Raw genomic sequence first — 60,948 nt, 5'->3', positions numbered from 1 at the left:
AGGGAGGGTGGCGGGGGAGCAGAGGAGGGAGGGCGGATTTTTGCCTGATTTTTGGAGGCGGACGCCTTATACATGTCCGCCTCGGTTAATCTATTTTGCGAGGCAGATTTTTCAACCACCTCGGTAAATAAGACAACTGCCTTGGTTAATGTATTTTGGGAGGCGGTTTTTTAACCTCCTCGGTTAATAAAAAATGACCGTCTCGGTTAATCGCATGCATTAACTGAGGCATTTTTTTAACGAGCCCACCTCCGAGGCCTTTTCAAAGCACCTTAGTTAATCAGTTTTTGTAGTAGTGTCTACCATGTCCCCTATTCTAAGCACAAGCTAGAGAAGTTCTTCACTTGGTGATGTGTTTTCATTTGGAACCCGCCTCTCATATTTATAGAGGGTAACCATGGTGCTTTCTGCCGGGGAATGAGGTGCTCTCAGTTGGAACCGATGTTAGGAGCCAATGAGGATGTGCCACGTCAAAGGGGAACGTCGGTGGTGAAAAAACCCAGTTGGCCGATTGGGCCGGTTGGTCGATCTGTGTTTGGCTCCGAACCAGCTCAACTTTGGCTGGGTGACTACTATGTGGGCCCACTTGACTAATCCACATGCAATGGCTCTTGTCTAAGTTAGTTGTGTTCAAACGTGATCCTTCCATGTGAAGTTGAACGGCACGCTCTGATTGGTCGATGTCTTTTGGCTTGGATTGAGGAGTGTGTTTTCATGCTCTTGAAGTGTGTTTTCTGCCTTATTACACCTGCATACAAATATTTACCAATACTTGTGAAAATGGTTAGTAATAAATCCGAGCCACTAGGTTGATGTTCACTGTATTTATGCAGGAATTGATGGCCTAAAATTGGTACTTGAGCGCCATCAATAGTGTGGCCAAATGTTCTATTCTTTAGCATGTTGTAGGCTTTAAACTCTCATTCTCATTAGGCTCCTCCTCCTCTTGCACCTCCTCGGGTTGCTCCACGGGTTCTTGTGACTTGGCTTGCTCGTCCTACTGCCCCTCTGGATCCCTTGCTTGTGTAACTCGGAGTCGGGGTGGATGAGCGATGTGAGCTCAAGCCTTCGTGAGAGAGGCCTAAGCTTGAGCAGTTCACCTTCTTGAGTATACCTGCAAATCTTCGCTTCATACCTACCATCACAGAGCACAAAACACACAACAAAACTCAAAACGGTCACGTGAGAGTTAGTAAAATCAAGGTCAGCCCTCTGAGAGTTAGTAGTCCTTGCGGGGCTTGATTCCCACTTGTAAAAACCGTCCTCGTGGGGATGAAGCTCCACAAAAACCATTCTTGTGGGCGAGGATGCACCACAAAATCGTTCTTGCGGGGTGACAGCACTACCACAAACACATTCTTGCAACAGTTCGGAAGGAAACACGAAGTGCAAATGAAATGGAAAGATAGGGAAAATAAATATTTTTTTTCTTGTGAAGTTGAAGAAGAACAAGAGAAAATGGAGCAAAGGGGGAAGAACACTAAGGGCACTCAGGTGCAGCTCGATTAGGGGGAGCACAAATGAGCCCTGTGCACCGGCTTTTGTAGAGGGGAGTGTTGACTGTCATTATTTCACATTTTGACCGTCAGCTTCTTAGAAATAAATTGAGCTTTGCACTATGTACTATTTATATTTTGTTTAATTCTAACGAGTTTCACAAGTTTTGGATGAGTTTTGATTTCAGGAGCAAAGTGTGCTAAAATTGGACGAAATTGGGTGGAAACCCAGGCCGGCCGGCCTGGCACCTCCACATACATGGCCATATCTTTGATCCAGGGGCAATATGACATGTCTACAATGCCTTCGAATCGAGGATTGGATGTCGGTCTGATCAAATGGACCAAAAGGCATTGGCATGGATCAAAAGGACCCATAACTCAGCTCGGATACGCCTTTTATGGGGCGAGGGAGGAAGAGGAGGGGCCGACATAGAAGGGGTGATGGAGATCGGGTGGGCATCAATGACACTTAAAGATGGCAACGGGGTGGGTTCGGTTTGGATATATGTGGGTTTCGGGTCTAGCGGGTTCGGGTTTGGGGATGATTTCTCATCCACAGTTTTTAGGTTCGGGCCCCGAAACCTATCGGGTTCGGTTTCAGGTTTGATTTTTCACCTGTGGATACCCAATGGTTCACCGTTTTGAATAAAAACTTATGTTTTATAGTATAGTTAATAATAAATTTGTTTATTTAAACTATCAAATTTATTGTAAATTGATTTATAAAATTATTTACTATTTATTCTCTCTTGTTTATACGTGTGAATGTTATATATATATATCATATATATGTTTATAGGAAGTAATTATTTCTCTTACTATATATTTTTTGAACGAACATTTCTCTTACTATATTGCCACATAAAATGGGTTTCACGTATCCAATCGGGTTTCAGGTATCCGCGGGTTCGGATTTGAGAAGGATTTTCACCCAAATTCATGTTCAGTTTGGATTCAAATTTCGGTTTTGGGTGCCCAGAGACTCCACCCGACCCATTACCATCCTTAATGGCACTGGGGTGGCCGGGGTGGGGGTCTTGATGGAAGGGAAACGGAAGAGAGAGGAGACAAGGGGACGCCTGCGGCACTTCTAGGGCCTTGAAGAAGGCGGGCGCAGTGAAGTGGGGAGGTCGTATGGCGCGGCCAATGGCTGGGAGGTGCGCATGGTTCAGAGGTGAGTGGCTGGAGGTGTGAGACGGGCCTGACTGGTGGGGCCCGTCTATTAGTGGGAGGGAGAGAGAGAGAAAGAGAGGGGTAGCATAGCGGGCGGGGAAGGTGAGTTGTGCTGGTATTTGCTTTCAAACACTTGTTGATTCTAAAATTATTTTAAGTGTTCTTTAAATTATTTAAAGGTAAAAATTTATTGGTAAAATTATTAAATCCTGAGAAATAAAATCTAAACCGACACCAAGTTGCTTACACTGATTCGCGATGGAATTTTGGGTGTTACAGAGATCCAACCTGTTTAGCCTTTAAAGAAGTGCCTTAGGGAGGATAGGACAAGTAAGCATAGTAATCTAAGAGAGAATTGCGAATTTGACACTTGAAAAATTAGCTCTTTCCAACGTTCATTTCTTAAATATATGATCCCAAGTCCATTTTTGTTTTGCTAAATTGACACTGCCGCCATCTTCTGTTAGCCATCAGCGTTAGAAATGGCGGGAACCACCCATCAGTTCCACCCATAGTCCACCCTCCCCTCCTTATCTCTCTTCCTTAACTTACACACTGGACCCACCGTTGATTTCACCTCCTACCTCCAACGCCTCTCTGCTGCATGCGACACTGTGCCAATCCGAGGCCGCGCAGGCCGCGCCGGTGGCCGCAACCGCTGCTCAGGCTCATCGTCCACCCCGGCGACCGAGAGGGTGAGGTGGTGACTGAGAGGATGCGGGTGGGGCTCCAGGAGGCACAGTGCCACCACCAAAAACGCCTCCCTCCACTCCTGCTCTGCTGAGGAGGCCCCATCGACGGATGACCGGCTCATCGGCTTCTACGTGCTGACGCTCATTCGGCGCCAACACACGATCGCACTCGAATGTGCAGAACGCAGCGACGCTCCTTGCAATGCCTCCGCGAGATCTGGTCAGACCGGTTTAGTAGGCCGGTCAGACCGGTTTCACCCGGGAGCCCGATGAAAATCCAACGAATGCTCGCCCGGGAGGGACCCTGTCAGGGTAAGCACACCTAGGCTCGGCAGGCCAGCTAGGGCGTCCTCAAAGGCCATGAAGATGAGAGAAGAACATCATATTGAGATTGGAAAAGAAAATGTAAAAAAGATAAAAATGTTTGTGTTTGATCGATTGGATACCCTAATCGGCCGTGACCCTTTATATATTATAGGGTGGGTGGATTTGCCCCGCAAGAAATCCTATTACAAGATCTAAATCTATTAAAAGTCCTAGTTGTACTCGGATTCTGCTTGGACCGGTCAGACCGGTCGGTCATGCCAGACCAGCTACAGCACCTAAATCGGTCAAACCGCTTGGTCAGACCGGTTGGTCTAGTCTGCTGCCAGTTTTGGTCGTCAACATATGCCCTCCGTGCCAAAGAACACTCTTCTGGACCAAAATTGTCTAAGGGTGATGAATACATCGGCCATTTTCTGTGCTAAGGGCGATAACAATTTATCGGCCGTATCTTGCTTCTTCTTCAAGCTGATGACGAAACAACTTGCTTAGTCCTCCATACTTGCTTCATGGTCGCCGACCTTGCTGGTACAACCTCCGCTTGCTGTTTCATCGACTCTTGCTTGCGTAAACGTTGCAACCTTCTTTTTTGAGTGTGAGATATGAGGGACACCACCTCGGCTGTAAGTATCTTGAATCTTGCTTCATGCTTTTCTCATCCTCCTTACTGCAGTATAAATCCTTTCTGACCAGATTATTGCTAGCAACAATTGGTCTTTGTGATGTACCACAATTTGGATATATAGGAGGATATTGAATAAAATAAGACTGCATATGTATCCAACTATAATCCATAGGCGTATAAGAACAAGAATTCGGCCAAAACCATGGAGCAACCAGTCCTCAATATTGCATAGTGGCACAATTACCTTGACATGGACGATGGTTCGATTGCTCACCAGAAGTTGATGTTGACTTCACATCTTTGACTTTGTTTGACCGTCTCCTTTGCTTTTGGGCAGCTCCTTCCTTCTCATATTTGGCCAAGAGTTCCTTGAAGCTCGGCATTGCTTTGCTCTTGTTACTGGGATTTTGAACAACACTCCTAGATGAACCGGTCAGACCGGTTTCTAGACCGGTCAGACCGGTCTTAGCCGAACTTAATTGTTGTTCAGCTATATCATTTAAAGCATGTTTAACATTAAAGGCAATTTGATCAATAGAACTAGCGGACATTTCTTCAATGATCGATTTTTCTTTGTCTAATGTCAAATTTGAATTTTTAGTCAATCGGCCATCTTTTTTGACACGATAAACTTGTTTAGTCACTTTATGTTTCTTTTTCTGCACATACCGATTTTTATGATTAAAACGGTCATTGTTAGCAGGTAGTGACTTTTTAATTACCGATTCCTTATATGTAATATAATCAGGACAAAAATATCTAGGAAGAAACCGCATATACGAATTATAAGATAATGGAGGATAAGAATAATGCTTATTAAAATAAAATTCCCATAGCACATGTAGAGGTGCTCCATATGATGAAAACGGCATTGATATGTGAGGATTGCTCCATTGCCGATTCTGTTTACGGAATTTTTGTTTTGAGGCAAATTTTGGTTGCTTGAAATTTTTAGACCGACTAGCATCATTGACATTAATTTTCCTTTTGGATTTAGCCGTAAGCTCTCTATGAATAGGCTTTTGCTTTTCCTTTTGATGCTTTTTACGGCCTTTGGCTTCAACTGTTTTTCAAACACCAATCTCGGGTTTTTTGGGCTTAACCATCTTAGGTTTTGAATTATTTGGCGAAACCCTAGACGAGGCGGTTAGACCGGTCGGAGAACCGGTCAGACCGGTTGCAGTATAACCGGCAACTTTGCCTTTGTTTTGTTGCCCCCCGAGCGTAGAAGTACTAGATTTAGTTTCTGTGCTCTTGCTAGGAAAATTTGGTTTGTCAATTTCGGCTTGGGACGGCCGAATTGTATCTTGACCAGCAACATCACAAGTTGGCAAATCATTGCAAGGATTATTAGTCGGCTTCTCAACGGCCGACTTTTGAATAACGGAAATTGGATCTACACTCTTCTTTTTGTTAATTAGCTCATCCACAAAACTAAGCAAACTAGTTATAAAGCTAACCGCGGACTTAAGTGTTTTCGTAGATCGAACATACTATACTTGTTGATGGCTGATATCTTCATCATGATGACGCCTTGTTTCGTTACCCGATAACAGTGAGTATGCATATTTATGTTGATGCCCTTGCATAGGTCTTCAAGCAATCCTTCAAGCGCCATCATGTCACTGAAGTTTGATAGATCGGCCATAATGGCCAGATTCTCGTATCCAGCGGAGTCGCCAAAAATATGTTGACGCCGATTCGGGGCCAACACACGATCGCACTCGAACGTGCAGCACGCAGCGACGCTCCTTGCAGCGCCTCCGCGAGATCCGGTCAGACCGGTTTAGTAGGCCGGTCAGACCGGTTTCGCCGGCGAGCCCGACGAAGATCCAACGAACGCTCGCCCTGGAGGGACCCGTCAGGGCAAGCGCACCTTAGGTTGCCCTAGGCTCGGCAAGCCAGCTAGGGCGTCCTCAAACGCCATGGAGACGAGAGAAGAACAACATATTGAGATTGGAAAAGAAAAGGTAAAAAAGATAAAAAGATTTGTGTTTGAACGATTGGATACCCTAATCGGCCGTGACCCTTTATATTTATAGGGTGTGGACTTGCCCCGTAAGAAATCCTATTACAAGATCTAAATCTATTAAAAGCTCTAGTTGTACTCGGACTCTACTTGGACCAGTCAGACCGGTCGGTCATACCAGACTAGCTATAGCACCTAGACCAGTCAGACTGTTTGGTCAGACCGGTTGATCTAGTCTACTGCCAATTTTAGTCGTCAACACTAGGTTCCCGTTCTGCACCGTAACTACTATTGAGCCCTAGTGTCGCCAGCACGTGACCCTTTGATGCGGGAATCTTTTCTTTGATGCATCATGGTGAAATGCTTGGAGCTGCAGATTAGGCTGATCTGACCTTTGGAACTCCTGTCCAACTGACGGGTGGGTCCCGCCATTTCTAACGATGATGGCTAACAAAAGGCGACGGCAGTTTCAGATTGAGAACAAAAACTGGACTTGGAGTCATATAGGTAAGAAATGAACATTGAGTGTCAAATAGACAAGGACTATTTTTCAAGTATCAAATTGGAAATTCTCTCGTATTCTAAACCTTAGGGAGCATTGTAGTGGAAGAATAAATCCCAAAATAAGTCATCTAATCTTTGAAGTTCTTAGTTGAAGTTGACGTCATTCCCAGGTTGAGAAATAACCAAATTTGATTTTTGCATTTATATTCAACAAATCAAACCACCGGAATTCAGTCATATATTTGCGGCCGGCCGTGGTGCAGCCATCAGGATATATTTTGAGTGCATACGCCATGCTAACACGTCGTGTAGTTGACAGATGAACATGTAGGTGGAAACTTATCTAAACAGAAATAATGAAAAGTGGTATGTGGCCAAGCTGAATAATTTTTAGGTGGACGTTTAGTTTAGAACCAAATGGCACTAGGCAACAAACTCAACGACGGCTGGTGGACAATGTCAAATTAATGTAAGTTTGGCCTGTTCGTTACTCATTTCTTGAATGCGGAGATTTAACAAGTGGCGACTCCTTGTCTCGTTGTGCTATTCTGGACAAGAAAAGCATCCTGCGTAGCTCGTATCTTGAAACATAAGAATGAGTGATCGGCCGGCCGGCCGGCCGGCAGGCCAGTATCATTTTTATGACACCGCTTCATACAAATTTAAAAACTAGACCTAGAAGTACACAAACTTCAGAGGAGGTGAAAAAATCATTATGATGATTCCACTCTAGATTTTAGCTTGCCGAGAGATTGTTATACCTAAATCCCAAAATAATAACATTTATGTATACACGTACAGTTGTGCGAGTACTATGGATATGAATGTCCTTAAGAACAACCTTGCAAGAAGAACCTCATACGAAATGTGAACATTTCATAAAGTTCTTTTAGACCAAAATTTCAAAAAAGTTCACAAAGAATGGAATAAATTCACACACACGGCAGTGCAAGAACCATTCTCCTTCAAATAAAATTATAAGGAGTGCATTCTTCTTCCCCAACGTGAAAGCATGGCGTATGATCATCTACCATTGGAAACACCACTAAATACTTCACCATCACCTCCAAGTGACGCTTCCCACTCGATTGAGGTCAGATGGATTTGAGAAAGAGTTGGCATAATGTCCCTCATTTCAGGCCGGTTCATCGGATCCTCGCTTAGGCACCACATCGAAATGTTTGCCATCTATAAAACCGACGAAGGAAAGATACCATTAACCGAGATGTTTCAATCAAATAGCAGGTATACACATTTGCCTTTCACTAACCTTGCACACTTCTTCAATGGGGTAGTTATCCTTCAAGTTGGGATCTATAATTGTCTCCAATGAACTCTCTAGATCTTCTGATTTGAAGGCTTTCCTCATCTGTGGACAGAATGACATATATTTATCGTTTCTATTGGATTATTGATATTAACCTTGCTGAAAATCAGTAAGCAAACCACAAAAATGAATAACACCAGACGTTAAGTGTTTTCATGGGCTCTTACAATGGAGATTAGTGACTTCATCTTATTGTTTTCTTTATTATCCCGTATAAGGGCACGGAGTCCAGTGATGAGCTCTGCAATAACTACTCCAAATGCGTATACGTCAGACTTGGTAGTCATGTGAAGTTCAAGAACTGATCTGCAGCATTATATTCATACGTGTGAGTACTACATATGAAATTGCATCAGTTGGTTGAAGCGCTCATCAAATTCAAAAGAAAACTAACTCAGGCGGAAGGTAGCCTGGTGTTCCAACTAAACGAGTCGCCACACATTCTTCTTCATCGCTGCGCTGAACGAGCTTCACTAGCCCGAAATCTGCAACCTGTTAAACAGGTAATAATAAGCTAGTAATATCTGAGCAGGTACACTAAAATTTGATGGTTCAAAAGGAACTCACTTTAGCTCTTAATCCATTATCGAGCAGAATGTTACTAGTTTTGATGTCACGATGCACATAGCAGGCCTTTGTATGGTCATGGATATACTCAATACCTCGTGCTGCATCCAATGCTATCTGTGTTCTTGCAGTCCACGAAAGAGGCTGGTGACCTAAAAGAAATTATCATGAAAGCAAGTTTGTTTCTGTTTAAACTCAATGACATGCACTGGTTCATATAATACAAGAACTTCCTGATTCCAAAATATTTATAAGAATGGACATTGTTTGCAATTTCAAATAATTCTGGTCTCTAGTTTATTGGGTAATGCATTTATGGAACCTAACAAACAAAAAAATTAAAATTAAAATCTTAAGGAAAAATTATCTAGATGGCATACATAAATATCCATAAAGACATTGAGTGCCAAAATTATATTAGTTTAAATTCTATTTACTGGAGGGAGCACTGCTTAAACTTGACACAACTCCATCACTGTCTTTCTGTTGCATACCTTTCAGCAATGGATCGTGTAGATGATCATTGAGTGAACCATTCTGGACATATTCGTACACAAGGTACAGGTGGTCATCCCCAGCAGCATAACCAATCAACTCAACCTTTGTGTAATTGAAGTGTTAGCAAAGTTTGTATTTATAAGTAAATGATCATCACACAAAGATATCCTATACCTCCTAGGTCCTATGAATTAACTACATACCACGTTTATATGATGCACTTTGCACAGAACTTTTAGCTCTGCAAAGAACTCCTTTGATTTGCTTGCTTTCATCTTCTTAACTGCAATTTCCTGCAATCAAAGTCACACATCAGGATCTTTTTGCTTCATGTATACAATAGCCCGCATCGGATTATAGAGATAATCTTACATGTGCTCCTATGAAACCAAGGTAAACACTCCCATATCCTCCCTCACCAATCTTTCTTTTGTCATCGAAATTTGCAGTAGCATCTCCAACTACTTTCAAGCTGAAAATCACAGGCCTCTCTGTTTGGAATGGATCAATATCTGCAAACAATCAATTCAGAGTAATGAGATATGTATGTTTAGCTAAATATTTATGAGCAGAGTAAGGTAGCACACTAGACCTGTTATTCTCATGGAAGGAAAGAAACGGCTCTCCAGAGCAGCAATGCTTGTGTTGCTGGGAGCTCTCTCCATTTTAATCTCCGGTACTTCAACATTGAGCTGAGAAGACCTCCTTTTGATGCGAAGGATGACAGTGAACACACAGAGGAGCAGTATTGCAGCTGATATGGATGCTGCTATGATGATTGACAAACTACCAATCTCTAAAAGTGATCAAAATCAAGAAAAGAGAAGACAAAATGTTAGCTTTGAGTTATCAATGTGGCCGAAAATAGCACTTATTGATAGAAGAAAGAAAATTAAATTTCACAGAAAAGAATCATCTGCTTCTCATATTATACGAAATGTAGAATGCCGATGGTACAAATATCTTGCAGCAAAAGCTGTGTGAACAAGTCGAAGTAATTTACAAAAAGTTAAGTATGAAAAGATTTAGTTGGGAATAATCATTGACTCACTTTTCTTAGAAGAACCAGTAACTCCCATCGGGATAAACAAGATCCACCCTGGTTTGATGAAATCAGGATTCGTTACACTTGGATTCAAGTTTAAGATATCTTGTGAACTTGATCTGAACAAGCTTGCAATAGTGCTCAGGGTATCTTCCTCCTGCACTGCATAGGACAAGACTCCATCTGATGCTGTTGAGGAACACCCACATGGAAGGTGAACCGTAATCGTCTCATTTGTATTCAGTACCTTGTCGTCACCAATATCCATTGCAACCCCACTAAAATTGTTGATCTTGATAGTGTCGGGTGTATTACCCTGCTCCACTTTGTATTGAGTGTCATGAAAAAAAGCAGTCAGGGTGTCGTTGATAGCCTCACACATGCATGATACACCCACCAACAGGTCCTCTGAACCAGAGTGTCGCTTGATCGGCCGAGTGAGAGATGAATTCCCACTGAAGACAGAGACTATCTCTGACAAGTTACGTCCTTCAGGAGTGACATAGAGGAATGAGTTGCATGAAGGGTTGATGGCCACAGCATTGCAGTACATGGGTTGCCATTCTGCAGTTGATGCTATACTTCGCCTATCAATCAAAGAAGCGCTGGTATGGTGGTGTTGCAGAAACAAGGTGAGGAAGAACAGGGAACCAAGTTTGGCCATGGTGAGCAAGCGGAGAGGCAAATGAAATTTGGTTAGAAAGGATGTTTATTTGTAGCACAAACGTGTCTTGCAGTGCTTGTACGATACCTTGGACTTCCTGGGATGTCAATTGCCTGGCACAGCCAGTTAGCTGCCACTGTTGTTCCTTGTTAAATCCGCTTCCCTGAACCTCTACATGATTTGGAGCATTGGAAAATGACATTATAGTGTATTTAAGCTTTCACAATGTCCACCAACTCTAGTCCAATACTAAACAAATTGGCCAACTAGCTGCAGACCTCATGGACTATGAAGGAGTCAAAGCTTGTCTCTTGCTTCCAACATCTGGCATGTTTTGCATGGTTTAGAGTTAATTATTATACTTCTAAACCCGAAAAACATAATAAAGAACTGAAAAGGACAGCATGACATAGGCTGTTTGCTAAGGGAAACTGAAACAGCATGTTGACTATTCATTTGTTCAATCCAACACGGATGGATACAGATGAAAATGTGCTATTAGTATTTCTCACTAATACTGCAGCAGAGTATTAACGTATAGCATTACTGCACAAATAACAATACATATAAAATCAGCAAGGAATATCCATCAATGTAAAATAGAAAGTACTGTGTTTGTGATCTTGTACTAAGTTCATACTCCAGCATATATAATTGATTTCACCATTAGCCAAACAAATGCAACGACAGAGCTATAAAATGGTAGAGATGCTGTACTTCTAAGGGTATCATTTGACATGTACTATATCCAGTTGTCTTCCTCATAAGGGAATTAAAACTATTAGTGCTGTGTGCTGGGACACGCAAACAAAATTTAACAATAGTCTACTTTAACTTTACCCCTGTTTAACAGAGGGAAATTTCTCCAGGATTCTTTTCAGCATGATAACAGAAACAAAGAAAACAATCAACAGCTTCTTTAAATGGACGTGTCCATCATTGCTGCCTGGAATATATTGAAACAAAGAAATAACCTTACATTTGAAAATAAGCAACCAAGCCTCTCTTCATGGAAGTACCGATTTGTAGAAGATGCTACTCTGCAGGCTCAGAGCAGCTCTAGTGCGTATCTTTGTATTAAGAGAGAAAGAATGGTCCAATTATAGAATAAACGCTCCTCACCTTGGACCAGCCATGAGGAACGTACTTGTTCTAAGAAAAGAGATTTACATACACACTTAAACAAAGGACCAGACCAACGAGACTGACAAACATTAAACTTGGGGCACACCCAGCTCGAGGCATAATGTAGAAAACCCCTTAGCCCTAGCGAATTGCCAAACGTGAGCATCTTTAATGGCCTGAACTGCAGCTTGCAGATTTGGAGCCGACCCCTCGAAGAGACAGGCGTTCCTATATATAAGGTCCAGGACCCAAGTACGCATAAAGAGTTAAATCCCTTTCTGGGCTGTTTCTGTATCTTCTTCTCCGCTTTTTTCCACCAGTCAGCAAAAGTGACATTCCTGGTGGGAGTTAGTCTTGTCAAGTTTAGGGGCTGCAGAATGGCACCCCAGAACTGTCTTGCAAAAGCACAAGTAGTGAGGATGTGCTGGACTGTTTCTTCTTCCTAATCACAGAGCGGGCAATGCTCCGGATGTGAAAGACCTCCTTTTGCAATCGATATGCAGTTCAGCAATGATTCTGACACTAAAAAAATCTGTTGATCTATGACGAACAAATTTCGTCATAAAGCACTGAAAAACCATCATAAAACTATCTCTATGACGATCTCAAATGCCGTCATATATTGAGCATCACAGATTGCTTGATCCATGACGTTTTGAAACCTTCACAAAATTTCCCTGGAGTATGAACGTAGTATCAATGACGAAAATAAACGTCACAAATGGTTGCTGACAGAGACATTGACATGGCTGCTGACAGAGATGCTGACGTGGCTTCTGACTAGCTGTGGGACCGAAGCCGGCGACCAGAGGGGGGTGAATGGGAGCCGATCAAAATTTCTTAGAAATTCAAATCGTCGGCCTATATCCCAAAACCACCGCAAACCCTCGAACCTAGGTCAGCGAGAATAGCTATGAACCAGCTATCTCAAAGCAAAAGACCCGGGTTGCAAAGCGGAAGCAAACGCGAGAAAAACTTCTCAAATCGCAGCACTGCCTAAACAGATCGGTCTGACCGGTCGGGCAATTCAAACCCTGACTGACCGGTCTGACCGGTCTCGCCCACCGGTCTGACCGGTCTCGTCCAGAAAACCCGCAAACAAACCTTCAAACCGCAGATTTTGAGCAAACGAGGTCCAAATCCAACCAAACTTGGTGGAAAGCTCCGTACTTATCCCGTGAACATATCCCCAGAAGATTTCGCTCAAAAGATTCACGAATCAAGAGAAATCGAGGAGAGATCAAAGAGGATTGGAGTTTTCTCAAGAACACAAAATCGCCAATTCGTGAGAACCTATGATTCCAGGGGGTTTAGCACTAGGCCATAAGCATAGGAATCATTCCAAAGAGTTCATCAAACCATGAAATCAAGGGCTCGATTCCTCTAAACACGAATCATCCAAAAGAGAGGAAATCAAGACCAAAACGCAAAGGAGAAGGGAGAGGACGAGTACTCAGCACACAAAGGTGAAACTCAACAGGATTTCATTCATAAATTTCGGAGGAATTCACCTATACAAAGCTAGAGCCATCCGCCCATCATCCACCCTCTAGAATTGAGAGATTAGCTATATCTAACCCTCTTTTGCGTTGGAGTCCTTGGCCCTAACTTGGAGCAGGGGCTGGGAGAAGGAAAAATTCAGAGGAAACAAAAGACTCAAGAGAGTCCACCAGCCACGGGCTGGTGGGGGTATTTATACTCGACTGCTGCGGTCAGACCGGTCAGACCGGTCAGGGGACCGGCCAGACCGGTCGGGCAGCAGCACCCCGCTGTACAGCCTCGATCGACGGCGGAGCTCCTTTTTTCGACTCGAAGTCTTTGCTGCGATGCTGCCACGTCGACGAAGATCCGGTCCGCAGTTTTGGAGGGTCCGCGAAACCCGAGTAGGTGGCCGGTTTTGAGAAAATCGCCAAAACCTCACACGCGGGAAGATTTCCGCCTCCACGCCGTGGCCCTAGACGCCGTTGCCGCCTCGGCCTTCTGACGGCCCTAGACGCCGCCCGACGCCCGTCACCTCCTCGCCCGCAGCGAGGCCCTAGACGCCGTCGACGCCCGTCGCCTCCGTCAGTCCCGAGACCGACGCCCGTGCCTCCACGACTTGGCGTCTTCAACCGCCGTCCGCCTCCTTGGTTTTGTGGCGCAAACCAAGAAACCCGCCTTCCGTCGCCGCTTGCGCCCTCGATCCAGGAATGGACGCCACAGCTGCCGCCCGGTCCGAGCTCCGGTCCCGGCTGCCCTTCACCGCACAGTCCATCGGCCACATCACCTCCACGGCAGCTCCCCGCCGACACTCGACGCCCGTGTACCTGCAATCCAAAGACCAAGCGCACGATCACACCGCACGGTTGACAATTCACTCATCACAAGCAGGATAGAGTACTCAGCATTCCTCAATCTCCCCCTTGATGAGTACATTGTCAACACACCACAAACGAACCAAGAGAAGTGAAACCAGAAGAGAACAAAGAAGCACAAGCAAGTGACAAAAGGCTCAGAAAGGCAGGAACAGTCACTTACTCAAGCAAAATCGATCCCCTAAGACAAGGGCAACGGCTCGACGCAATCGATCAAAAGCCAAAACATAACTCCTCAAAGACAGAGGTAACGCTCGACGCAGTCATGCAAGAAGCAGAGGAAAACCAGGAGCCAAGAACAAAGCAGAAACTCCCCAAGCAAAGCTTTTCCCTCTCACGAGTGCAAATCTCCCAAAATGATGCACTCTCGAAGCCCTGTGCACAACAAGTTTTTCAAAAATCAAACAAGTCTCCCCCTTGTTCGATCACTTCTCTCAAAATTCTCCCCCTTGTTGGCACATGCACACATCGAGCCTAAAAAGACCTAAAGCTCCCCCTGAAGCTGAGACTCCCCCTGAACAGATGCTATGCAATGAATGCAATGCAGGAGGTGTAAGTGAAAGCATTCAGGGATACAAGGATATGAGCAACATCTAGTCACAAGCACGTGTGCATCCATAAACAAGACCTGCATCTAGCTCAACAGGATATATCAAATCAGTCTAGAGCTAGGCAAGTTCAGTTTAGGAGAAATAAAACCATCACCCATGATCTAGCACTAACAAGTAGGAAATGAAAATCAGTGCTACTCATACTCATACAGGTGAGCCAAATCAGCCAAAACAAGTTGCCAACATTCATTTTTCAATCAAATTTATAGCAAACAATTCTTAGTGCCAGGGGTTGAAAGCTTGTCATGCTTTACTTAACAACGAGGCCAAGCCTATGCCAAAAGACAATCAGAAGCTTAAGGCACTCATTTCAGTCATGCACAGCCTTGCCCGGGTTCTCACAAGTGCAAAGTGAGCCGTCCCGAAAGCTCGATCAGTGCGACAAGCAATCCCACCTGGATCTTTTCAAATCATTTCAAGAACAGTTCAAGTAATTTTATCAGATTTAAATCAGTTCAAGTATGAATTGCTGAACGAAAAGCCACACTAGCATGAATAAGATAGCAAAGCATATCAACACGCCCTAACATGCTAGTAGCCAAGACAGGGTGATCATGTTTTCAGATTTTCAAATTAAAATAGCTTAACTCAGTTGATGTCATATACACAATGGAGCAAGCTATATATGATCAAGTTTATCAACTCACACTAGCAGGCACTAGAAGATCATAGCAATGTATACAAGAATGCTAGTGCAAGTGAGGCAATGCAAAATACAAACATGTACAATGAATATGCACAATGCAACTACCAAACCTAGAAAATAAAAAGAAACAAAATAAAATCTACAAAGCTAACCAAAGAAAAGTCAGCAATCAAAAGGGGTAACAAACCCCAAGCTCCCCTCGCAAGCGAGCAAAGGTGTCCTGCTCTAGCGGTTTGGTGAGGATATCTGCGGTTTGCCTCTCTGAAGGGACATGGATCAGGTCTATGTGTCCTCTCTCATGGTTGTCTCGCAGGAAATGGAATCAGATGTCTATGTGTTTGGTTCTGGAGTGTAGGACAGGGTTCTTTGCAATGCTAATGGCTGACATGTTGTCTACAAAGATGGGAACCCTACCGAAACTCAAGTCATAATCCTGCAAGGTTTGTTTCATCCAAAGTATCTGGGAGCAGCGGCAACATACTCAGCTTCAGTGGAAGAAAGCGCTACGCTAGCCTGCTTGTGAGAGGACCAAGACACCAAAGATGTACCGATAAATTGACAAGTGCCGGATGTCGACTTGCGATCCAACCGACACCCACCGAAATCGGCATCAGAAAAGCCCACCAAAACCAGAGAAGAATCCGCAGAATACCAAAGACCAAATTCAGGGGTGAATTTCAGATACCTAAATATGCGTTTCACCACCTGCCTGTGGGAGGTGCACGGCGAAGCCTGATACCGTGCGCAGAGGCAGACGCCGAACTGGATGTCCGGTCGCGTCGCCATCAGGTACAGGAGAGAGCCGATCATGCTCCTATACTCCTTCTGGTCCACCGTCTCGCCGTCCAATTCCTCATCAAGCGCCGTCGATGTGCTGATCGGAGTCGGCTGAGGAGACAGGTCGCTCATGTCGAACTTCCGCAGCAAGTCTCTAGTGTACCTGGCTTGATGGACAAAAGTGCCCTGAGGAGTTTGCTTGATCTGCAGCCCGAGGAAGAACTGCAACTCACCCATCATGCTCATCTTGAACTCCCTGGACATCTGCTCAGAAAACTTGGAGACAAGAGCGTGAGAAGAGCCACCAAAAATAATATCATCCACGTATATCTGAACTAAAAGAAAATCAGTGCCAGATCGCATGAGGAACAAAGTTTTATCAACACATCCCATTTTAAAGCCCTGAGCCAGCAAAAAGGTTTTCAATCTATCATACCAAGCTCTAGGTGCCTGTTTCAAACCGCAAAGAACTTTCTGAAGTTTATAAACGCGGTTTGGAAACTTGAGATTTTCGAAACCAGGGGGTTGCTTAACATAAACCTCTTCTTCGATAAAACCATTCAAGAAGGCAGATTTAACATCCATTTGGAAAATCTTAAAACCCTTGGAAGCAGCAAATGCAAGAAAGATTCGAATAGCTTCCAAACGAGCAACAGGGGCAAAAGTTTCCTCAAAATCAATACCCTCTTTTTGGCAAAACCCCTGGGCAACAAGACGAGCCTTGTTCCGAACAACCAAACCATCCTCACCCTGCTTGTTTTTGAAAACCCACTTCGTTCCGATGGGATTACAAGCAGGTGGAGGCTCGACCAAAACCCAAACTTGGTTTCTTTCAAAATTTTCATGTTCCTCATGCATGGCATTGACCCAATTAGAATCAGAAAGAGCGTGTCCAATATCTTTGGGCTCAAAAGAGGCAACAAACGCTGAATGAGCAAAGCCAGCGATACTTGTTACCTTGGACCTGGTGACTCGCTCGTTGAGATCACCTAGCATCTGTTGAGGTGGATGACGACGCTGAATGTGTCGCGGTGCTTCCCGTGTCGAAGTCGCCTCCTCCTCAACCAAAGCTGGTGTCTCCTCAGGTGCAGCTGGTGAAGCCTGAGTCACCTCCTCGATCAGCCCCCGTGAAGTAGACGTAGTCGGATCGGGGCCGTCATCATCGTCCGAGCTCGTGGCGGAGGCAACTGGGTCCACAGCACGCGTGGTAGCCTCAGCCTCGCCATCTGCAGCTTCTTCCTCCTCATCTTCAAAGATGGAGGTGCCGAGCTCATCATCTCCTACAACTTCAAAGACAGAAGAATTGCACGGTGCAGTCTCGTCGAATGTGACTTCACAAGTCTCTCTGACGATGTTAGTATCAATAATCAGCACACGGTACGCTTTAGAGTGAGAAGCATAACCGAGAAAAACACCGTCAGACGAGCGAGACTCAAACTTATCAAGATTTCCATCTTTCAGCACAAAGCACCGACAACCGAAAACTCTGAGATGGTCAACACGGGGCAGGCGTCCAAACCGCAACTCTTAAGAAGTCCTGTGCATGAAAGCACACAAGAAAATGCGGTTGGACACGTAACAAGCGGTGTTAACTGCCTCAGCCCAATATTTGCGAGGAGTCCTATGCTCATCGAGCATCGTCCTCGCCATCTCAACCAACGTCCGATTCTTCCGCTCTACAACTCCATTCTGCTGTGGAATGTAGGGAGAAGAATACTGGTGTTCAAGCCCTTGATCACTGCAAAAGGCATCAAAACGAGTGTTTTTGAATTCTGTGCCATTATCACTGTGAATCGCTCTCATGGCCTGGGGTAACTCGTTTTTCAACCTCAAGATCAAGTCTCGAACAAACTCGAAAGCCTCATCCTTGGTTCTCATGAAAAAGACCAAAGAATAGAGAGAAAAGTCATCCACGATCACAAGAACGTACCACTTCTCACCAACAGACATCACCCGAGAAGGACCGACAGTGTCCATGTGTAGCAACTCTCCAGGGTGAGATGTCATCACCTGATTAACAGACGGATGTGAAGTGGCAATCATCTTCCCGTGGCGACACGGATGGCAAACAAGATCCTTTTCAAACTTAAATTTGGGAAATCCTCGGATCAGGCCAAGTGAGCTCAGTCTCGACAACAAATCGAAGCTCAAATGTCCAAGTCTCCTATGCCACTTCCACAAATCAGAAGAAGGACCAGCCATCAAGCAATGAGAAGGGCCAAAAGGAGTTCCAGAGAAGTCAACCAAGAAAACTCGATCGCGAGGTGTAATCCGGCAAACCAAATCTCCTCTGGAATCAAGAACACGCGAACAGCCCTCCTTAAAGCGAACCTCAAACCCCTCATCAAGAAGTTGCGAAACAGAGAGCAAATTAAAGCCAAGATTCAAAACCAAAGCAACTTCTCTCAGGGTAAAGCGATCAGAAACTCGAACAGCGCCAAGTCCACGTACCTTTCCTCTTCCATTATCCCCGAACACAATGTACTCCTTTGAGCGCATCGGGGAGAGGCTGGAGAACCATTTGTCATTCCCGGTCATGTGGCGTGAACAACCGGAGTCCATGATCCACCTATTCTCCAAACCTCCGACCTGCACATCAGTAGTGAGACAAAAGGGTGAGCAAATGTCTCAACACTGGGGTTAGCAAAGTGAGAAGCAAACCAGTGTCGAGCCATTTGCTCTACAGAAGGGTTAGCAAAACCAGACAAAGCGTATCCCCTGTCCCGTCTACCACGTGACTGACAAACACTACCACGAGGAAGGCATGGAGTCTCAAAACCTCCTCCAAAGCCTCGGTCCCGTGGTCCATAGCCGTACTGAAAACAACCAGGAGCACGACCGGCAAAGCGACCACCCGCTGGAGCACGATAATGACCACCGTCTCCCTGACCTCCACCTACACGGCGCGCCCTAGCATCTCGCCTATCACCACGCCGAGAAGGACCATGCACCCGAGCAGAGTACATGTTCGCGTTCCGTCTCTCCTGCTCTCTCCTCACAACCCACTTCCTCCTGAAGCAAAACTCCTCCAGGTGACCTTCCCTGTCACAGAACTCGCAGTGGTACCTCACCTCACGCTTGGGAGGTGGAGGCCTAGCCTGCGGACGGGGAGGAGCAGCCCTCTTCTTCTGGGCAACCTGGGCTGTGGCAGCAGGTAGCGTGTCGAGGGGGTTCCTCAGCGCATTGGGCTTTGGAACCCAAACCTACTTCTGCAGAGGTGCTTTTGGTGGTTCTTTAAGCACACCATCCGCGGGGTCAACAAGCGAAGGCTGTGTGCTCGTGCTAGCAGTGTTTCCAGCAGCCTTGCCAATCTTACCATACAACCTATCAAAGTTTGACTTCGTGTATGTGTAACCGACCCCAAACCCATCACCACGCTTGAACTGCTTGATCATCATGCCCAACTGCGGCTCACTGCTAGAGACCCAACTCAGAATCGCCCTAAGATAGGTATTCTCATTCTCTAAGTTGGCTTTCTCTACCGCAAGACTATCCAGATCGGCAATCAAACCAGGGCAAACAGAGCAGTCAATAGGTGGGCTAGACTCTATGACCTTAGTCTTTCTAAAAGACTTGATCAAAGCGTTCTTCTCCTCTAGCTCCAACCTAAGCGTGGGACACAGCTTACAAGCGCCAAGCAAAGCAGGCCTAGATCTAAGCTCCTCTAGTTCACAAACAACAGTAGCAAACTTGGACTGCAAAGAAGCTAGATCAGACTTGAAGATAGGACACTCATCGCATTCAAGTACATCACTAACAATGGGAGCGTCCTTGACAAGTTCAAGCTCATGCTTGGCCTTGGCTAGCTCGTGAGACACGTCAAAAAGCGAAGTCTTAGCAACATCTAAGTTCGCGATATTCTCATCATTCTTGGCACGGAGAGCAACAAGATCATTCATGTGAGATATGCAGCCAGCGCACTCATCCTCACTAGATTTCTTCTTAGCACAAGCCAGCTCAGCCCTAAGCTTTCTACGCTCTCTAGCTGCTTCCTTAAGCAGCCTCTTCTGGTTGTCGAGAGCGGCGTACAACTCCCTAACCACTGTATCTAGTAGGTCGATCGTGAAGTTTACCTCTGAATCGCTCTCGGATCCAGGAGAAGAGCCGGAGTGCGTCGGTGTAGCATGTCCACCTGAAGACGCACGAGCACCATCGGCTTCACCCGCCATGATGCAAAAGCTCTTGCGCCGACCGGCCGCCAAGCAAAGGCCGATGAAGCCGGTGGCTTCCTTGTCCTGCTTCTTCTTCTTCTTCTTGTCGTCGTCGTCGGAGGTCGGTGAAAAAGAGCGGTCGGTGTCGGAGCTCTTGTCGAGGTCGCTGAGCTGCGCCAGGAAGGCCTTCTCCCGCTTCTTGGCCTTGTACTGGAAGCGCTTCTTGAGCGACTCCTTGTCGAAGCGTCCTCCCCGGTCACGACTGCGGTGCTTGTGGCGCCGACGCTCCTTGTTGGAGCCTCCCTCGTCGTGGTCACGGTGGCGGTAGTACTCGAAGGAGTTGTTCTGGCCACCGCCGGACTTCTTGGGGCAATCGGCGACGAAGTGGTTCAGATCGCCGCAGTTGTAGCACCCGGGGTTCTTCTTCCTCTGCCTGTTGTGGTAGACGCGCTGGAACTTGCTGATCAAGAGGCACAAGTCATCGTCGCCCAGCGTCTCCAGCTGCTCATCTGAAACAGAAGGCAAAGAGGCAAGAGAAAAGCCAAGAGCAGAGTTAGCGTTAGAGCCCGATCCACCACCTGGGCCAGTCACAAGAGCGACGCTCTTGGAAGGAGGGGCACCATTGAGCTTGGCTCGTGTCTGGTTATCCACCTCCGTGGCCTTGAGCTTGCTGAAAAGCTCGTTCACCGTCAGAGTCTCATAGCCAGCAGACTCAATGATGGTGTTCACCTTGAGTTCCCACACAGAGCGATCAAGTGCATAAAGCAACTTAAGGGCCTTCTCGTGCTCTGTGTACTCAAGGGCACCAGCAGATCTGTTCGCATTGACCTTATTCACAATCGACTGAAAACAACTGAACATCAGGTCAATGCTCTCACCCGGCTCCTGTGTGAAGTTCTCGTACTCACGCCGGTGAGTCTCGAACAGTCTGGCCTTCACCTGAGGTGTACCCTCGTGGTAGTTCTCAAGGCACGTCCAAATTTTGTGGGCTTCCTGAAAACCCTAGACGCGTGAGAACTCCGCACGAGAAACGCCAGCGAACAAGGCATTGACGGCCTTGGCGTTAGCCTCGTGCTGGGTCACCTGAAGAGGCGTGGCCCGAACAGCAAGCACCTCGTAAAGCTGGTTCGTGGTAATCTCCTAGACATCGGCTCCCATGCTCTGCAAGAAGGCTCTCATGCGAACCTTCCATTAAGCATAGTCCTCGCCGGAAAACACTGGGATCTTACCAAGACTCGCCAAGGTCGCCGAGTGGTTTTCAAACCGGTTAAGGTACTGAAAACCTCAACCAAGTTCTGATACCAATTGTGGGACCGAAGCCGGCGACCAGAGGGGGGGGTGAATGGGAGCCGATCAAAATTTCTTCGAAATTCACATCGTCGGCCTATATCCCAAAACCATCGCAAACCCTCGAACCTAGGTCAGCGAGAATAGCTATGAACCAGCTATCTCAAAGCAAAAGACCCGGGTCACAAAGCGGAAGCAAACGCGAGAGAAACTTCTCAAATCGCAGCACTGTCTAAACAGACCGGTCTGATCGGTGCACTGGACCGATCTGACCGGTCAGGCAATTCAAACCCTGACTGACCGGTCTGACCGGTCTCGCCCACCGGTTTGACCGGTCTCGTCCAGAAAACCCGCAAACAAACCTTCAAACCGCGGATTTTGAGCAAACGAGGTCCAAATCCAACCAAACTTGGTGGAAAGCTCCGTACTTATCCCATGAACATATCCCCAGAAGATCTCGCTCAAAAGATTCACGAATCAAGAGAAATCGAGGAGAGATTAAAGAGGATTGGGGTTTTCTCAAGAACACAAAATCGCCAATTCGTGAGAACCCATGATTCCAGGGGGTTTAGCACTAGGCCATAAGCATAGGAATCATTCCAAAGAGTTCATCAAACCATGAAATCAAGGGCTTGATTCCTCTAAACACGAATCATCCAAAAGAGAGGAAATCAAGACCAAAATGCAAAGGAGAAGGGAGAGGACGAGTACTAAGCACACAAAGGTGAAACTCAACAGGATTTCATTCATAAATTTCGGAGGAATTCACCTATACAAAGCTAGAGCCATCCGCCCATCATCCACCCTCTAGAATTGAGAGATTAGCTATATCTAACCCTCTTTTGCGTTGGAGTCCTTGGTCCTAACCTGGAGCAGGGGCTGGGAGAAGGAAAAACTCAGAGGAAACAAAAGACTCAAGAGAGTCCACCAGCCACAGGCTGGTGGGGGTATTTATACCCGGCTGCTGCGGTCAGACCGGTCAGACCGGTCGGGCAGCAGCACCCCGCTGTACAGCCTCGATCGACGGCGGAGCTCCTTTCTTCGACTCGAAGTCTTTGCTGCGATGCCGCCACATCGACGAAGATCCGGCCCGCGGTTTTGGAGGGTCCGCGAAACCCGGGTAGGTGGCCGGTTTTGAGAAAACCGCCAAAACCTCACGCGCGGGAAGATTCCCGCCTCCACGCCGTGGCCCTAGACGCCGTTCCCGCCTCGGCCTTCTGACGGCCCTAGACGCCGCCCGACACCCGTCACCTCCTCGCCCGTAGCGAGGCCCTAGACGCCGTCGACGCCCGTCGCCTCCGTCAGTCCCGAGACCGACGCACAATCCAGGAAACCCGTCTTCAACCGCCGTCCGCCTCCTTGGTTTTGTGGTGCAAACCAAGAAACCCGCCTTCCGTTGCCGCTTGCGCCCTCAATCCAGGAGTGGACGCCAGAGCTGCCGCCCGGTCCGAGCTCCGGTCCCGGCTGCCCTTCACCGCCGTCCACCGCACGGTCCATCGGCCACAGCACCTCCACGGCAGCTCCCCGCCGACACTCGACGCCCGTGTACCTGCAATCCAAAGATCAAGCGCACGATCACACCGCACGGTTGACAATTCACTCATCACAAGCAGGATAGAGTACTAAGCATTCCTCACTAGCTGACATGGTTGCTAACGTCTGCATCCAAGCCCATTTATTAACAGCTGACGTTTTAGAGTGGGCCACTGCTTTGGACCAAATACTTCAGGCCCAATATAAATTATCAACCAAGACAAATTAAATTCCAGCCCACACAATTGTTTCCATTCGTATACAGCCCATAACAAAATAGCCCACCATTTATCAGAATAGCCATTCAGCTCAGCCCATTTATTAGATCTTATCAGAATTACAGCATCAAATCTAATATAACATCTAAGAGAGCTATAATAAATAAAAGATCTTCAGCCTTCTACTTGTTTCTACCTAGACTTCTCCCCAACCAGTCTCTCTAACTGCATGTTTCTTCTTGCGTCAAGTCGTCAGCCTGAAAAGCACAGGTCACAAATATTATCAGCAAGCAATATTTGCAATTGAAACCAACACAATGCTGTGTACATAGCTGCATCTCACACAATGTTCTTTTCCGTGCTCACACTATCAAATGAAAAAACAGACAGAATAGGAATCAAGAAGCACTAAGAAATGAAAAGCACAATGACATACATATAGAAACTGACATTTTACTAGAAACATAAAAGAGGGGGAATCAGGTGCAAACCAAGTTCTTCGTGCAAACTATGAAAACTTCAATCTGATCATCAGATCAACATCCAAGGGCCATGGGGCATTGGGTAATTTTACAATCTGGACCAGCCCTTGGATTGGGTAATCACATTTTTGCAAATCTCCCCTCCCACCCCCCTGCGCCCCTCCACTTGAATGTTGATCCGATAGCCTAGATTAAAGTTTCCATAGTTTGCACGGATATGTTGATTTGTACATGATATGTTCTCTAAAAGAGGAGAACCTTGAGAATCATCACCTGATTATGCACATAAATAATAAAAAGGATTTCTCAGAAATAAATCACAACAGATCATGTCCCTATCGCACATGAACAATAAAAGGTATTGCTCATAAAAAAATCACAGCAGCAGACATAATTTTATTTTTCACCATTTACATATTTAAAGAAGTCATCATTGACATGGACATGAGTTCAGTTTTCACCTTAACTAAGTTAGAAATGAATCATCATCAGTTGGACGTGTGCTCAAATTAACACTGTAATCAAATGTAGCACGGCTCACCTCGGATTTTGATGAGCTCAGATCCAGCAAGAACAATTTGATGTGGAAGGGTATCGCACTGCAAAAATGAGCATGCTTAGCTAATTTGCTCCAGATATTTATATTAACCATTCTACAAAAGGTTTGAAGCATGTTACTGTGCCAAACATATACTTACAAGCCAAGTTCTGCTAGGCGGCGATTAGGTGCGAATCAGAGGGGCACCGCGTCGATTTGGGGCTAGGCGGGCATCTAGGCAGACTAGGTGGTGTTGAAGGAGTCAGAGTGGCGCAGTAGGGGTGGAGGAGCATCCGGCGAAGGAGCTTCGGACGCGCGCGGACCGCAGTGACGGCGGGCTCGCAGAGGAGAAGGGAGAAGGCAGCGCCGGAGACGGGGCGGAACCTGCGGCTGCTCCCCTGCTCGTGCGGCTACTCCCCTGCGCCAGAGAGGGAGCCTCCCTTGTTCGTGTGGCTGCTCGCCTGCCCGCCTCGGATTCCACGCCGCCGCCGCGAGATCCCCCATCTCCGGGGTGGAGGTGAGTGCCGGCCGCCGGCTACTCCAGCTCTTTGTACCTTGCGCTGCTGCTTCGGGGTGAGTGCGGGTGAGGCACGATGAGGACAGGCGTGAGTCCCTTTCGGCTGGAACCAGAGATGGATGGATAAGGTTGGAGTCTAAGTGAGAGATGGGCTGGGCCCTTGCTTCTTGGGCGGCCCGCCCGCCTCGGATTCCACGCCGCCGCCGCCGCGAGATCCCCCGTCTCCGGGGTGGAGGTGAGTGCCGGCCGCCGGCTACTCCAGCTCTTTGTACCTTGCGCTGCTGCTTCGGGGTGAGTGCAGGTGAGGCATGATGAGGACGGGCGTGAGTCCCGTGCGGCTGGAACCAGAGATGGATGGATAAGGTTGGAGTCTAAGTGAGAGATGGGCTGGGCCCTTGCTTCTTGGACCTTTCTATCTATCTAGACCAGCCCTATCTATTTAGGCTTACTATTCAGCTGTTTTTTTATTTTTAGAAGATTATATATATATATATATATATATATATATATATATATATATATATATATATATATATATATATATATATATATATATATATATATATATAACCGCCTAGGTGCTAGGCAGTGGGTCACTGTCTAGAATCCGCCTAGCGACTAATTGAACTTGGCTTACAAGGCAAACAGACAGATCATGGTCCACAGCACGGAGCCTCGGATTGCAGCAATACGCTAGTGCTGTGCTACTCCAGTTCAGAGAATCAGAGTTGAGTTGAAAGCACTGATCTGGTGGCTGTGCCTCCTCCAGCACAAAAACCGCAGGACACAGGCTCCCTGAAGTTTAGGGACCCGTCACATCAAATATTTGATCACTATTTAGGAATATTAAATATAGGTTAATGCCAAAACTAATTGCACAGATGGATATTAAATCGTGAGACAAATCTAATAAACCTAATTAATCAATAATTTTGCAACAGTGATGCTACAGTAACCATTTGCTAATTATAGATTAATATATCTCATTAGATTCGTCTCGCGATTTAGTGTCCATCCGTGCAATTAGTTTTGTCATTAGTCTATATTTGATACTTCTAAATAGTGGTGAAACATTTTATGTGACACATCCCTAAAGTTTAGAGGTGCATCCAAACAGGGTATTTGGTTTTGTAAAATAGCAAGTTTGTCATCCCTGAAATCTCGCTAGCCAAAGAAAGCCAGCAGACACCGCTCGCCATCTGCCAAAAACTAATTGGAATCAAGATGGAGTCTAGCCATCAGGCTGTATAAAACAGATAACGATGAAGGAATGACATGGAATTGAAGGGGAAAAAACTTTTCGAGAAAGAGGGCTATATTCCAAACGTGGGAATGGGAAAGTGTTTACATAATATATAAACTCCATTTCTTGTGGACTGATTCATTTCATCTACTATGTGTCGGTCAAAATTTGAATCTAAAATCCAGTTCCACCGCTTTTGCATGAGGTTCCATCCCTGTCAATAGACTAATCGAAATCATTATCTTCGGATGACGATGATTGCAATTGCTAATACTTGCATTGGACGGTGACAGTGGATCTTCTGTGGTGTACCACCTGGTCGTCATCCGAGCCATCCCCTTCAAGTCCAGTGCTCACTACTAGTGTACCTTGTTGCTTGCCAAACTTTCTCGAATGTGTGTAGCCAAACTTGCTCGAATGTGTGGTTAATTTTCGTTTTTACTCCTACCTGTTTTGCATCCACGGTATGTGTCATCAATGTACAAATAATCAACTTTGATTTTTGAGCTTATGTACAAACCAACAATGTATTATGAACAGTCGCCACCAGTTGTGAATTATGATGGGCCATGGACATGGAGTACTTGTGCAACACAGTTCTATGCTATACAGAATCGGATGTACAACATGCATGCTTTGGTTCCTTCTCCTCTGCAACAGCATCAGAATTCAAAACGGAGGGTTTGCTTGCCCCCGGCCCCACTGTCTAGCGACTCACCGAGTCACTGGTTCTCTTCTCTCTATTTCGCTGAACCAATCCAAAACCCACCGGAACACAGGTACTGTACTTATCGGACCGCACGAATCGCAGGGCCAACAACAGCCATAGATGTTCCTACCCTCGATCATCACCTCCACCAAGAAATCCCCAGCATTAAAATCCCCCCACCATCACTTCCTTCACTGTCAAGACAAACCAAAACCCCCTTCGCGGTGCGGAGAAGAGAGAGAGAGCGCACGAGAGAGAGAGAGTGCCATGGTGTCCAGGATCGCGTCCAGGCGAAACCCGTCTCCCTCCTTGCCTCACCCTCTGACGCCTTTGGGAAGACCTCGCCTCTGCCCGCCACCTCTCTAGCAGCGGAGGATGACGGCGTCAAGGGCGCCGCCGTCCCCGACCCCCGCCCCATCAAGCTCTTTGAGGACGTGAAGATGGGAGTGGGCGACAAGTACATCTACTACATCAACTACCGCATCGGCAAGATCGACTCCATCGGCAAGATCGATGACCAGGCTCCTCCGCGAGAATGCCACCGACGACTCCGACTTCTCCGACTTCAGCAGCGGGGATATGATCAGCACCGAAGACGACGAGGAGGACCGTGATTGATGGCCATTATTTCACATTCCGACCGTCAATTTCTCAGAAATAAATTGAGCTTTACACTATGTTCCATTTATATTTATTTAATTCTAATGAATTCCACGAGTTTTGGATGAATTATAATTTCAGAGGTAGATGTACCAAAAGTGGATGAATTTGGGCACAAACCCAGGCCGACCAGCCTCTCCTAGGCCGGCCGGCCTGGCACCCCTGCAAACCATGCCACGTCTTCGATCCAGGGGCAATGTGACACACTCACAATGCCTCTGAGCCGTGGATTGGATATCAGTTTGGTCGAATGAACCGAAAGGCTTGCACAAGGATCAAAGGACCCACAATTTAGCGCAAACTCATGTCCAAGTCATCGATCCACAACCCTGCGAAGATCACAAGCGAACAAGAGTAACGTCAGTGCAACGGAGGGCCAAGGAGTGTCGGAGGGAGGCCGGCCGGCCTAGCACGTGCACGTGTTGAAGCCAAGCAACTTGCACCGTCATCAGGAGTGGATCAGAGAAGTCTAGGAGAAGGCGGTGGCCACGTGGCCACAATCCTAGGCCGGCCGGCCTAGGACAGGCCGGCCAGCCCCACCTTGCAGCGTCTCGCGTCCCGACTTCGATTGGAAGACAAGCACACCGACCTTACCTATTTACAACTGACGTCACGTGCTTCACCTGCTCGGAGCCGACCTTGGAAGGCTATAAATAGCACTCTCATCCTCACTTGTGAACACACACCATTTGAAGCTCAATCTCTCTAGCTTTCTAGAGTAGGTTAGTAGTTTGGGAGTTAGAGTCGAGTCGAGCTTGCTCGGGATTCCGGAGTCATCGGAAGTCTTGTATAGCTCTTGTATCTTTCTTTTGACTTTATCAATATAAGTTATCTTCTCTACTTTTCTGAGTCAGCTTTACTTTCCGCATTCTTTTATCCTCTCGAGTCTAAGTGTTCAGCTCGAGCGCGGAAGTTATACCCTTTAGTTTAGGCTGATTTATCTATCTAGTATTCGGGATCTTATCTTACGGGTTTTCGCGCCCGGACTAGAGTAACTTAAGCTAGTTCTTTAGGTTGAGGGGGATTTCTCTCGAAGGCCTCGAGAGAAATCCTAGCACCGAGTGCAGACATGGTGTCTGAGCTTAGTGTTAGCTAGAAAGTGTGTTCCACCCCACCACGTTCGGGTGCTTTCATAGTAGTAGTGCCGACTGCCGTTGGACTCCCTTCTCATCGCAGTCTGAGTCCTTCCCTGAGGCCGCCAAAGTAAGCTCTGTTTTCTCGAAAATTAGTTAGGTGTTTAGTCTGATCTAGAGAGGCTAGCTTGATAGTTCAGAAGTGTATCAGGTGTTTTATATCGCTCGTTGTCCTCTCAGCTACTACCTCTCTAAGGAGTTGAGCCTCTGTGTGTCATTCGGTCATTGATTGGCCATTTATCTCATCTATATATCTGGCTTACCCCCGTCTAGTTAGTCGGCTGATTAAACTAAATCGGTTATCATTCGATTTATGATACTTTTTACGTAGTGCTTCCCTAAGGAAAATTACGATACCCTGGAATACTTCAAGGTGAAGTGCTATAGCGGTAATTCTGTGCGCTTGCGGAATATATATTCTATTGGGCACAAGAAATGCCAACAAGCATTTCTGGCGCCGTTGCCGGGGAAGCAATTGGCTAAAAATATCATAAATAGTTTGATAAACTTTACTAGTTTGTCACCGCTAATCTTAGCGGGCTTACCATTGTTCTCTCTATCTTGTGATTGATGCAGAGCAGTGCATGACCGGTTTCGACCTACCAAATAACTTCAATCCGAATCCAGAAAGAATTGGGAGGATTGTGAGACGCCGCGTCGTTCCTCCTCAGAAAAGACTCAGTTGGCCCATAAGTTCTCCATCCACTTCAGCCTCATCACTACTGGATTGCACCAAGAACAAGCCAGCAATGACGGCTTTGAGCTAAAAAATGGACTGGTGAATATGGTCCAAGCAAGTCCGTTCTGCGATAAGGTATCCAAGGATGCCAATGCCCATCTCCAGAACTTTCTGGAGGTGAGCAACACCATCAATCCCAAGGGAACTACGATGGATATAGTCTGCCTTTGGCTATTACCGTTCTCACTGCTCGGGAAGGCCAAGACGTGGTTCTACTCCAACAAGGAAGCTTTCACAACATGGGAAGTTTGCTCAAATGCATTCCTGGCCAAGTACTTTCCAGTAGGCAAGACAAATGCCCTCCAGAACAGAATCTCTGGTATCCAGCAACTACCGGATGAGACCATCCCAGAAGCCTGGGAGCATCTACAGGAATACAATCAAGCTTGCCCACACCACAGCATGGAGGAATGACTGATTATTTAGAACTTCTTCCATGGCCTGAATCAGCAAACCAAGGACCACGTTGATGCAACAGCAGGTGGTTCATTCCTCTCTCTTGATGTCGCGGGAGCGAAGACGCTGATAGACAAGATAGCCTCCAACTAGAGTTGGAGAGGTGAGAAGCAGCCAGCCCGTCCCAGGGACGTGCACCAAATCGACAGTGTCGATATGCTAGCTGTCAAGATGGATCTTCTAATGAAGAAGCTGGAATCTGCGCACAAGAAGGTTAACCAGGTCTCGGAGTCTCGAATGGCATGTGAAACATGTGGTGAGACTGGGCACTCGGGCACTTCGTGCCCATTAACTCAAGAGGACGCGAACTTCGTTGGGACCAACAACAATTCCAACTCGGGATTCCGTCCTCAGCAAGGTTGGAACTCCAAACCCAACCTCCCCTTCGGTCAACAGCAAGGTATGAATTTTAATAACAATTTTCAGCCTACTTTAAAAGACCTAGTGTAGGGCCAGAAACAAATAAATGACAACATTAGCAAGAAGTTTTTTTGGTAATGACAAGGTTTTGGAGTCTATGACCACACAACTAGAGGGCTTCAACTCTGTTATTAAAAATCAGCTGAGATTCAACAAAATGATAGAAAGTCAAGTAGCTCAGCTAGCCTCTTCTCGTCCTAACGCTAACACGATTCACCTAATGTCAAATCTCTTGTAGTGGGGGAAACTGCCCGGGCAACCGGAAGTTCCGTCGAAAGAAAATGTTAGTGCAGTGACTATGCATGGTGGTAAGTCCACGCGCGAGAGCCACCTTTCCCACAGGATGCAGGAACTCGGCGGAAAGCCGCAACCGCTAGCCATACAGACACTAATGACAAAGCGCAGGAGGAGGCCGTCGACTCTAACACCTTTGCAACCCAGGAAGACCCCGTGGAACCCCCTAGAACTTCACGGGACTACCACGACACAACTACCTTACCGTTTCCGGAGTGCATAAGGAAGCCGGTGGCCGACGAACAATTCGACAAGTTCGTCGAGGTAATAAAGAAATTGTATGTCAATATAATGCTTCTTGATGCAATGCAAGTACCCACATAAGCCAAGTATATCAAAGACATTCTTTGAAACAAAAGGGTGCTGCCCACCACCGAGGTCTGGAGGAATATCTAACTTTAGAATTTTACTCATACTTATCTAGCCATACAAATATCTAATTTCTAGAGTATTCCATATTTCACCATAAAGTATGGTAACCATGATTCATGTGTACTCTCTAATCTTCTAGAAGCTTCTCACAATTATGCATTTCTATTTCAACACAATACATAAATCTATGAATAATTTTGTATATATATAAACATGAAATTAATAAATTTTCATACACTGAAGTATATCTTGGAATTCATTTTCTTATTACATCATTGACGAAATACTAAATTTTATAAATAACAAAGTTCAATATTAAACTAACAATAAATAAAGATTAATTATATGGTTTAACTATCTAAATAAATCTTAATTTAGCGGCTATAGCGGGATATAGCCGGCTATTAGTAGATTTAGCCTTTAAAGCTAAGAGATAAATATTTTAGCTTTCTCCTCTCTCAAAGGCTATAGCAGGCTATAACGGTGGCTATAGCCGGCTATTTAGAACCTTAGAGGAGATAATGGACAAGATGGATGAGCACCCGCCCGGGCGTCCGCATCTACTTTGATGGGCACAAGTTCAAGAAGGACGGGATCGAGGGGTCATAGTAGTAATTCAAGTTCAAGAATGTAGTAGATCGAGGGGCACAAGTTCAAGAATGTAGTAATTTGAGATCAGTTTGAATGTCTGTTGATTTATTCCGGCCTCGTTCTCTGTTCAAACTTTGCGCCCATGAACTTGATTAGTGATGAACGTTTTCTGCTTTCCTCCATCTGTGTTGCATAAGGAAATCACTGCATGTTTGGAAAACTCGGTCCTTGAGATGAAAGATCAAGAGGTGGGGAACTACCAGTACTCCAACCTTTGAAATCTGAATCACCATGGGAAAGAAAGAAAATTGTTGAACTAGAAATCAAAGTAAAACAGAGATGGAGAAAAAGAAAGGGGCGGAGGTGATGGGAAAGGCTGCTGGCTAGTCTCAGTGAGAGTTTTATGGACATAGATATCTAGACTGAGAACTAGATAACCGTACTAGATGAGTTTTATGGTAACGAAACTTTCCTCACATCCCATAAAATTCCATCATTCTCTCTTCTTTACATATCACCAAAATTGATGGTATTTAAAGTCATGAAACTCCCCACTGAAACCGGCTTAAAAGCAAGCAGGGATCAGCCTGTGCAGCCTGCTGGCAGCCGTGGCAGAGCCGGTTTTGTCGGCATCGTTGCGAAAAAGCGATGCGATCGGACTTTTTTTTTTTGAGATCACGATGCGATCAGACTGGTTCCCCATTTTCGCAGCAAGACAGATAGGGATTTGGCGCGTGTGAACACAAAGCACTAGGATATGATTAATTAACTACGTAGCTTATTACAACCAAATTAACAAGGACCGTCACATCAAGAGCATCGTAATCACTAAGGTGTCATTGCACGTCACACGTGAGCATCAACCAGCATCTGTAGCGTCCAGGAAGTAAAAGAGCACCCAAGAAAGCACAGATGAACATGTACGCAACAAGTGTTCTCTTTCTTCTTTTTTTTCCCCCTTTTCAGAACCACATAGCTCCATAAAGTACCATCCAAGCGTAAGACGACCTGTACGACAAGGGCATACAGGCTCCAAAATATTACAAAAAACCATGCAGGCGATGCACTTCTAGATCTGCAAGATGCAGGATGCTTCTTGACAGGGCGTGGAGCCTTTTTGACGTGGCAAAAGCCTTCTTCTCCCACCGGACTACAAAAGTGGGTGCACTCGCGCACAGCATTTTGCCACCATTTCTTTCCCAGCTCACACGGTTGTGTAGGCGACGTACTCGTCGTCCGTGTAGCTTAGCAGCCGCAACGAGGCCGAGTGCAGGGAGGGCACCAGGACTGCGTCAGGGAACCCACCACCGTTGCACAGCCGCCGGCGGGAGGTGTCGCCAACTCAGGGGTCTCAGGCTGAGTGTTCACGCTCATGGAGCTCAGGGCCAAGTTCAAGCCCATGGACGAAGGCTCGGTAGTGATCCTGTAGGAATCTGAGGGAAAAAACTGAGCACGAAACATCAGGAGATATCAAGGGAATAGAGGCATGACACAAATGTTAGATCGAAGCTCCTCGCGTCTGAGCTCATGGCAGCGCAGACTCCCGAGACAAGCCATGGCGGCAGAACGACGTCCTTTATTTCCATGCTATAGCAGATGTTGTCCGCCGTGGAGGCAAACACTGATCCTGATTCTGCGTCGAACCCACCAGAAGAGAGTAGCCCCATGTCTGCTCTCCTCATCTCCCTGCATTTCACCTGCCAAATGCATCAATTCAGAGGGTCAGATTTTTCAAAATCATACCTTACACTCGAAATTATGTATAAAGATGCTGTACTCCATTAAAAAAATTAAAACAGCTGTAGCATGATACATCAAATCGAAATTCAGATAGATGTTAAAGCAATAAGGGTTTCCGCTTGCACCAGTTAGTGTCTATAATATTTAACCACATTAGCAGTTCTTTCTTGTTCATAACAAGGTGTGGCAGCTCCTACTATGAACCAAAACAGGAAAACCTGGAAAACCATGATTGGTGGATTCAAATAGCAACAAGGACCTCTGCAAGACTGCAAACACCAGGTTTGCATCTATAATAGTGAACAAATTAACAAGGTTCTTTTTTGAAATGAGATGACCTCTGCAATATTTACACAGGGATATAGCATTAACAAACAGAGACTATAGAAATGATGAGATGACCTCTGGAATATGTAGTCAGCCATTTTGAAATGGGTGTGGTGAACGGTGATAGAGAATTCAGCAAGGACCTGAGAAATCACAAGAAGACATTATACAACAAAACTTTTGAAAATCTAAAGAAGAATGAGATGTGGGAAAAATGAGAAGCACTGAACTTGTAGTTCAACAAAACATCATATAAGCCATGTACGCTCTCATTGCCCGTAAATGAAAGGAGTGACTGTGTGGTGTTGTCCACATCAGATAAAGCATCTAAGTGGAGTGCCTGCAACTTCAAATGACTCTTGCTTTTACATCTACTTGTTGCGCCTTGGATCTCTGAAAGTTCAATAAGGTCATCTTCAGTAGCTTGTTCTACTTCAGCATTGCAAAGAGGCATAGAAAAGGAAAGGGAAAATTCGATTCGTGCCACCACAACTCCGTGAAATTGGGTGTCACGTTCAAAATCATGCCACTCAATGGCATGATTTTGAACATGAAATCCAACTTCAAGAAATTGGAGTGGCATGGATCAAAATGACCCAAAAGGAAACACCCGCATCAATGCAAAGTCATATTGTTACAACAATGAACTTAGAAGTCCATGATTTCAAAGCAGGTACTAAGCTCGAAAGAAAGTAAGTTTAGCTTGGACTGCCTGCTTTACTTTGATGCCTATAGTTATCACTACCCTGAGTTAATGTTCCAGTCCCTGATAAATCATGGTATCACATATCTACAAGAAAATGACTTCAACTAACAAACATAGGTAACTTTTGGTTAAAAGGCCAAAGGTATCTAATTCATTCATGTACATTTTTCTAGTAAAAGCATTTAATACCATAGTACCGGCCAGCAACAATGAAGTGTGGCTGTAATATGCCTAAAAGCAGAAACATAGGGAATAATTGCTGCAGGAATGTACTGAAATAGAACATAATTATAACGAACTCACATGTTTCCTTAGCAATGAGCGTAGGCCACGTGTAGATTGTGATAAGTAGGCATTACAGGACTGCTTTTTCTCCAAACAGCTTCCACTGATGAAGAGAGCAACAAATTGTGTCGTATAGAGTAAAATAAGAAAGTAGAAGTAACACTTAGTGTGGTTGAACAAGTTAGATGGAGATAATAGTATAATATAAAGATGAAATTCAGAACTGTGAGGCACACAAAATATGTGGATGATGGTGCTCATATTTTGAAGAGGTGTAAGGCACACAGAAAATAATATTGTTTACAGAATTACTGATGAAAACACAACTTGCCTACTTGTAAAAAATGGAATGTAGTACATTGCTTAATGGTTACCACAGATAAACGGTAGTTAATATGTAGTTGCATAAATTATAGTGAGAGGAACTGAATGCAATCAAAATATCCATTTTCGGCATACATAGTGGAATAGAATTAAAATAATATGACTTATGTGGAGTTAGAAGGTACCATAGAATATATTCAACATATTCTTCCGGAGCATGTAGTAAAGGTTCTGAAATGAATCTTCCCAGTCCTGATGCCTTCTGAGAAGAAAATCGCTTTCTGCAAATGCAGGGGAGTAAAATCACATTTTAAATCCAAAAAAAGAAAAAGCAGTATTGTCCCTCAAAAAAAGGATTACTTTAGGTCTTCTGATTACCTTCTCGGGCAGTTGATGACAGCATAGCAGATAGGATGGAGGAAGGCAACACATATTGTGGGTATACCCATGATTGTAGTGCCTTTGAGAACAAGAATTCCTTTTCGCTCTCAGGCTTTGGGCATTCAACATTTTGACACCCACGAGGACAGCTCTGACCAATGGCACCCGTGATGCTGCTCCTACCAAGACTTGTATTGAGCTTGTGACACCTGCTACAAGTAATGAGTTATTGGCAATCAATATTTTGCAAGACAGGGCACCATCCAAAGAGGCTATAATTGGCATGTAACCATTTTAATATAATTTTCAGAATACCAATCGAATATATGTATAGGTCCATGCAATATAGAGTTATAGACACATGAGGTTCACCACAGATACAATTTCTAATCGGGTAGAATAAATAAAAAAGAGAAATGCAAGACAAGCTAGTCCACACCGACCATTTCACAGATGACGATGAAACAAACTGCAATGTAGTCTTCAGGGTAAAATCCAAAGGAGCCCTTTTCCCTGGAACAGTGATCTTAGAAGGGCACACGTCCAAAGACTTCAAACTAGCATCACCAACTTGGATGTTAGAAGCATTGAGCCCAGAAGCCACAGAAGCATCACGAGCTCCAGAAATATTAGCAGGCTTGACAACAAATACTAAATGGCAAAAAAAGAACAATTATTACCATATCAAATTTGTTAGAACCAGTCTGCTTCTCATCTCCAACATGAAGCTCAGATACACTCCGCAGACCGCAGAGCATTTTCACAGCACTTCTCAACTTTCTTGAAACCTGGCTTTGCTGCCTCCGTTGTTGATGGAACAGAGGAGTCCAACTTAGCAGAGTCACCATAACCACTACATTATGATTCACAAAAGTCAAATAAGAGCTTGAACATTTAGGGGAAAACATGCATCCAAAGTTTTACAATGCGATCATTACCATGGAAGTGAAGATGATGTAACATCAATAGACTTAGAAACCTTCTCATTGTTCTGCAAGGCATCCTGCAGGATATTTTACATTTAGGAATTAGGACCATACATACTGTTGAACAAGCTATCCAGCATGATGCGCTAAAAGGTTGATTGAGCATCAATTAGTCCACGAAAATGAATAAAATCTCAAGTATCTAACCTTAGTACCTTACAATTCTCCTTCCCTAGGTTTCTTGCTTTTCTCACAGGGAAAACCTCACTAACACGTGTGCTGATGTATCTGGATATCTTTTGTTGTTCTGTATTACGAAGTCCATTGCTTGACCTACAACACAAGATAATAGTCCACTTCATCACACACATAAAAACAAAAACGATCCTAAAATGAGGATGAAAAAGTTAACAAAGGTACCTATCAAGTGCGGCAGATGAGGGTAACTGATCATTTGCAAGCTTCTCATTGGTACGCCGCTTCAATTGTTCACCCTGCATTTGATGATTATCGATATATTTTCAGTATTTATCTGCACTCTGTATCATGCTAGCTTATACAACAATATGAGATATTTTCAGTGTTACTGCACATCCATTTGTGTATTATGCTTAAGGATGGCAGCGGATCGGATTCGGGGTAGATATCTGCGAATTTCGGGTTTGCGGGTTTCGGGTTCGGGTTCTGATTTTCGCCTGCAGATTCGGATACCTGAAATATTTCGGATTTGGGGCGGATTCTATATTTTACCCACGGAGCTCCATTAGGGGCCGAAAAAATCAACCCACTAGAAACCCACTAGAAACCCTAAGTATATAAGCTGAAATCCCCTCACCCACCTCTCAGTCCACCCCCGCACCCCGTCAGCCACTCAGCCCAGCCGTCACCCTCCCTCGCACCACGGTAGCCTGCATCGCGCTCGCGCAAGCGCAGTCGCGCCGCCCGCCCGCCCGCATAGGCGCGGCGTGGCACCCTCCCGCCCGGCCCCGTGGGCGCGGCGCCGGGGCACGTGTGCTGCCCGCCCCGCGCGGAGGCCGCGCCCGCCGTGGACGCACATAGCCGGGCAGCCAGCAACCCACGCGCGGAGGCGCCCTGCACAGCTGTCAGCGGCCGCACGCCCGCACAACGGCCTCATTGCCCTTCGCCGTTCAGCGGTACACCTACACGACAGCCTCGCAGGCGTAGTCTTCTCCGGCCGCGGCGTCGTCGAGGGAGCGGTGCTTGGAGCCAACCCCTGCGTCGCGGGTGCTCCACATGCAGTGCAGCATCTGATAGCTATGAGTTAGTTTGTAAGGATGGCAGCGGATCAGGTTCGGAGCGGATATCCATGGGTTTTGGGTTCGGGTTCTGTTTTTCACCCGCGGATTTGCGATTTCGGATATCCGAAATATTTCGAGTTTGGGGCAGATTCCAGATTTAACCCGCGGAGCTCCATTGGAGCCCCAAAACTTAGCCCAGTAAAAACCCATCTAGCAACCCTAGCTATATAAACCCAAAATCTTATCCACCCTCACCCACCCCACCCTCCTGCCCGTGACCCCGTCCGCCTGCCGCCGGGGCGTCGCCCTGCGCCCCCCGTGCCCCAGCACCACGCCAGTTGCCGGGGTGCCCGCCCAGCCAGGCCCCGCGCTGGCGCCTCGCACGGCGCAGGCCCCTGCCTGGCGGAGACGCCCCTCCCGGCCTCGCCCCGCGCCGGCGCCGCACACAGCGGAGTCGCCCCTCCTGGCCTCGCCCAGCGCCGCCGCCCCGCACGGTGGAGGAGCCCGCCCGGCCGCGCCCCACGCCGGCGCCCCGCACGACAAGCGCCCCCCTCCCCGGACACGCCCCACGCCGGCGCTGCGCACGGCAGAGGCGCCCCGACCGCGCCCCGCACCGGCTCCCCCGACCTCGCCGCTCATCGATGATCGACATCGACGCCAGACCTTGCTATTCTTGGTTGCTGGAATGTTGTTGCTTGTTTGTAAAAAAAAATTCAGGTTTCAGATTATCCGTTAGGTTTCGGATATCCGCGGGTTTCGGTTTTGGGTGCCCAGACACTCCACCCGAACCGAACCGACCCGTTGCCATCCTTACTAGTTTGCAGCAGCTTGCTTTTCCCCATGCTAGTGCTAACTAATTTGGGGATGGACTAGGGTTTTGGATTATCCACGGGTTTCGGTTTTGCGGATGAATTTTGACTCGAATTGGAGTTCGGGGCGGGTTCGGGTTTCGGTTTTGGGTGTCGAGACACTCCACCCGAATCGAACCCGACCCGTTGCCATTCTTGATTATGCTTGGAACAATATCCAAATATTCTTAATTTCTTATTCATCACACTTTTTACATCAGGGTGTGTTCGAGTGTCAGTGGTTAGTCAAGTTTCTGAACCGATCGATAATAAAAGATCTCGGCTCTTAAAATTCAACCAAAAATAGTTATGCACTTCCCCATATATCCACTGCTGCCCTATATGGTTCTTCGAAAATGAGATACTAAAGTCAGTTCTATTAAATCAGTCACATAACCAACGAAGATGATTATGTTGTTGTGCACTTGTACACTAAGGATGTCTTTGAACTATAATGTGCCAACATGAAAACAACAAAATTAATACATTACATTGGGACAAAAGGGAAAACCTCAGAAAGCTTTGCAACAAGGATATGGACCACAGAATTTCTTTTGAATCAAATAGTGCATTTATTCACATCTAAACTCCCATAGATTGTTGACAGATGATATGTATTAGGATACAGAACAAGTGCATTAAGTTATGGCCATCTGTTTGGGAACATCTTGAAACGGCAGTAGCATTTCATCATATGTTACAGTCCTAGTGATGAGAGTGTAGTAAGCACTGCTAAACAATAAATTAAATCAAGGAAAGCAGGGCAACATTACTCTCAGCTCAGAGGGTGTCTTCCTCTTCATCCTAGGGACCGCCGCCTGCCACCCAAAGCGAGTCACCATTCAGAGCGGATTCGACAGCAGCTTGCGCTATTGTTTTTTTTTGGAAAAGGAAAGCTTTATTGATCTTAGATAATTACATCAAGATGATACAATTATATAAGATTCATCCCGGCCTCTGCATAACTAAGATACACACAGCCTATAAAAAAAGAAAAAAAAGAGAGAACGACATGACCTAAAGATCATGCCGCAACAAACTACCACAAGCGACTTCACCTTCATCCGCTTCGCAAACCAAAGCATCTCTTGAACTATGAAGTAGGCTCCCGAGACAACACCTCCAACGAGGAAATGGCACGCACACATGCCGACATTGTAGTGACCCAACCAATTAAGGCCAGATCAAAAGTTTTCACCTAAGGGGGTAATTCATCTTAATCCAAACAATGCCTTCAACAAGGTCACTGCCAGGTTCAACCAATTAAGGTCAGACCTACGAATTTCTTCCCGGAACCGGTAAATTAGTAACAAGTACCACCATGACAAAGTCACACCGTGTTGCTTCCCCCTTTTTACCAGGCATTTGCTTCCATATATACCAGACCTGACCCACTTTAAACGGTCACGAACTCCAAATCCGGCAGACCATCTGAATTCGTAACCTGAGATACCATGCTGCAAAGTAGCCACTGGGTACCCGTGCATAATCCACCAGAACAAAGTGCAGATGAAATCCGTCTTCGAGTAAGAGAATCCTGGAATGAAGCCAAGGTGACTCATGTCTCTTGGTCTATATGAAAAACAAAGGCGAAATTAAAGATGTCATTACCAGAAGTAGTTGCAAAGTCCGGAGCTAGCCTTTCCAATACCAAAGCCGAAGGCACATCTGCCGGAGAGGAGTCACCACTGGAGGCCAAGCCGACGTCAGATCTGCATCAGGGAGCCCCCGAAGCCACCCATCGCGAACCACATGGAACTACCAAAGCGGCCGGGCACTGGGAAGAACAAGACCTCCATGCTGCGTCGGAAACGTCGGTGAGATCACCCAAGAGGTCACCTCCAACTCCGTGAAGCTAGCGCCACCACGCCACAATGCCTTCCGTGCAAGCCCCCCCCCCACCGAGGGCACCTTCCCTTGCCCCGGGGCTACCGGATCCGGATGCGAACCTGGCGCTGCCCGGGCCACCGCACTGACGGCAGCCGGCCGTGGCTGCAGCGAAGACTCGCTCCGACGGGATTCCACGAAGACGGGGCCACAGAGCCGGTGGTGCCAGATCCGGATCCAGCAGCGCCGCAGACCAGCTGGAGTCGCACGCTCGCCGACGGCGGCGGGACTCCCATGCGGGAAGACCCCGAGGGGCCCGACCGCTATAGCCCGTGGCCGCCGCTGCCGCCGCCGTCCTCGGTGGCGCGCGGGCGGCCCAGCGACGCGGCGGCGCCACCTTGTCCGCCGCGGGTGCTGAACGAGGGACCTCCGACTCCGTGGCCACCGGATCCGGCAGACCCACCTGAAGCCGGCAGCCATCGTGGGCCACTCGCGAGACCTCCTAGATCCTCGCGAGCCACGTCCATACGCGAGGAAAGGACCCCCCGCCGCCGTCCTAGGAGGGACGCGGACTTCCGGACCCCTGCTCAGGCCGCGAGGTGTGGACGAGGTTGGGGAGGGGTGGCGGCGGTGTTGGCCTGGGTGCCGCCCGTGTCGCCCCTGGGAGGAGACCATACGACAAATGTATCTTAAAGGAGCTTGCGCCATTGTATCATCCAATCCTCTACCTCTTCATCTCCACCCTGAGCTTCCTGACCTGCCCTACCATCCTCCCCCTCGACCTACAACAACGCATAACAGAAAGCGTGAATTTGGAGACAGTTTCTGTTGTACAAATTCGTCTCGACTGATTAGGCACACAGATCATGAACCCCACACCAAAATGTTTTTTTCCTTGGTAACAGGGCGTACATTGGATTTGAACCCTAAATCAGAGAAATACGCTAGAGACAAATCACGGCCCGAATCGACCGTATGCGGCACCGAAGAGGTGGAGGCGCATTTGTATAATAACCGAAGGTGATTAGCTGCACTGTTGGCAATATAAAAACAGTTGGCCACTGTTAGGTTTACCATCAAGCTCTCGGTAATTTGTGGTAACTCTCGGCCAAAGTTAGGATTCTAGTAGCATTCATTCACTAAACAATGAGATGAACCAACGGCCGTGAGGAGGGGCGGCGAGGGCTCTTTCCAACCGGCGTTGGGCGGCTAGATGAAGCTAGGGCGCCCGCAACACGGCGGCAGAGGGCCAGGCTAGGGTTTGGAGGCTGCTACAGTGGTAGGGGAGGCGGCAGCAGCGGGTCCTATGACCCCTCCTACTACTACGGCAGCAGCAATGAAGCGGACCAGAGTTAACACGTGGGCAGCCCCGGGTCGTTGTCTACCTAGTTGTGAGACTTGATTTCTCAGCGAGCCATTTTTAGGCTTTATGTTGAACAAAATTTATCTTCTTGCAAGAGCTTACTTTTCTGTTGAACCTTATTGATGTAATAACTGTTAACTTGAACTTGGTAAAACTGGAGGTGGATCATGTTTACTATGCTCTTGTGTGATGATCCTGGTATTGTGCTAGTGGGGTATGAGGTGGAATTCATACTCCAAGGACTACCGGATTTGGATCAATTTATTTTGAAGTGGTCGATTGGTCGAGGCCTCATTTTAAATTGGTTCAAATTGGGCAACACCTCACAGGAACCGGCCGGCATGGATCGATTGACATGCGCGAATGGATGGAACACAAGTAGTCACATGGACGCTCATGCTATCATCATGTATTAAGGTGATATTATGGATTAGTATGGAACTCGGGCGTTCTATCTTGACGTGCTCGGCCCGCCTAGCTCGCTCAGGAGTCAGGTGGCTCTTGGGCCTCGTCGGCGCCACCTGGGTGGCAGGAAACGGACCTGCCACCCACCCCCGAACGGCCAAACCCACCGGAGAGCCAGGCATGCGCATGCACCTGGCCCACAGCGGATGTTATTCGGTGTGTGCATATTAGGTACACGTGCTTCTGTTCTGTTGGCAATCCGCAGCAATACTTTTATCTCATATCAAATCAGCATCAGCTACCAGACACCAACCGACCAGTAGTACTTTTTTCTCATAGCAAATCAGTACCAGCCACTAGTCGGAATAGAATAACTACCGACCACACCCCCAAACCCCTCAAGGGGGCTTTTTTTAATATTAATCCCTCCTTCGCCTTAGGGTCACCCCTCCTACCTCCCCTCGCTAGGGGAGTTGTTTTGGGATTATTAGGTAGTTATTTTAATTGGGGTTTTAGCTCTGCTGCTATGAAAGACCGAGTCGAAAGAACTGAACACTTTACTATACCTTTCCTGGCAGCAGAGCAGAGGGACCCGAGCTCTCGCCCCGGAGGGAGTATAGTTCTTTGCATTCCAGTATTCCAGTTATATAGAATCATAGAACTCTAGAATACCAGAGAACCAAATAGAGCTCGGCAAATGTTGCAGCGGCATGCAAGCCCACCTTTTCTCCCGCCGTGGGTCCTTTTTGAAAAGCATGACAAACATTTCATCTGAGGAAAAAAGCTTGTAGCTTCCGAACTAGATGTCCAAAAAAATCCGATTGCACTGTTGGATCCTCATAATGAGATTTTCAAAATGAGATTTTCAAAATAAAACCACACTCGGATATATTTAGATAATTTTCTGTATGGAACATTTTTTTTTCTAAAGACCGAACAATCTTATCTGATTGTTCCAGGTTCAAGAAAAAATTATTCCAGCATTTAAAATAGTTTGTCCCAGAAAATTTTCATCCAAATATATTCAAGTGTGGTCTTATTTCAATGGTCTCAACATAAAAAACATAATAGTGCAATCGGAATTAATTTGGATTTTAGTGTGAAAATTATGGATTTTTTTGTTTGTAATTACATTAGACTTCATTATTACTATTGGACTTATCGGGCCACATACAATAGCAAATGTCAAACATGCATGCAAGAGCCAAATGGGCTTCGTCGCAGACCAAGCGCGCATGCCTATGGGTGGGCTTAATTGTTACTGGGCTTTATTGAGCCATATCTCAACAAACAACATGGAAAGAGACGAGAAAAAGGGTGGGTGACACATGCTTAAGTTTTTTTAGTACAGTACAACGCAGACGCTTACAACATGCACACACACTCATCTCTATCAACACACGTACACAAACCCTACCCCTATGAACACCTCCGAAGGACTGGATCGGCAGATCTGGAGATTCCCGAAGTCATCATTGGCGCCTCGTTGTCGACGGGAACGTCGCTTACCACTTAATGCATAACGTCGAAAAATCCTGAAATAAATTCAGGAAAGTGCGAGCACCCATGCCAAGTCGAGGACTTGAATCCGGGTGGGTAGGTTCCACCACAAGGGACCTAACCAACTGATCTATGATCGGTTCGCGACACATGCTTAAGTGCCACCTCGGTGGCACGGACTAATTCCAGGTGGCTCTTCCAGTTTGGCCCATCAGAACTTCGTCAGGATCAAACCCATGTTGATGTCCTTGTTTATTTTATTTTTTGGGTTTTTTTTGACACCATTACAATTTTGGAACTTTGGAAGAATACCATTACTATTCACCTATTTGGAAGCATACCATTAAACCTTCAAATTTGTCACTGGAACACCATGGAGTACGTATCCAATGGACTCGGGCCCAGCCACAGGCGTATACCGCCTGTTTGTATTTTTGTATGGCCCATTTTGCCCCTGGCTCAAGAGGATAAGGGCGTCGGCGTCCTCTGTCTTCGTCGCCCGACCGCTCTCGTCTTCGTCCTCGCCTCACTCTAGGATTAGGTGCCTCCTCCGCCGTCGACGTGGACTCGGCCTCCGGCCGCCATCGATGCCGCATCCGCCCGCCGTGGACGCCAGCTCTAGCTCCGCCTTGGCCGTGGATGCCGACTCCTGCTGCAACGTGGACGCCGCGTCCAGGTCCGCCTCCACCGTCGACGCCGCCTCCAGGTTTGCCTCCACCGTCGACGCTGCCTCCTCCTCGGTCATGGCAGGCACGGGTTCAAGTTGTTCACATCAGAGGAAGGCTCTCCCTCTCATCCAATGCCCCCAGTGCCAGGCACCGGTTGCTAAGTACAGGAGCAAGAACGACAACATCTACTACAGGTGCTCCAACAAGTGTGGTGAGTTCTAGTTCGAGGCTACATATGAGCTGTATTTGCGCGATAATCTTCGACATCTATTAGAGAGATCTGTCGGTTCTGGGCACATTCAAGGGGTCGAGCAGTCTCCTGTGCCTGGTATTCAAGGACAGCAGCAGGTGGTTAGTGGGGAGTTGAGGATTGTAGCACTTGACTTGAAGATGCAACTTGGTGACATCAAATTGGAGATTTCCAACCTGAGGAACGAAATGAAAGAACTGATAGATGAGGTCAAGAAGGGTAATATTCCAATTGTGGTGGGCAATGCAGCTGTTTTTGTTGTGTTTTTGGCAATGTTAGGTGCTTTCCTTGTGGCAATGTTCTGGAAGTAATGAGGAATGGTCATGTAATGTAGCTGTTTTAGCTTAGAGTTTGAACTTCATGTCATATTTGGTTGCAATTGGAGCTTGATTTATGTGCAATATATGAGCAAGTTTCAGCATCTTGTTTGGAAATAATCTGAGATGTGTCAATTTTGACAGCATGTAACTTATGAGCAATAACATGAGTAGTAATATGAGCATGTAACAGATTGCATCGAAATTGCACAGATTGTAACATTTGATAGCAATACATGAGCATTTCTGACATTACAAGTTGACCAAAATTGGACAGAAGTTGAGGTTGCACATAGTTCACCGAAATTGGGCATAAGTTCATAATTAACTAAGGGTAACTAGTACTCAGATTACATTACAGCAAAAGAACCTAAATTGAACATAGTTCACATTTCAAGTCTCTTCCCAAAAGCAACAAGACAGCATACAACATCACACTGTCAAGTAGACTGTCAAGCAGACTGTTCTTGGAATAAAAGTTTCTTGATGCTGGACACAACAGTGGGAGCGGGGTTTGCCTCTGCCCTCTTCTGTTTCCTCTTCGCAGGGGTCTTCTTCTTTTTGGGTGTGGCCTTCTTTTTCTTCTGTTTCTTCTGTTTCTTCACTTCTGAGGGGCCAGCATCATCAGCTGTGGCCTTCTTTCTACAAGTATGGTTGCAACAATTATAGTTAGTGCACAACCTAGTCTGGTCTGTGATGACTTTCGCAAACTCAAACCCTGTCAGAACTGCATAATGCCTAACTACCTTCCTAAATGCAATAATATCAGGAAACCTTTCACCAACTTCTATCTTGGGGTTTTCTGGATCATCGATAACTTGAACTTCCTCTGGATCTGCATCATTTACCTCTGCCTCAAGAGGAATACCTCCTTGAGCATCGGGAACCCCACCAAATTCATCAGCATCATGAAAAGAAGAAAATTCAACATTGTTATTTGGTTCTGGGGCTGCATTGTTAGCTGCCTGAGGAGATGGTACAGGCATGTACAAACCCTCATCATCAAATCCAACATACTCCTCAGCATTGTCAAACATATCAGGCTCCCTGTCAGGCTCAAGCTCAGGCTCTGGATCTATTGGTAAAAATTCTGCCTCTCCAGAATTAGTGTCAGTAGGATCGGCAACATCATTACCAACTCTAGGTGGCATGTCTTTGCTATTTGGTGGGATCTGATCAGGGTTATCATCACCAAAAAACTCTGGTGGGATCACACAAAGTGGCTCTAAAGCATCAAACTCATCAGCCTGTCTATGAGAACTGTCAAAAACCCTAACAATAAAGTCGCACTGCATCTGGTCCTTATACATTTCGAACATGTCATGCATCTGCAAATCATTCTCTAGCTTCACATCTTCACCCATCCTTTTGTCATAGAACCAAACACTAAGAGACTGACTACGGGACCACTGGAACTCATTGCGCATGCTATTCATCAGCAAATCGAAAGAAAAGGAACCTACTTCAACATTCCACTTAATCACACGTCCCTTTGTGTATGCTTTTCTACCACTACTGTCTGTGGAACAGAATCCTTCAACTTTAAGTGCTTGTGAGAACAATGAAACCCTAGCAACAAGAGAAAAATCCCCAAATTGAATCAATCACTATCGATAGACTAAATCCAATGCAAATCTACCGATGGTGTTCTCACAATCATTCACTACGCAACTAAAGGAGGAGGGAGATCCATACCCACCGTCGTTGTCCGCCATCTCCACCGGACTGCGCAATGGAAGCCGCGGCTGCGGATCACCCATTCCGGTCTACGGGGTCCATCGTAACGGGCTTCGACTTGATTCTTCTAGCCGCCGGCGCCGGAGCTGTAGTCGCCGCCGTCACCTAGGGTTTGGGGAGCACAACGCCAAGGGAGAGGGGGAGGACGAACGGGAGGAAGACGAGAACGGTCGGGCGAGGAAGACAGAGGACGCTATCGGATTGCTTATCCGGCAAGTCCACCAGGGGTATGCCCGGCGGTAGATTTGTAGGTGAAGGGGGGGATTTTGGAGCCAAGAACTAGATGGTTGCGAGATGACGCTAGGGTTTAGACAGGTTCGTGCCGCTCGGGAGCATAATACCCTACGTCCTGTGTTGTGTGTATTGTATGAGCTTGACGATGATAGATGATATTGTAGATGCGTTATATGGGTCCCCTCACGGCGTCTTTATAGGCCAGGTGCCATGGGTTACAAGTAAGGGAAGATATCTACTCGGGTTATTACATGGAATCAGGTCGGTTGAGATCCCTATATATCCAGAATTCATATCCGCGCCTTGATCCTGATCCTCGGAGGAACCTTCCGACATCCAGCCGAGTGCCTGTCCGCCAGGTAGTCGTGCAGAGTGGTCCTGGCCGAGTAGATAACCAGTCGGGAGATAACTACTAGGCTGGGAGGTACCCGGATGTACATCCATCAAGCCCCCGAGTGCTGAAGAGCTTGAGCTGAATCTTGATGGTTGACTTGTGCGAAGTTCTTCGGGGCTCATGATGATGTCTAACTCCCTTTAGTCTTCAACGGGATGCGCCCCTAGGCCCACCCGTTGGGTGCAGCCCCCGAGCCTCGGAAAGTTTCGAAGAACCTTTTCAAGGGTCAATAAAGAAGCCTTGTTTGCCTGAATTCCCGAGTTGCCTGAGCACTCAGTATGTCATGCTGCCTTGTCATTTTTCTAGTTATTCGTTAGATCGGGCCCACATGACTCTGAAGTCACGGCGTCCAGCCCCCGAGCAGGGTCACTGGCAGAGTCATGGAGACACGTCGAGTAGTAGCGGCGCCCAGCCCCCGAGCAGGGTCGCTGGCGGTGTCCAAGAGAAACGCCGAGTGGTAGCGGCGCCCAGCCCCCGAGCAGGGTCGCTGGCAGAGTCGCGGAGACACGCCGAGTGGTAGCGGCGCCGAGCCCCCGAGCAGGGTCGCTGGCGGAGTCGCGGAGACATGCCGAGTGGTAGTGGCGCCCAGCCCTTGAGCAGGGTCGCTGGCGGAGTCGCGGAGACATGTGAGTGGTAGCGGCGCCTAGCCCCCGAGGAGCGTCGCTGGCTGAGTCGCGGAGACACGCCGATTGGTAGCGGCGTCCAGCCCCCGTGCAGGGTCGCTGGCGGAGTCACGGAGACACGCCGAGTGGTACTGGTGCCCAGCCCCCGAGCAGGGTCGCTGCCGGAGTCGTGGAGACACGCCGAGTGGTAGCGGCGCCCGAGTAGTTTGTATTTTTACCGTTGGACTTTACTGCTATGGGCAGAAAGTTACCGTTGGGGGCCCGCTCCTTGCCGAGTACCACTCATGCTATTTCTGAAAAGTCGATTCGAATTCTGCATGATCTTTGGGGTTGCCGTTGCATGCGCGCCGATCCTCTTTAAAAAGGGAAGAGCCTGGCCCGCGGAGGGCTACCCGTTCCCTTGCCTTCATGCTCTTGCCTTCTTGCCTCCCTGCCGCCAGTCGCCCTCTTCGCATTCCTGCAGATCTGATCCACTCGCTGCCACCCAGAATGGCTAGCGAATCGCCAAAGTCTTCCTCCTCCGCGTCAGGGAGCGCCTCGACGTGCCGCCGCCCTCGGAGGTGTGGGCACCGAGCACCCTCCAAGAGAAGGACATCCAGGATTTGATGGAGCGCGGGCTCCTCCCCGAGAAGGTGATCTCGGGGTGGAAGTGCTGCTTCAAGGAGGACTTCCTGATGGAGGACTAGACGGAGACGGTGGTCTTCTGGTCCAAGGGCTTCGCCTTTTCCCCGGGGGCCTTCTTCCGCGGGCTCCTTTTCTTCTACGGGCTTGAGGTAACTCATCTCAAGCCGAACTCGATCGCGCAGATCGTGATCTTTATCCACCTGTGCGAGGCATTCTTGGGAATCGCCCCGCACTTCAATCTGTGGCTGGCATTGTACCACCTGAAGGGGTACCCATTCGTCGCCCGTCGCAACGTGGTGGGCGGCGCCGCCCTTTCTCTACGCTAGGGCCGATTGTACCTGTTAGACTTGGGGCACCAGGACTGCTCACCAGGACGGAATATTCTAGAGTAGGGAATAGTACATGGCAATGCCCTACCTCTTTTGTACCGACCCGAATAGGAGTAGAACTAGTCGACGGTTCCGGGAACTAGCCTAACCTCTCGGACTAGGATCCTAATAGAACTCGACTAGGATTTCTATGTAACCCTGTTCCCCAGACCATATAAGGGTGAGCTGGGACCCCTCCAAAACATCGAACAATAACTGAGGGAATACAAACCACCGCACATGACGTAGGCTATTACGCTCCGGCGGCCTGAACCTTTCTAAATCCTTGTGTTCCTTGCACCATCTTGTTGTGATCTCGGCGAGTCCCTACTCATAACCACCGTGGGGCATCTCGCCAACCATCGTCAGAAGAACTCGATGGCTTCTCTTGACGACGCTCCGGTGCTCGAAAAAGGCACCTCCCTTCGCATCGGTTCATGGATCTTCGTTGCCGACGGATCAGGCGGCTTCAAAAGCTATTCAATCAATCAAGAGCCCCCATAAGTTTCAGAAGCTGCAAAATGCCGTGAATTAGACGAATTCATCTATCAACTCAAAGAAATCAGATTTTCGAACCTCAACAACGAAGCCCGGATTCAACCCGAATTCGACGCAATCAAAGACAAAACACTCTCTGAATTGGAAGAGGACTTGGAAAAACTGCTGGAAGATTCCAAGCAAGAAACTTCCACGATGGAAAGACCATATGTCAGACCCGGGATGGCAGGACTGCTCACGGGCGCGGAATATTCTGGAGTAGGGAGTACTGCATCGGTACACCCTACCTCTACTGTAACTACTCGTACAGTGATAGGACTAGCCTAAGTACAAGGAAACTACCCGATCCACTCGGGGTAGGACTCTAAACGTACTCGGCTAGGACTTCCTATGTAACCCTGTTCCCCCAGACTATATGAGGGCGAACAGGGACCCCTCCAAGACATCGAACAATACCAGAGGGAATACAAACCACCACACAGGACGTAGGGTATTACGCTTCGGTGGCCCGAACCTGTCTAAATCATTGTGTTCCTTGCACCATCGCGTTCTGATCTCGGCGAGTCCCTACTCATAACCACTCTCCTTGGGATACCCCTCGGAGAATCCGACGGTAAAACACTGACATCTGGCGCCCACCGTGGGGCCTCTCGCCAAAGATCAATAGAAGGATTCGATGGCTTCCTTTGAATTCAGCTTCCCGGCGATCGACGCCGGAACCACCTTCGTGTTCGGCTCATGGGTCTGCATCGTCAATGGATCAGGGGGTTTTTCGAGCCATCTGATCAACCCCGCGAGCACAGAGATGCCCCGGTGAGAATAACTCGGCGAGATCACTTCCGCCGAAATCCTTCTCCCCGGAATTGCTAAGGGAATCGAGAACTTGTCCTTTTCGGACTCAACACTAACTCGATTCCCCTTCGGACTGAAGAATTCAGCCATGTCGTATTTAGCACTTTTTCGCCAATGGGACCGGACTGGGACTCGGACTCCTCCCTTGTTCGACTCCTACCCAAATTCAGACGATGACTTCGATCTCGAGTCGGATTCTCTCGATTGCCAGAGTCTGACCATCATAGCTACACCTCAAAGACGAGTCGTCTTCTGGAAGAACTCTGAATTCACCGATGACATCAACAATGCTCGGATGGTAGCTTGCCTACGGGATTTGCCCTATCAGCCAGTCAGACCTCTTTCTCCAGTCAGAGGAGAGGAAGTCGGCGACACTGCTCTAGTCGATTACAGCATGACTCACTCGACCCCGGACAGACAAGTGTACGTTTCACTTCATGGAGATGAAAGTGCACTTGGCTCTCAGGTTGATCGGTATGCCAATGAGAGAGTCGATCAAATTTCAGACGACGAGCTGTCGGTCAACACTCCGCAAGACGAGTCCCAACAAGACAAGGAAAGCCGGCGACAACGCAACCGTCGTCGTGCCATTCGCAAAAAAAAAAACACGACTACTCGAGCTCAGTGTGCTCCGTCTCCGCATGGACCGCGAAACCTTCAGCAAGACCTGGACGAAGCAGCCGACAATGTTTTTGACAGTCCTCTGATCAATCTGGCAGAGGCAGCTATATTAATGCAAGCCTTACTAGACACTCCTCAAATTCGCGAAATTCAGCGCTTGACCAGAGATACCTTGCGTCAGATTGGAAGACAAAACCCGGCTCAATTGGTTTCCCACAACAGCCGGACCCCTGCTAAACAGAAGGGACATCAGGAAGCAAACCAAGGCAACCACCCGCGTGGCCAACCGCGGCCTAGGTACCAGGATGAGAGCTGTCACACCGGTCCTTCGAGAAGCCATGACCGATACCTATTGACGATCGGGACATCATTAACGCCAAACGTCATGAATGACCTGTAGATGAAACTTATCGATTCCCAGCATTTAGCCAGAACATAAATTATGCCGAGTACTCAACTGGTTTGAACCCGGTAAATATGCAAAATCTAAAAAAGTACGACGGCAAGCAGGATCCAAAATAATGGCTATGGATCTACTCAACTGCTATCGAGGTAGCAGGAGGCACAAATTCTACAAAAGTCATATACTTCCCTATGGCTCTAGAATCTGCCCCCCTGACATGGCTCGAAAGCTTAAGACACAACTCGATCCACACGTGGGAGGACTTGAAAAAGATCTTCATCGACAACTTCCAAGACTCAAATCATCGCCCAGCCACTCGCCATGACTTACGACTGTGCAAACAGGAGCGAGGTGAAGCCCTGAGGACATACATAAACAGAATTTTCGATACCTGAGCAACCATTGCCAACATAGCAGACGACGATGTGATCGACTGTTTCCACAATGGCCTCGCTGCGCAACAGCTATACCGAGACTTCGGGAGAAACAGACCCTGTTCGGTTGTAGCATTGCGAGACATGATGCTTGCATGGGCCGACCAAGAAGAACAAGAACGCGATCGCTTCCCCCGCTGCGAGGATAACAATCAGAAATACAACGGAGACTCGCGGACAGATAAGGGGCAGCGCAACTTTGACAAGAAGCGAAAGCCGGAGGATATAGTAGCTACAATGGAACGGGGACAGAAGGGCAAGAAAGGAAACCTGCAAGATGATTTCCAGAAACTACTCGATAGACCTTGCCCTTTACATCCTAAAGGAAAGCACACAATCCTCGAATGCGTCAACCTTCGCAAGTCTCTCCAACAACGTTAATTAGAAGAAGACAAAAAGTAGAAACATAAACAAGACGATGAAGATAGCGACAAAGATGGAACCATGGGATTCCAACAACCCGCCAACAGGGTCAACATGATCTATGGAGGAGACTCTTCTTTCAACAGGAGAAATCAGAAACTGATCTGGCGTGAAATACTGAAGATGGAACCAACAGTCCAGAAACCACTAAGGCACAGTGACACCCATAACTTCTCAAGGGAGGATCAATGGACCAGCTTTTCCGAACCTGGAAAATTTCCACTCATCCTGGACCCAGTGGTAGCCGGTTCCATTCTTACTCGGGTACTAATCAACGGAGGCAATGGACTAAACCTCATCTTCATGAGTACAATCACTAAGATGGCACTCGATATATCTGACAAACTGAAACCAAGCAAGGCACCCATCCACGGCATCATCCCAGGGAATGCTTCTTTCCCAGTTAGAACCATGGTGCTCCAAGTCACCTTCTATACACCAGATAACTACCAAATGGAACTCATCAAGTTTGAGGTAGCAGACTTCGAGTCTTCATAACACACCATACTCGAATGGCCAGCATTAGCCAAATTCATGGCAGTTCCCCACTACGTCTACCTTCTGCTGAAGATGCCGGGAAAAACATGAGTCCTCACCTTCCGCGGAGACCTTCAAAGATCCTTTGAATGTGAAAAGGAAGCTATAACTTATGCCTCCACAAATCGGCTCCCGGATACTGCAGGAGAAGTACTGGTAGCAGCCCAGCAGTACTCGGCGTCCGGATCAGAGATCCCAACAAAGAAGACAAGCCGCTCTGCCCCAAAGCCACTCGACAACGTCGGGGTCAAGACAATTCAACTGCAAGAAGACGACCCGTCGAAGACAGCCTTGATCGGGACAGGGCTTTCTGACATATATGAAAGCGCGCTCGTCAACTTCCTTAGGGCCAACCGCGACGTATTTGCATGGAAACCAGCCGACATGCCCCGGTGTCCCAAAGGAGTTGATGAGCACTCCCTAAATGTCAATCCTACTGCTACTACAAAGAAGCAAAGGCTACGAAGATTCTCGGCAGAGAAAAGAGAAGCCATCAAGAAAGAACTCGCCAAGCTACTCGGGGCCGGATTCATCAAAGAAGTTTACCACCCCGAATGGCTAGTGAATCCAGTACTCGTTCTCAAAAAGAACAACGAGTGGAGGATGTGCGTCGACTACACAGACCTGAACAAGCATTGCCCTAAGGATCTCTTTGGGCTCCCTCGCATCAATCAAATCATCGACTCGACGGCCGGATACGTACTGCTCTCCTTCCTGGACTGTTACTCAGGCTATCATCAAATAGCTCTCAAGGAAGAAGACCAGATCAAAACGGCGTTCATCACTCCATTTGGCGCATACGCTTACAAGATCATGTCCTTTGGACTGAAGAATGCTGGAGCGACTTATCAGCGCACCATACAGTTATGCTTCACCAAACAGCTTCATCGCAACGTGGAAGCCTACGTCGATGATGTGGTCGTGAAAAGAAAAGAATTCGACTCCTTTATCCCCGACCTAGAAGAAACCTTCAATAGTTTGTGAAGCTTCAGGTGGAAATTGAACCCGACCAAGTGCGTTTTCGGCGTACCATTCAGAAAACTACTCGGCTTCATTGTCAGCTACTGAGGAATCGAAGCAAACCCAAAGAAAATTAACGCCATCTTGAACATGGAAGCTCCATCATCCATCAAAGATGTTCAGAAGCTCACAGGATGCATGGCTGCTCTAAACAGATTCTTATGAAGACTCGGAGAAAGAGGCCTTCCTTTCTTTAAGCTGCTCAAGAAACAAGACAAATTCAAATGGTCTCAAGAAGCACCCGACGCTCTCGAAGATCTCAAGCAGCACCTCCAGTCTCCTCCCACCCTCACGGCTCTATTGCGAGGAGAGGAATTGTTCCTCTATATTGCAGCCACCATAGACATCGTCAGCATGGCAATTGTGGTAGAACGCAAAGAAGAAGTTCACGTCTATAGTGTCCAAAGACCAGTCTACTTCATAAGTGAAGTACTCTCTGAATCAAAGGTGCGATACCCACTGATTCAGAAACTACACTATGCGATACTGATCACCTCAAGGAAGCTGCGACATTACTTCAACGAGTACAAGACATCGATCATCACGGACTTCCCACTGGGAGAAATCTTACACAACCGAGACGCGACTGGTCGTATCTCAAAGTGGGCAGTCGAACTAGGGGCACTCGAGCTGAAATTCACGCCAAGAACAGCAATCTAGTCCCAGGCTCTAGTCGACTTCCTAGCTGAATGGAGAGAAAACCAAGTACCTACCCCACCATCCATATCAGATCACTGGACCATGTACTTCGACGGCTCACTGAAATTGGGTGGAGGAGGAGCAGGCGTACTTTTCATCTCTCCAAAAGGTGAGCAACTCAAGTATGTTTTCCAAATTCTGTTCGAAGTATCCAACAACAAAGCAGAATACGAAGCCCTCCTACACGGCCTCCGACTGGCCATCTCACTTGGCATCAAGAGGCTACTCGTCTACGGAGACTCCCTCCTTATGGTCCAACAAGTAAACAAGGAATGGGACATCAACAAAGAGACCATGGATGCCTACGTAGTAGAGATCAGGAAACTTGAAAATAAGTTTGCAGGACTAGAAATCCACCACGTTGTCCGCGACAACAATGTGGCCGCAGACGTCCTCTCAAAACTTGGCTCTGACCGGGCGGAAGTCCCTCCAGAAATCTTCGTCCATGAGCTTCATCACCCCTCAATCAATATTTCCACCCCAATGGAAGTCGACCCGATTTCCCAAAAAACCAGTCGAGAGGTAATGATGATCGATGCTGATTGGCGCACTATGTTTTTCGACTACATCAAGGACAAAGTACTCCCACCGGGAATCAAAAAAGATGGCGCAGAAGCAGTACGCATCATGCATCGCAGCAAATATTATGTCCTTGTCGACAACAAACTCTACAAGCGAGGCGCAGGATCAGGAATCCTAATGAGGTGCATCACAACAGAAGAAGGAAAAGGAATCCTACAGGAAGCTCATGAAGGCACATGTGGAAACCACGCGGCTTCACGCATGCTGGTCGGCAAAGACTTCAGATCAGGATTCTACTGGCCCATAGCATTATCAGACGCAGAACTACTCGTCAAACGATGCCCATGATGCCAGTACTTCGCCAAACAGAGTCGCTTGCTTGCTCACAACTTGATAACCATACCTCCATCGTGGCCGTTCGCTTGCTGGAGCCTCGTGGTGACCACTCCCAATAGCGCAAGGAGGCTTCACTCACATCCTGGTGACAGTCGACAAGTTTACCAAATGGATCGAAGTCAAACTAATCAAGAAGATCTCATCAGATCGTGCAGTCGAGTTCATCAGTGAAATACTCCACAGATTTGGCTTCCCCAATACAATCATAACCGATCTTGGATCAAATTTCACTTCGCAAGAATTCTGGGATTACTGCGAGAACTCCTGCATTGACGTCAAATATGTATCAGTCGCACACCTAAGAGCCAATGGCCAAGTGGAATGCATCAACAGACTGATAATTGAAGGCTTAAAAAAAAGGATCTTCGATTCCACAAGCAAGAAAGGAGGCAAATGGCTAGCCGAACTACCAATGGTAATCTGGGAGCTACGCACCCAACCCAGCAAGGCAACAGGACAAACTCCTTTCTTCCTGGTATACGGCTCCGAAGCAATACTGCCGGCAGACGTCATGTGGAAGTCACCTCGACTAGAGATGTATGATCCAGCAGTAGCCGACGGAAGCCGACAACTAGAACTGGACTCACTCGATGAGATGAGATGCAATGCACTCCTACGATCAACTCGGTATCTCCAAAACATGCAAAGATATCACGATCGCAACATCCAGTCAAGATCTTTCAACATCGGAGACATGGTCCTCCGCAGAATACAAGACGAGACAGTCCTCCACAAACTCAACTCAAGATGGGAAGGATCCTTCATCATCACCAAAGTCACAGGACCAGGATCCTATCGACTAATCTATGCGGATGGACTAGAAGTCCCTAACTCTTGGAACATTGAGCATCTTCAAAAGTTTTGCCCATAAGCTGTCAGAAGGCCTCCTCCCGGATTTCAAATTTCAATAAAGAAACACGGTCCTTCGAAGTTCAATTCGAGAACCCAAGACAGCTTCAGGAGTCGTTACTCCATCGGCTACCTGTTGACGCCTACCAATGTCACCACGGGGAACCAGCGATGGCGTCCGCAGATGTCAATGGAGTGGCAGGTAATTCATGGGCCACGAATAAATCTGCAAGCGCATGGAGTACCGCCGTAGCATTTTACCCGGGAGTGCCCGTGGTGTCATTTATATTTCCGAAGGGAAGGTGGCGGTGTATAGAATTTAGTTAAGTTAGGAGGAACCACTATGGATTAATGTCAATGATCCGAATAGGGGAATAATATTCATGGTAAAAAGGGGGTAGCGATCACACAAGCACAACCAGATAACATATTTAGGACATCGGAGAGGAAAGAGTAAGATCAAGGGTGACTAAAGCTATACTCTATTGTACTCTCATGAGCAATTGGACTGAGTCGTTCACAAGCAAAAGGAAGAGCCTAATCAATGGACTAGGGAGACTGCATCCAGATGAACAGGAGGAGCCAGAACATCCGACGGCTTTATGTACCTCCTACTCCTCTACCCGAACATGGAGGATTACTCGGGTTCGGACAGGGCTGTCACTACCTACCGACTACCTCTACAAACTGTGGGATAGAGTCGCATTCAACCTAGGCACCATGCCTATGCTAACGAGCACCACTCTAGCCTTGCGCAAGGACAGCCTTGTCTATCCGAGGCCTTAGTTCTAGAGTGCCCAATTAAGAAAGATGAAACAAAGCCATGATACACGACTAGTCTATGCATATGAATCACTCAAGACAATCATAACTCACAAGAAGGATCACATACACAACAAGAGCATATGAACCAAAGTATTGAATAGAATAAATAAGCGTCTTGTACAAACTTAGAGAATTACATAAAGAGAAGGTAAAAGACATACCGGACTCTCCACGAAGACTCTAAGACCTCGAACTATGACTCGAACCTGAACTTCTCTAGTCCTAAGACCTCTACAAGAGAAGATGAACTACATATTGAGGGAGTAACTTGATTGCTTGGATGCTTGGTGATGTGTGAAATGGAACCCCTCCCCTCATATATATATAGAGGGGAGCCACCCTCTCCTCGGCCGTGAATTCTGCATGGAGCCTCTGAAACCGACGTTGTAAGCCAATCAGGGAGTGCCACGTCGAAGCCTGAAGACGGTGGGGCCCTTGGGCAGGTCGGCCGACCTATAGATCGGCCGGCCTCCCAGTGGGCCCACCAACCTTCTCCTTTTTCCTATGGGCTACACTCGGGGCCCACTTGTCACTGGTGTGTGGCCTGGCCTTGTTCCTATTGGATTTCTTCTCTGGTGGCCTTTTTATCCATATGTGGCGATGTCTGATTAGTCGGTGTTCACTCCTTGACCAAAAGGGTGTGATTGCCCTCCATTTTCAGCTAAAACCTGCACTCATAGAAATCTAGAGGGACATGTGGAATTCGGTGATTTATTAGTAACATGAGTGTAATAAATGCAAGTCCATCCATTTATTATGGCAATATTGACGCTCAAAAATGGTCGTTAGTGAGCGTCAACAAGACCCCCAAGCTAAACTTTGCTCGTCCCTGAGCAAAGCTAAACTTTAGGTTGTTGATCAGGAGTTGCTGTAATGCTTCATCTCTTCAACATGCACAAGCTACAACAAAACATTCTATCTCAAACTGAATAAGTTGGTCAAAATCTGCTCACCTGTTTTACCTTAATCTCCATGGGGATTTTGGCCTTCTCCTTGTCTTGGGCGGTTGAGAGATAGAACAATTCATAAAGCACCACTTACCCATTCCTTGCTTAAGATTACGTCCGGAGGTTTTCAAAAGGTTTTCGAAAATAAAAACAAGTTCCTCGAATGACACTCTCATTCGCTCAAAGGTGTTTGTATCCTCACCAAGGCCTTTTGTGTGCCTTCTTTCTCCTACTTCTAAGGCTTTTTGTAGAGCTCAAGGTAGGGAAAAAAACTAAAGCATACTTGTATCAAATATTTTGCAAAGTCAAAGATCGGACCCAAAGAGTAAGCAAGTCATACAATCATGATCGAGGAGTGCATGTGTGTGGGTATGTGGTGGATGGAGTGGAAAGAAAAAGGATAAGGTGTTCCGTGATTTTGTCTCTCCCTTCTTATATTTTTGGCATGGCTAATTATTTTATTTTATTTATTTATTTATTTTGCATGGACCTTCATGTGTCCATATTTTTTTTCAATACATGGCTCATGCCCTTATTGGAGAGAATTTTGGGAGATACTTTATGGAATATGGAACATAAAAGAGGATATGAATGAGTGGATGGTATGAAATTGCTATCCTTCCGGTGTGGAAGGTTTAGCATGTGGAGGTGGTGTGTACGTGATTCTCGGTCATGAGAGTATAAAAAGCAACTCACAAGGGTCATAAAATTTGACAAAGCTCAAAAAGACACAAGCAGCATGTATAAAAGATATTTCTTTGTAGGCTTCATGCATATGGCTCTGGTAGGTATTTCTCATCATCGAGGAACTTTTTATTTTGTAGTTTTCAAAGATAAAGGTTCCGGACGTAAAATTTTGCTCAGAACAGGTTTGTAGCAACTCTAATCCATCCTATCATATTTCTCAATAGCTTAGACTCAGATCATGCACTCGCAACCCACAAAATTTCAGGTTTAGGATAAACTTTTTGCGACCAACGAACTTGGTTCTTGGAGAATATGAGTTGTAAACTATGCATGACAAGGAAATTAAAACAGATCAATTGTTCATCATTTCAACTGGAGAACTTAGGTATTCTTACCGCTCATGAGAAAACAAAGCAAATGACACTTAAAGGGAAATAAAGATATCTGACTCGACTTTTTTTTAGCATGCAATGCAAGATGATGAAAAGGGAAATATGCAAATGCAAGATACATGTTACCTTCGAGGACTCCTTCCCCCCAAGCTGGCTTACTGACCGGGTGGAGGGTAATACCCATAGTGCCGATAGAATGCTTGAGCGTCCTGATACTACTTTTGAAGCAGTTCCATGGTGGTTTCATGATTTGCTTGTTGTTGTGCGCGATATCTTTCGGTATCTTGAATATGTTGAGTGAGAGCTCCGTGGGTCTGCTATGTTCTATCATCAATGCTATCGACTTGGATGTTGATGTTGTGTATCCCCTGAGAGAGATCACGATAACCTCGAGCTGAAAATGAGCGTTGGGCAACAAAGAGTGGAGGTGCTCCGCTCGAACTAGAACCACTGGCATATGCCCAGTTTGTTCATCCGGGTTGATCCCACTCAGAGCTGCCACCGCTCTGCCAGGATGAACCTCCAGCTTCAGGTTGCGGGATATATCGGTCCCAACTGGACTGCTGTCCTGACGAGGGTCCGGCTGTTCCAGCAGTGGGTGCATAACCTACATAACCATGAAAAGCTTGTGGTTGTAGTGGCGGCATATCCATCGCAACATTCCGCAACCGGCTTCTAGTCATCCTTCCTGAGCGCTCCCGACACCTCCCTTCCGATGTTCCTGAAAGACATTGCAGCAAACAAACAAGCCAAACACTCGGAAGGATTATGTGAGAGTTAGTAAAAACCAAGTCAGCTGTCCAGGAGTTAGTAGTCCTTGTGGGGCATGGTTGCCTCTCACAAAAATTATTCTTGTGGGTGATAACACTCCACAAAATCGTTCTTGCGGGGTAGTAGTACCACCACAAACGCGTTCTTGTGAAGAGAAGAAGGTAAACATGAAATGCAAATGAGATGCAAATGGGAATGCAAAAGAGGGAAATCTTTTTTTTTCTTTTTCTTATGAACTTGGAGAGAAACAAGAGCAAAGAGAGCAGAGGAAGAAGGAGCTCGGAGTGAAACTGGTAGAACTGGGTAGAGGGAGTGCCATGGGCTCCCTGTGCACCGGTTCTTATAGAGGAGCGCCACCACTGAGTCAGCCGGCCTGTGGCTGGCCCCAATTTCGTCCACCTTTTTTCAGTGGTTCATAATGGCTGCCACATGGTCCAAAAATGCATGAGTGAGTGCAGGGTTAGGCCAGTGCAGCCTAGGAGTGGCCCCAAATGCACTTGGACACGTAAATCATCCAAGTTCATGCATGCACTACACTCCCAATTTTTGTGGCTGCCATTTTCTTCCAAAATTGCCCCTTGGGCACTTGTCTAATTCCAAGATTCATGGGGGTTTATGATGCAAAAGATGCAATGTTCATGCAAGAAAGCATATGGAAATGAGGGAAATCCAAACATGCAATGGTTGAAATCAAATATGGGATAACTACCGATTTACCTGTCGGCAAGGGCTCAAAATTTAGAGTCTTTTGAACGAGACATTTTATTCCGTCAACCTTGATTAGCTTGACGAAATAATTCCAAAGTGTTACACCACTTTATGAAAATTATCGGAAAAATTCGTACATTGATGTGGTGTCTGGGGTACTCGGGATTATCATTTGGTCCTCTTTTGATCGGGTTAAACTTCTCATGATACATATCATCCCATGATACTGCCCCTGAAATGTTAGAAATTACTTACCTGGATTGCACCATAATGTGGCCGCTTTCTCGATTGATGCAGTGCGCCTTGTTGTTGGTGATCAGGCAACGGCAATAGAGCACTTCTTCAAACAGAGAATTCGAGCCTTTTCCAAGGTTGGATGCAATCATGATCAATTCAACTGCCGAAGTGTTGACTTCTCGAAATCAAGAGTGCCAAGTCACGCTTGTCATGAAGTCGACTCAGATTCGTCGTGAAATTCATTGGCGGATTGAAGTTGATCGGAGACTACCCTTGTC

At 46.9% G+C, this 60,948-nt stretch overlaps 1 protein-coding gene and 1 pseudogene across 1 annotated transcript; both read right to left on the bottom strand.

Moving 5' to 3' along the window:
• Window positions 1–7,521: 7,521 nt before the first annotated feature.
• Window positions 7,522–11,214, bottom strand: LOC120710638 (lysM domain receptor-like kinase 3). Its single transcript, XM_039996261.1, has 10 exons — window positions 10,230–11,214; window positions 9,771–9,974; window positions 9,551–9,690; window positions 9,382–9,471; window positions 9,175–9,280; window positions 8,681–8,832; window positions 8,508–8,605; window positions 8,281–8,419; window positions 8,057–8,155; window positions 7,522–7,974 (listed from the first exon to the last, which is right to left on the bottom strand). Exons 1-10 carry the CDS (start codon window positions 10,885–10,887, stop codon window positions 7,810–7,812), a joined length of 1,851 nt encoding a protein of 616 aa, XP_039852195.1. The 5' UTR covers window positions 10,888–11,214; the 3' UTR covers window positions 7,522–7,809.
• A 21,733-nt stretch (window positions 11,215–32,947) lies between these two features.
• LOC120709860 lies at window positions 32,948–40,662 on the bottom strand (annotated as a pseudogene).
• Window positions 40,663–60,948: the final 20,286 nt, after the last annotated feature.

This window comes from Panicum virgatum, chromosome 5K (assembly GCF_016808335.1).
Source record: "Panicum virgatum strain AP13 chromosome 5K, P.virgatum_v5, whole genome shotgun sequence".
In the NCBI taxonomy this organism is placed as follows: Eukaryota; Viridiplantae; Streptophyta; class Magnoliopsida; order Poales; family Poaceae; genus Panicum; species Panicum virgatum.
This window is presented reverse-complemented; position numbering and strand designations above follow the sequence as displayed.

Excerpts from the sequence above, each read along its gene's own strand:
- LOC120710638 (XM_039996261.1), bottom strand. The coding sequence starts at position 10,887 with ATGGCCAAACTTGGTTCCCTGTTCTTCCTCACCTTGTTTCTGCAACAC. Across the intron at positions 9,472-9,550 it reads TTGGTTTCATAGGAGCACAT|GAAATTGCAGTTAAGAAGAT; the intron begins GTAAGATTATCT and ends CTTTGATTGCAG. Across the intron at positions 9,281-9,381 it reads AAGTGCATCATATAAACGTG|GTTGAGTTGATTGGTTATGC; the intron begins GTATGTAGTTAA and ends AATTACACAAAG.